Source organism: Lissotriton helveticus, chromosome 12 (assembly GCF_964261635.1).
Source record: "Lissotriton helveticus chromosome 12, aLisHel1.1, whole genome shotgun sequence".
Taxonomy (NCBI): domain Eukaryota; kingdom Metazoa; phylum Chordata; class Amphibia; order Caudata; family Salamandridae; genus Lissotriton; species Lissotriton helveticus.
In genome coordinates this window covers 791,439,638-791,511,726 of record NC_136073.1, presented here as the reverse complement: position 1 = coordinate 791,511,726, position 72,089 = coordinate 791,439,638, and the positions used below count along the sequence as shown (strand labels likewise).

The 72,089-nt window shown below is 43.3% G+C and overlaps 1 protein-coding gene across 1 annotated transcript; it reads right to left on the bottom strand.

Moving 5' to 3' along the window:
* Positions 1-33,831: 33,831 nt before the first annotated feature.
* On the bottom strand, positions 33,832-61,840 carry LOC144798484 (mas-related G-protein coupled receptor member H-like). Its single transcript, XM_078669385.1, has 2 exons — positions 61,772-61,840; positions 33,832-36,527 (listed from the first exon to the last, which is right to left on the bottom strand). Exon 2 carries the CDS (start codon positions 36,491-36,493, stop codon positions 35,507-35,509), a length of 987 nt encoding a protein of 328 aa, XP_078525511.1. The 5' UTR covers positions 36,494-36,527; positions 61,772-61,840; the 3' UTR covers positions 33,832-35,506.
* Positions 61,841-72,089: the final 10,249 nt, after the last annotated feature.

Genomic DNA, 72,089 nt, shown 5'->3' with positions numbered 1-72,089 from the left:
GAAGCATGCCTTTCCGTGGCGGTATTGCCGCCACAGAAAGCCATGCGGGAATTGCTTGTGGGGGCCCATTGCGGTCCCCCAGGGACTCTGGGGTCTGGGGGGTGCACATGGGGTGTACCTATGGTACCCCCTGCAGTTCCATGTACAACATCGCAGGCACCGCGCGGTGCCTGCCATGGTGTGCACGGAAGTGCACAACATGCCTTCCTGGTAATGAGGCGGGCGGTGCTGAGTGCACCGCCCGCCACAATGTTAGGAATGCAGGATGCGCCCGCCACTGTCGTGGGCACATCCTAATGGTACCCACGGGACCCCCGCCCTTATGGCGGGCTGTCCTTTTTTATGACGGGATGGTGGGCGGACAAAGTCCGCCCGCCATCCTAATGTGCCCCATATTTTTTTTTTTTTAAATGGCTAGGCCCTGGGGAATGGAGTCCTTGAGGCTGAAATCGGCCCCCCTCCCTTTACAAATAAATAAATATATGTATAAAATATATATAGAATTATAAAGGCCTAGCCCTGGAGGATGGCGTCCCCGCAGCTCAAATTGGCCTCAGGTGGGGGGCAGCACAGTCGCATTCCAATAAAAAAATAAAAGGCCGGGCCCTGGAAGATGGGGTCATTCTGCCCGAAATCGGCCTAGGATTGTGCCGCGTGTCCCCCCTGCTGTTTTTTTTATTGAAAAAAGGTCAGGCCCCTGGGATGGGGTCTCCAGGGTGCAAAATGGTCCAGGGAAGGGGGGCAACACAGTGCCCATTTCTAAAAAATAATGCAAAAGCCGTCAACTTGTAGGAGGCACTGCCACTTTTCCCCACTCACCTGGAAACGTACCTTCTGGTGTGCTCTGGTTGGGGATAAAGTCCCCTTGGCTGCTGAGGATCCTTAGGCGCCATGTAGAGCTTCTGTTTCCTCCAGTAAGCCCCACATAGTGGGATTGTTAAGAGATGGTCAGAGGCCATTCCCCCTTTCTCCACGCTCATCTCAGCGCACTGCTTATGGGGGGATGACGTCCCCTTGCTTCCTGAAGGCCTCAGGACTAAAGTGTACTTCCCCCAGCAGCAGTGCACTAGAAGCTGCGTTTGCAGAGTGGTAGAGAAAAGGGGCGTGGCCTCTGATGACCTCAGCAATGCAGCTATGTGGGTTTTACTGGAGGTATTAGGAGGGCTAGTTGGCCCCCAAGGACCCTGAAGTGCCAAAGGGACTTAATCCCCCAACTAGTAGTGTGCCGGGAGGAACATTTGCAGAATGGCGGAGAAAGGGAGCATGGCCTCCGTCAACTTCTGAGCAATCCTGCTGTGCTGGACTTACTAGGAGAACAGGAGGGGTAGTTGGTCCCCAAGGACGTCCTATATATAAATATATATATATATATATATATATGCAGGCTCCAATTTCCGAAAATACCCAGCCGGGTTTACAGAAAAAACAGCACTCACACGGGCAGCAGCAGTATTTTCAGCAGATCGGTTTATTCAACAAAGGCAAACAGACGCGTTTCGGGAGTAAAATCCCTTCGTCAGTGACAGGGGGTCTGATGCGGACCCCCAAAAGCAACTTCCCGGACGTTTGCGAGCCGGAAACTTCGGCTCGCACCAGCTCTCCGAGGCGTGCATCGTACTGGCTCTGTCGTAAATCACATCCATTGTACGGCACGGTTTGCTTACGGACGAGACGTACGGAGCGGTTCGGACCCAGAATGACTCGGTTGGTGAATTTCGTGTTGCTCGCATCGTACTTGCATGCTAGTACAGCTGTACGAGTCGGGCGGAAAACACACGTACGGCTTGTACTTTTTCCGGCCGGATCGTCTCGGTGCCCTTCCGAGCGAGAATGGAATCAGCCCCTTAGTAGTATGTTTTCACCATTTTCAAGACACTCTCCTTATCCCTCCCTCATTAAATACCGAAACGTATATTTGGGTGTGCGGAAATGTCCGCCACAAGGCGTTGATCCCGTACAGAAATGACAGGAGAGGAGGAGATGGAGGTCACAGTCGGTAGATTTGTGAATATCATTTTGTAGTAAGTGAGTAGTACTACTGTGGCACTATGTTAATGTGCTTACAAAATTAAGTTGGTAAATAGCCTAGGGGGCCGAAATGTATGCCTACCTCACAGCCCTTGTGTGAAAGACCAATTGGGGAGTCATTAGAAATGCAACCAGGGTTTTGATCTTCCCTTTGCTAGGTGGTTGGGCTTTGCAGATTACATCCTGGTCTTTATATACTAAACATCATGAGGATCGTGGAAGTGCCACACAAACATGAGTCCTCACTACTAACTTTACTTGCCAGGGATTTCGAAGAGCACAAATGTCATGATGTGGACTAGAGGAAAGGGTACAAGGGTGCATGCGCATAAGTCAGATATCTTTATCGGTCAAGCATGTGTAAATGACTACCAATCGCAGGAGTAAAAAATGCATGTCACAATTAACACAGGATTTGGTCAACTTAGTCCATGGTCCTTCCTGCCATAGCTTACTTACCTGAAAACAATTTTTTTTATAGGGGGCGGGGTTGTGGTTAGAATTTGGGAAATTCCACTTTGCAGCAAATCCTAGAATTTCTAGTTGTTTTCAAGCAATTTCATAGGAACAAATTTATGAAGAGACCTTTCATCCTACAGCGAAATCAGGTGCATGAATTCTGCTGCCACGCCATCACCGGCAAAAGTATTTTGATTGTCTGTGTTTTTTCATTTCACAGTCGCTGAGCTCATTTTATAGATATTCCTTTTGAAAGTTTGTACTTGTCGTGTGAAGCACACATTTGCTTCACAGCTTTTTTGAATGCAAGAAACCTAACACTTATCCCACGCAACGTGCTGGGGCGCTTCAGGATTTAAGTGGAAGACAATAGAGAATTGAGGCTATTTGGTGCAACTCAGGTTTCATCCCACACCAGTCCTTTTAATACTCCTGCAAGAACTGCAAATATCTTGTCACACCAGATTTTAATAATTACTAGTGACAATGCATTTACACATCAGGATAAATCTCGATAGGAAATTCATCATTTGATCTTAAGCTACGTCAGCCCTTTCACCCACTGCATAATTTTTTTAATGCCCCCCAGTGCATATCTGAAGTGCTGAACTTCCAGGTTTCCCATGTCAATGCATGACTAGTTTCTCCTGATTTTTTCTTTTAATTTTGGGACATGTAGTCTGTTGTATCCCATCCTAGAATTTACAGAAAAAGAAACTTATGGGTCCAATAGAATGGCAGGCGGTTCACCTCTAATAGTTTTCTTAGCGTGTAAATATGTTGACTACTTTTAACTTTATATTTATTAAATGTGTGATGTTTTTCTGGCCGAAATACCATGAATCAAATATGATGAAGTATACCGGGATGAACTGAATCGAATTGATAATGAAATGCAACTCTGAATAGACACCTCATATTCTACCTGTGTCTTGATTACTATAAAATTGTATTTTAATGAATTTTAATTGTATATCTTTTATGATGCTATTGCAACGAAATAAAGATTATTGAATTGGTTCACCTCTGCCGGGCACGCGGATGCCGCCGCCGGCCCGGCAGGGGCGAACCACCCGCCATCCACACCAGAAAGACTCCCCGCCATATTATGATGGCTGGGGGTCCGTGGCGGACGGAAAAACCGTCTGCCGCTTTTCCGCCGGTCAACTCGTCGACCGGGCAGAAAATACCTTCAATATGGTTGCGGTGTCTGCAAGACACCGCCATCCGTATTAGGATGTAGGCGGAGAGCAGACTTTCCATGGCAGCGTTGCCGCCATGAAAAGGCATGCGGTCTTTGCGGTTGTCGTTGCGGGCACCCAGTGTGTTGGGGGGTGCATATGGGGGGTACCTATGGTACCCGCCTACATTTGCATGCACAAGGTGCTTGTCACCTTGTGCATGCAAATGCACAACGTGCAACATGCATTTCCAGCATTGTGGCGGGCAGTGCTGTGAGCACCGCCTGCCACAATGCTGGGAATGGGGGATGCCACCACCACGGTGGTGGTGGTGGCATCCTAAGTGCAGGTGCGGGACCGCCGCACCCCTAGCAGACGGTCCCGCATTCCGTTACGGTAGTGGGCGGACTTTGTCTGCCCGCCATCGTAATGACCCCCTTAGACTGGTCCTCGGGGACTGGATCATTGCCCCCCCACCCCCCTCCCCCCCCACCGGATTCAGGGCCCTCGATACCCAGATAAAACACTAGATCATGGGCCTCCAAAGGTACCGGGTCACTGGTACCATGGGGGTTGCAGGCCCTCAGTGTTCTGGCGGTACTGTTCCCTTGGTGCCTAATGCGTAGCTGCCACTTGGTCCCCTGGGGTTACTGGGTCATCGGATTACCCCTGGGTACTGGGACTAGAGGTCCTAAGGGGTAATGGATCCTCAGTGTCCCAGGTATACCGGACCCTCAGACCATTGGCTGCTCAGCGCTCACTGCTACAGGTAACTGACCCCTTAGTCCCACCGGTGTACCAAGCCACTGATGCTCCAAGGGAACTCAGTCAATGGACCATCAATGGTTTTGGGTCAGTTGTCCCCCAATGGCACCTGGCCCTGGTGACTGGGGTGTTCGGGCCCCTGGTGCCCCAGGGGTTACCAAAGCTTTAATTCCCTTGGGGCACATAACACAACGTCCTCTGGGTAACGGACCCTTCAGCCCTCTGGAGTACTGAGCCTTCAGTCCCACAATCATACCTGGGCGTAGCAAGTCCTTGGTTTCTAGAGCATACCAAGTCCTTTGTCCCCCAGTTGGTCCAATCTCCGGGTTCCCAGGCTATCCGAGCCTTCAGTGTCCCAGGACAAAAAGTCCCTAGTCACCCAGGGGTATCGAGCCCTCGCTGCCATGGAGGGAAACAACCCTCAACACTCTGGGTGAAATGCCTGTAATTTTGTTTGTGGAAATTACTCGTAGTTTCCAACAAAAACATTACATTCCAAAATGACTCGTTACTACACAAAATTCTGGCTTCAGCATTTTGCAGGTGCGCAGAAAGAATATTGAGTTTTAAATATCGAGTTGCACAAATATTGAGACAGAAATATTGTGATTGAAAAACATCGACAGCAAGAATATTGTAGTCAAGAATATCGACTTAAGGTAAGGAATATCAATTTAAAAAACTATCAAAGTGTTTAATATCGTTTGCAAAAATAAATGCATGTGATGTATTTATTTTGTGTAAGAATAGTTTATATTTTTTAATATATGTGTTACATTTGTAATAGTTATTACTTTTTTAAATTAGAATTGCGTGTTTTTTTGTTCCATAGCATGTTGTGGGTTTATAGGGGAATAGGGTGGGAAGTAATTTAATCATATTAAATTAATGATCATTTGTTATTTATTAATATTTATTTAATTGACATGTTATAGTGTTAAATGTGTAAAGTAATTTATTATTAGTTAATAATTGGTTGTTAATTAATATTGATGAATCATTTGGTAATTAATTATGGCAATTCTGTAATTAATGTTAGGTGTGCATTTTGGTGTTTATAGGTGTAAAGGTTGGGAAGTAATTTTTTATTGATGAATTAATAATTGGTTGTTGATTAATATTAAATATGAATTGGTAATTATTTATAGAAATTGTATAGTTAATGTTAGGTGTGTGTTTGGGCGTTTATAAGGGTAAAGAGTGGCAAGTAATTTGTGTTTAATTAATGAATATACAGTTGTTAATTAATGTTAATTATTTGGTATTTAGTTTGGGTAATTGTTTATTTTTTATGTGTTTTTATTTTTAAAGGAGTAGAGGGTGGGTATTAAATGCATTTTACACCATAAGTAGTTGTTTAATAGTAGCAGTTTTTAATTTTAAAATAAGTGTCAATTGTGTAATGCATTATTTTACAGTTTAATTTAGGTGTGTGTTGTGGGGATTATGGGGTTGAAGTGTGTGTAGTTAATTAATTTTGAATACTTTTATTTTATATTACTAATATTTTTTTAATTGATACTTAATTATGTTATTTATGGAAGTATATAATTAAAATAAAATGTAGAAGTGTTTTATGTGTGTGGTGTTATAGGGTAGGAAATAAAAGAAATACATTTAAGTAATAAATAATGTTTGTGTTTGTAAACATTTTCTAGTTGAAAATCTTATTTTTTGGGAAATATATTTATTATTTTATTTTATATAATAAATGTAGGTTTTTGTCATATGTAAATTTACATTATAATATTTTTTTATATTTGAAATATACCGTTTTTTAAAACATATTTATACATTTATTCATTTATTTATTTTTATAATATTTTTTGATTTTCTAAATATTAATTTCGTTTTTTTATTTTTGAACTGCTTGGAATGTGAATATTAAACGTATCCCTACGCTATCTAACACTTTCCCTGCTGTTGCACTCTCCGGAGTGGGAATAGTAATTTTTACCTCTACGATATCCAACACTTTTCCTAATGTTACACTCTCTGGAATGGGAATAGTAATTTTTACCCCTCCGCTATCCAACACTTTCCCTACTGTTGCACTCACTGGAGTGGGAATAGTAATTTGTTTCATATCTCCCTCTACTGATTCACCACTAATCCTCTTTGGGTTCCAGAATAGCATGTTACTCACCGAAAAAGGGCTTAGATGCCTTGTCAGCGGTAGTAAGCGATATATATATGCAATTGCAATTGCTTGCTTAGCCAACCTCATTTCGAACCCCATGACAGATAAGCCTTTGCAGACGGCTGGATTTTGGGGAAAAAGCCTGGTGATCACGGACACTAATTCCTATTCATTTTTGATTGTCCATGCTATCCTTTACACTACAGCATAGGTCTTCAAACTGTGGGGCGCGCCCCCCTGCGGGGCGCAGCATCCTCTCGTGGCTGGGCGCACTCCACCCTATCACTTCACCTTTCACTGTTGATTCCAGGAGCGCAACGCCTATTAGGCTGAAAGTGTTTCAGCCCCCGCCGTCGTGTGCTGCTACAGCTCCAGCTGCTGTGTGTATGTGTGCATATTTCAGGAGCCCCTTATGGGCTACTCAAGGTGTGGAGACAAGCGCTTCAACGCCTCGGTAGTAAGCACTAAATAAATGCAATTACAACATTACAATACAATTTAAAGAATTCTTAGCTGTCAAAAACGCTGGTGCATCGAGTCTCCAACTGTGGCGGACAAACTAATCTTTACTGCCCTCTTGCAGGAGTTCAAGGGGGCAGAGGTCTGCACCATCAACTCCTGCATGCCACCTGGACAAGGTTGGGGGAACAACTGGAGGCAGCTTGAGAGCCAGCATATTAGTTTCTCAAGAGAGGTCAGCGTTAAATAAAACCACAGAAACTGACCATGCTTATTTTCTAGCTTCAGGAACTACCCAAATGCCTAAAGCAAAGAGGGACACGAGGGACACAGGTGCACAAAGAAGTGGAATTCTGGGAATGTTTGTTTTAACGGAATTCCCACCAACCATCAGGGTCAAAGAGTTTCTGCAAATGCGCAGTATGCCGACACTGAGCAGCATGATGTTCTCATGCAGACCTGGGTTCTCACTCGGAAGTTCACACTGGCATAGAACGACTGCAAAAACATTTGCTGTTTGTGTAAAATGCCTTTATTTCAGAAGCAAGTTGAGTGCACAAACACAACATCCTTCGGTTTAGACGTACATTCTAAACTGACGTAACTACATCCTAACATGGTCAAACTAGCCCATCTCTTCTCCCCTGACACACCACTCACAAGAGGCGTAACTAGAGCCAAATTTCGCGGGGGAGGGATAGAGGCTAATTCTTCCACCAATATGCAGAGTGGGGAGGCAGGGGCTCTTAGAAGGGGTGAAAAACAACAAAGCCTCATTAACAAGGAAATGGTCTTTTAAAGACCTGTGAAGTACTCGGGTGAGGCTGTGTGCGCGCGCCAGGGAAGCTGTCTCAGCCCGTGAACCTGTCTCAGCTTGGGCCGACATACACAACTGGGGTGGGGGTTGAAGCTTTTTGAGCCCAATGGGCGTTGCGCGCCGGCCACTCACGCCCATGAGGTTCTAACATTAACTTAAAAAATGTCTACCATTTAGCCTGCTGTTTATTTCCTTATTCTTGAATTCCTTCCAAATTCCTGTCCAGCTAGCCCACGCTAGGCCCACACTGGGCCAACGCTGCATCCTCTTGCTTTTTGTTAGGGTCTCCCCTTCACTTTTCTGTTTCTAACCTGCTCCCCCCTCACTCAGTCTGGGCTCTCTCTTCCCATTTGCCTCTTGTGACAAAACTTAATATGCCAATAACCCCCCTGCCCAACCAATTTGTAACATAGCTTGACACACTGTGCCAGAGTGGGAGTTTGCCTTGGCTCCTCTGAGGGATTGTGAACATTCGTCTGTGTAGGCAAGAGGGCTTTGCTCTGCTGAGGCACTGTGCATATCTATCTGTGCATGTGTGGGCTTCACACACGAGGGCTCAAAGACACAAACACCTGTGTCTTTGAGCCCTCACATCTCTGTGCTGAAAAGGCCATTCCTTCCCCCTCGCAAAGGAACCTGCCTTTAATGAGAACAACTCCGGACAAGTTTGCTGTTTCTAAAACAAGCATTGTCAAAGCCAATAGGTCTCAGCAATCAGTGGTAATACATTTGTGGATATCAATTAAAAACAGCCCCTAAGCCATACACAAATGCAAATGTGTGCTTGTGTAATGTGAATGATGCTCCTGTAAAGCGCTCCAATACCTTTGGGTAATGTTCACGCTATATAAAACTGCAAAAAATATATAAAAAAATTAGTGAGCACTCCAGTTTCCAGGTACTACTCAAAACTGTAAGTGGAACTCTTTATTTCTTATTATTTCCCCTTACCACCTGTGCTCGGCAGGAGGGAAGGGCCATCAATGATGCAGAGTACCAGCTTCCAGAACTTTTTTGTAAGGTGGTGGTAGTGGGGTGGGGGGGGGAGGGGGCTCGACGTGTAAAAAGGTTTAGATGGGGGGGCTCAGCTGACAAAAGTTGGAAGACCTCTGCTTTACAGACTTGAGGTACCCTCCATGCACCGGCTCATTGTCACCGGCTCATCTCTTCTTGGCAGAACATTATCTGTGGGAGAAGTCAGGAAGATGCCCCAAGGAGGCAAACATTTACTGCTGGATGCTGCGATGTATTGCAGACTGTAAATTATAATCCTGGCAAGGATAAATCCATCATCCCTCCTTTCAAAGCTTGTTATATCCAGTTGTAGCTCAATAATGTCTTTATGCAGCAATGCCATTTGAAGGTTAGGTGTTTAGTACTTTGTGTCACATCAGAGGATGTTACAAAGGCGGGTTGTGCAGAGTAAGAGCAATGTTGAAAACACTCATGCATGGAAAGCTCCTAGAGAGACCTGTGAGAGGGAAAGGCACCTGGGGCTTCCAGAGCTCCTAGAGGAAAATACTGGCTATCTGTTCACGTTTTAAAGATTCTGCAAAGGCCCAAGCATGATTCTTAAGGACTTTATATGAAATCCTCTGTATTGATTCTAACATGGCCTTTCTTTACTTTAATTGCCAACCAGGGGTCATCAGGGGAGCTGTAGAACACGTTTTAAGTGATTTCTTCGTACATTTACTCTAGCAAGTATGTACTGAAAAGAGAAAGCATGCCAGCTTTAGGTGATACTTCTAATTTTTGTACTGGCTGGGACATTAAAATACCACTCATGGTGGCATAAAAACAGCCGGGGGCAACCCAAGTGGTGTTAACTACATAAGGGGTTGCCTGTATCAACAGTGGCGGCTGTCATGTACTGAGAGTGGTGGGGACACCAAAAAAAGAAATAAAATGAAAATACAAGTACATCCCTGCTCGATGCAACGTCCTCCTCCTTCAGTCTTCTCTAAAGGCAGGCACCAACTCGGGACCCACACAGCTCCCCTAACCAATCCTGGTGCTGCTCTCACTAGCATGAGAGCAGCAGCAGGATTGGATGGAGCAGCCTCATTCAGCACTCTGAAGAGCACTGGAGGCCTGTGCTTTCGATAAACCAAGCTGTCTAAGACAGCTAGGCTAGAGAAGTTTAAAATGCACATGTCTGGCTGGCCATCACAAGACGGCTGACCAAAGAGACACGTATTTTAAAGCGCACAGCTCCCTGCTGCCACTTGGCAGCACTGGCCCCTCCCATCACTCAATTCGGGATGGATCAGTTGCTGAAAAATGAAATGGTAATAAATAAACTTTATTGCCATTTTATTTTTCAGCTCTGGCTTGTGGCTTTTCTTCCTGTATCTCCCCTACTCACCTCGGCTTCATACAGTACACAAAAAAGGGGTAACAGGTGGGATAAATTAATCCAGTGGTACTCCTCCTCAAAGATATCATCACTTTTCATTGGGAACATGACTAAATCAAACATAAATTATTTGCCGCATAATTTATTAGACGTGCCAACCAATATATCCTAATGGAAATCCACCCAGTCCAAATACGTCAGATTCTCTGAACAACATAACACATTATCCTGTTAACAGTGACACAAACATTGAATAGCAGGATACTGAAGGAAGCATAAATCCACCATGGTCACATGTTCCTTGTCCTTACTTGACAGTATCATAGAAGGTGTTCATGTAAACATATTTAAGTCCATAATAGACCTGGAGATAGGAATGGAACCTATGGGGTTTGTGTCCCTATTTATGTTACCCTTTCAAAAAAGATTCAGTCTGTCCAAGAAATTAATTATCTTCTTGTACTCCTTCAAAATAAGGGGTCTAGTAGGATGGCGGTTGGAAAATCACACTGACCGACATGGTAGTGGGAAAAGACCGCTCGCTAGGACCGCGGCATAACCGATTATCCAATTAGTATGCTTCGCAGTCGAAGTCCGACCGCAGCGGTACGATCGTGGCCTTTAACATTGCGGTGGTTGCTGCTGCCAGCAGCACCGCCGCGATGTGAAAAGGAGCATGTCATGCATATCACTGCACTGCGTGGCAGACAGGGACATGCCCAGTGCACCCACACACCCCGCTAACACATTGGAGGCCCGCAATGGGCCCCCGTAGACATTCTCCGCATGCCTTTCCATGGCGGTCCCACTGCCCCAGAAAGGCTAGCTACCGTCGGCATCATAATCATGCCGGCGGAGCCTGGTCCTCCACTGGCACCATTGTAGGGGTCCAGTTCCGCCCGCTAGGCAGGCGTGCAGACTGGTACCGGCGGAAAAGTGGAAGGTGGAAAATCTCACTGCTGCGGTCATCGCCACCATGCTAATGGGACCAGCGGTTTTCCGTGTTGCGATAGTGGGCGGCCATCCATCCGCCATCCTAATAGACCCCTAAGAGTCTACGCGTTTCGGCTTTAATAGTATATGGCCTCTTCAGGACAAAAGGTAGACGAAAGAACATGACTCAAAGACCACAAGATTAGAAAAGTGAATCAATAGATGACATAAACATGTATTGAACAAATCTCAGTTGCCTTGCCACACCAGAAAAAAACACATGGCTGAAGCACAATTGCATTGACCAGTAAGCCTTCTGATTAGGATCCTAAAAAACTTCCCATGAATATTTCTTGTAATCGGTAATCATAACCATGTATGGGTTGGACAAACCATTCCACTGCATGGCTTATTGTTTTCCGCTGCGTGCATTCGGCGTGGTGATGGGTACGCGTGAATCTTTGTTGACCCCTTGGACCCCTGTCCGTTGAGTAGGCGTGGGAAAACCAACGTGAAGAAGGTGAAATACTGAACTCATTGCATTTGTAAATGCTTTTTCGGAAATGTAAATATTCATGTTTTTCATTTTTGCCTGTAAGTTCAACTTTTTTACCACCGACCCCCAAAGCTATTATGAGGACAGTCATGTTCTCTGCTGCAACATCACCAAAAGTGGAACTTTTTTGGTGCATTTTAGAAGCTTCTGAGGTTTTTGGAGAAACTGCTACAGTCCTGGGAATTTGTATTTCAACTCAAAACCAAACATTTAGATAATGGCTCAAATGTTCACACATCCTCGTGTGTCTGTTTTCTGTATATATTTCCTGGTTAATACGTTTCGCCATGTTCCTTAACATCAAAACGTTCACTTAGGAAGGAAAGGAAGAACCACATTCAAACATCAGTTCAGTTTGTAATCAAGTTTAAAACCTAGCATCTTTCCGCTATCTGCTGGCATTATTTTGGTACTGCGGATTTGACGAAAGCAATAGCCGAGAGCTTGACAATAATAGCCCGAAAATCCTCCAAAATCTATACCAAGAATTCTCTAAAACAATAGTCTAACAATAGTCTATGAGAAAGCTATTGGCTTTGCAAATATGTTTTAGCTATGTTGTACATCAGTGTGGCTGCTGTTCAACATGGCTAAAAGTCAGTGGTGTTGGGTGGAATGGGGTAGATTGCTGCAGACTGGAGTGCAGTAGATTGGGGTCGACTGGAGTGGGGTAGAGAGTGGTAGATTGTGGTAGACAGTAGCGCAGTAGAGTGGGACAGATTCTAGTGAAGTAGAGTAGGGTAGATTAGAGTTGGGTGGGTTGTGATGAGGAAGATTGGAGTGGAGGAGAGTGGATTTGGAAGAGTGGTGGATTGGAGTAATCCACATTTGTAAAGCGCACAATCACCTGTAAGGGTCTCTAGGCGCTGCGGGCCGTCTGGAAGATTAAGCAAGCTATTGCCCAGAGTCACATGGTGCTGGGCTTATCTGCCGCCGGTGCCGGGGATCAAACCGGGATCCCCAGAAGCTGGAGTCAGTCGCCCTAGCCGCGGCGCCACACCTCTTCCACTAATAGTGAGTGAGGTATATTGGACTGGGGTAGATTGATGTGGAGTGGTGTAGACTGGAGTGGAGTGGAGTAAATTGAAGTGGAGTTGGTTCGATTGGAGCAGACTGGAGTTCAATGGATTGGGGTGGGTTTGAATGAGGTAGATTTGAGTGAAATGTTAGATTGGGGTATAGTGGAGCGCGGGGAATTGGAGTACATTGGATTGAAGTGGCAAGGGGTAGATTGGAGTATAGCCAGGTAGATTAGGGTGAAGCGGGGTGATTGGGATACATTGGAGTGCAGTGGAGTGGGGTAGATTGGGGTTAGAGTGGGGTACAATGGGTGGATTGGAGTGTGGTAGATTGGAATGGAGATGGGTAGATTGGGGTATATTTGAATGTAGAGAAGTGGGGTGGATTGGAATGGGGTTGGGTAGATTGGGGTCGATTTGAGTGGGCTAGATTATAGTGGGTAGATTGGAGTGAGGTGTGGTAGACTGGGTTGGGATGGGTTGGGGTAGACTGGAGTAGATTGTGGTGAGTGGGTAGATTGGAGTGGAGTGGGGTGGGGTAGATTGGGGTGGAGTAGAGTAGGATAGATTGGAGTGGGGTGGAGAGAAGTGGGCTGGGGTAAAGTTTGGTGATGAGGGTATATTTGAAGTGAAGTGGGTTAGATTTGAGGGTATTGGGGTTGATTTAGGTTGATTGGAGTGGTGTAGAGTGAAGCGAGGTAGATTGTAGTGGAGAGGGGTAGATTGGTGAATTAGAGTGGGGTAGAGTGGAGTGGAGTCGGACGGATTGTGGTGGAGTGAAGTGGGGTAAATTGTGGTGGATAGGAGTGGGGTAGATTGTGGTAGATTGGAGTGGGGTAGATTGGAGTGGAGTGGAATATAATGGAGTGGAGATTGGAAAGGAGTGGGGTAAATTGGAGTGGAGTGGGGAAGATTGTGGTAGATTGGAGTGAGGTAGATTGGTGTAGAGTGGAGTGAGGTAGGTTGGAGTGGGGTAGGATGGAGCGGAGTAGATTGAAATGGAGTGCTGTAGAATTGAGCGGAGGGGGTTACATTTGGATAGACTAGAGTGGAATAGTTTGGAGTGGAGTCTGGTAGACTGGGGGAAACTGGAGTTGAGTGTGATAGCCTGCATTGGATTGGGGTACATTGGGTTGGAGTGGGTGGATTGAGATAGATTAGAGTGGGGTTGATTGGGGTAGTTTGAAGTCGAGTGGGGTAGATTGGAGTGGAGTGGATAAGATTGGAATGTGGCCGAATGGTGTAGATTATGGTGAATTGGAGTAGATTGGGATAGATTGGAGCTGTGTGGGGTAGACTGACTGGAATAGAGTAGATAGAGTGGAGTGGGGGAGATTGGAGGGGAGTTGTGGAGTGGGTTAGATTGAGTGGAATGGGGTAGATGGAAGTAGAGTGTGGTAGATTGGGTTACATTGGAGTGGAGTGTGGTAGTTTAGGGTGGAGTTAAGTGGAGTAGATTGGGACGGAGTGGAGTGGGGTAGACTGGAGTGTGGTAGATTGGGGTACACTGGACTGGACTGGAGTGGAGGAGGGTAGATTGGGGAATATAGATTTGGAGTTGGGTAGACTGAGGTAGAGGTGGGGTAGATTGAAGTGGGGTAGAGTGGGGTCGATTGAAGTCGGGTGGATTGTAGATTGGTGTAGCTTGATATAGATTGAGGTGTAGTGTTGTAGATTGGGGAAAGTTGGGTAGAATGGAGAGGATTGGGATAGATTGGATAGGATGGAATAGGGTAGATTGGAGTGGAGTGGGGTAGATTGGGGAAGATTAGAGTGGAGTATGGTAGATTGGAGTGGGGTAGATTGGGGTGGGGTGCGGGGAGGTGGGGTAGATTGGAGTGGGGTGAATTGGGGTGGAGTGCGGTAGATTGGAGTGGAGTGGGGTAGATTGGGGTAGAGTGGAGTGGAGTAGATTTGGTGGATTACAGTGAGGTAGATTGCACTGGAGTGGCATAAATTGGAGTGGAGTGGAGTCGATTGTGGTAGATTAGAGTGGGGTAGATTGTGGTAGATTGGAGTGGTGTAGTTTGAGGTAGAGTGGAGTGGGTTAGATTGAGTGGAGTGGGCTAGATTGAAGTGGAGTGTGGTAGAATGGGGTAGAGTGGAATGGAGTGGGGTACTTTTGGGTGGCGTGAAGTGAAGTAGATTGGAGTGGGGTAGATTGGGGTACACTGGACTGGAGTGAATTGTGGTAGATCAGAATGAAGTAGGGTAGATTGGGGAAGATAGGTTTGGAGTTGGGTAGACTGGGGTAGATTTGAGTGGGGTGGTATAGATTGAAGTGAGGTAGAGTGGGGTCAGTTGAAGTGGGGTAGATTATAGATCGGTATAGACTGATGTAGATTGGGTGCAGTGTTGTAGAATGGGGTAGTGGGGTAGAATGGAGTGGATTGGCTTAGGATGGAATAGGATATATTGGAGTGGAGTGGTGCATATTCAGGTAGATCAGAGTGGAGTGTGGTACATTGGGGTAGATTGGAGCAGTGTAGATTGGGGTGGGGTGGAGTGAGTTGGGGTAGATCGGAGTGGGGTGGTTTGGGTGGAGTGGGATAGATTGGGTGGAGAGGGATAGATTGGGGTAGAGTGGAGGGGAGCAGATTTTGTGGATTACAGTGGAGTAGATTGCAGTGGAGTGGAGAAAATTGGAGTGGAGGGGGTATATTGTGGTAGATTAGAGTGGTGTAGATTGTGGTAGATTGGAGTAGAGTAGTTTGGGGTAGAGTGGAGTGGGTTAGATTAGAGTGTATACATTGGGTGGAGTGGGGTAGATTGGAGTACGGTAGATTGGACTGTGGTAGATTGGAGTGGATTTATGTAGATTAGGGTAGCTGTGAGTGCATTAGATTGGAGAGGAATGGGTAGATTGTAGTGGGGTGGGTTAGATTTGGTTGGAGTGGGGTGGATTGGGGCACATTGAATGGAGTGGGATGGATTGGAGTAGGGTATATTGTGGTGGAGTGGGATAGATCGGGGTAGACTGAAGTGGAGTGAGGTAGATTGGAGTGGAATGGGATAGATTGCAGTAGATTTTATTGAAGTGGAATGGGGTAGATTGGGATGGACTGAAGTGGTGTTGATTGGGGTAGATTGGAGGGGTGGGGTAGATTGGAATGGAGTGGGGTAGACTGGAGTGGGGTATATTGGAGTGGAGTGAAATAGGGTAGACTTGAGTAGAGTGGGGTAGGTTGGATTGGTGTGGAGTAGGTGAGTGGCATGAAGTGGAGGGGTATAGAGACGAGGGGCATAGAGTGAAGGGGCGTAGTGCAGAGTGGTGTGGTATGGCATAGAGTGGCTTGGAATAGAGTGGCATACAATGGAGTGGCATGGGGTGTCAAAGAGTGTCTTAGAGTGGAGGGGCATAGAGTGGTGTGTCATATTATAGAGTGGAGTGGTGTGTTGTGGTGTGGAGTGATGCGGAGAGTCGTCGAGTGGGATGGCATGTTGTAGAGTGGAGTGTCAAAGAAGGAAGTGGTGTAGCATTCAGTGGAGGGAAATAGAGTGAGTAGATTGTTATAAAGTGGAGCGGCGTAGTGTGGAGTATGCATTGTGTGGCAGTGCACTGCCAATAATAAAACAACACCTCTTTTTTTATTGAAGTGACCATTACATATGCACAAATGTACAGTTTTACTGCACACAAACAATAATGTGTGGAAATATCATCCCCCAGTGTGTGTTTTGATCAGATTCAAATATTTGTTTCAACTACACATCAGAATTACAACAAAAATAAACGTAATTTGTACTTTCCTAATTCTGCTATATTCTGAAAAATCAACACAGTTCACTATTGTTGTGTGCTAGAAAACAGCCTTTCGTTTCACAGCAAGATTGTCACATAAATTCCCTCACTTTGTAGTAAGAGAAAGGAAAGTAAACACCAATCTCCCTTGGAAAACAGAGTCTGACATTTGATCTCTGTCTTTGAATACACAGCAAATGTGACAAGGTAAGAGCAAGATTTAAAAGGCTTTTACAGAAAATGAGCACTCAGAAGGATAGTGGAAACAGGCTATGCTCCAGGGAATGGAAGAACTCAAGCTGGACAGCCTAAAACAAATGAAGCCAGCAAATAGCTAGCAAGCAAATGTGAGTTACAAACCACAAAGTAAATGGTCAGCAATTGGTGCAATGCATTTATAGGGAAGCTTTCAAAATGCCCACATGATGTTGTTAGCAAACCAGACATCTGCGCAATCTGGTAGGCTTCAACTTAGAAAATGTAGGGCCGTATCATCAAGAAAGGGCGATCCATTATCGCTGCTTTTATCAGCAGGAAACTGCCGCTAAAGCGGCGATAATGGGCTTGATAGTATGCCCTTGTGAATTCCCATAGAAGCCCAGGTTTGGAGAAGCGTGGCTCAGTGGTTAGAGGCGGCAGACCCGGAAGCTGAGATCGACCGTGGACCAGGGTTCGATTCCCCGCCTCGGCGGGTCTTGGGCTCAAAAATTCCACGGACTCGACAATTCTCGCTCTGGTGCCTACTCAACTCACGGGGTCACACTCTGCGACTCTGGGCAATAGCTTGCTTAATCTCCACTACGGCCCCTCGCGGCGGGATGCCTGGCTTTCACCTTGTGGACACCCTGCCGGGGTTTCTCACAGGGGAATACCAGGACGGGTTCCCTAAGCAAGCGCCGGGACGCTTACGGGCAGCCGTGCGCTTTACAAGTCCAATACATTTACATTTACATTCTGGTGTTAACCTGGGCTTCTATGGGTATTCACAAGGGCATATTATCAAGCCCATTATCGCCCCTTTAGCAGCAGTTTCCTGTCGATAAAAGTGGCGATAATGTATCGCCCTTTCTTGATAATATGGCCCGTAGTGTCTTCGACTGGATGAATATCTGCCGTTTTTACTCCACATTTAGAATTACTTTCAGAAAGAGAATTTCTAGTTATCATTGAATTCAGTGCTCGAATTGGAAAACATTTACTCCGGAAACTCATACATTAGGGGTCAAGCTGTGGTGTATATAAAGGAGGTGTACTCACGAGGAGCAGAGTTTGAAAAGCGGAGCCTGTCAGTCAACGTATGAAATTATATTAAAAAAAACAATCTGCTACAAAGAAATTGCTAACAAGGACATATGTGACAGTAAATCTGTTCTAGATTACTCAATTGATATTAAGGAGGATGTATTTTTAAATGTCTTATGGTTTAAGACACCTGCTGCAGGGATCAATCATTATGTGCCAAGCAATCCTGACGTGATTATATTAGTGTTCACAAAACTCTGGGGGTTAACATAACTCTGGTAAAATTGGTGTTTTGTCCATTCACGATTTTGACTCAAAGTTTTATAGAGGGTTAATGTGCCAGCTACAAAACACACTGTGTAACATGCAAGTGACAGCTTTGTGTTTTGTTTTGATCGGTAAGTGGGGTACTGCTTTTGACACCGAGATCATTTTGTTAATTCCAGTTCATAAGTTGCAAGTCTTCTAATACAGCACATTGTTCAATTTATCAGCATCAGGCATCTGTATGCAAACTGTAAGTCATTGGATTAGAGCCATATTGTTTTTATCTCAATCTGTTGTTATTTTAAGATTGCAAAAAGGGTTCCTTTGAGAAGTAATACAGTTTTATTAGTTTAGGCAACTACAATCACTGTGTTTTATGTCCTGTCATTATGTTTCTCCACATCATTTATACTTAATATATTATGTCGACAAGTATGGATGGTTTCTGATTACTACACTTAATAAGTTATAACCCTCATTGTCTTGTGTAACATGGTTTACACATGTGCATGATTAATTGTGCCTCTCTGTGTGATGTAAAGTGCCCTGACATCTTACACTGCGATGAGTAGTGCTATAAATGCAATATATTAAAAGAAAGTAGGTGCCTTTACAACAATATTTGTGTATTTACTCATACAAAGGATTAAAAAAAATCAGTATGTACAGTTTGAATAAATATTTGTGTTATAACTCATACAAACAGATAAACTGATGTGATTGAATTGCACCATCTGTAGTCACAGAATGTGGATTTTATAACATAGGCCTATGCAAATTAAGCACAAAAAACAGGAGGAGGACTTCTGGTATAATGAAAAAGTCAATTTAATGTGCGTTAACCAGTATGACCTGCCTTAGAGCCTGAGCCTCATAGTCAATGTGAGTTCCAGTAAAGGCCATTACTTTACTGCAGAGCTTTCCAAACTGTGTGTCCCGACACAGTACTGTGTCGCCTGAGAATGGTGGGTGTGTCACGGGCACTTAGCACGTAATTGCTGCTAATTAAGAGAAGCATTCCTGACACTCTTCTCTATGGTCTTTTAAAGACCTGTGAAGTGCCCGGGTGCCGCTGTGTGTGTGCTCGGGAAGCTGGGGTGAGGTGCAGATAAAATCCAGGAAGTTAAGTGCGGGACTTTACCCATTTACGTACAGTATGTAATGTTTGAGGTAGACTTGCTGTGCAGGATCATGTTTTACCACCGGATGAGAAAAAAAATCCTAGTTCCAATGAAAAGGCGTACTTTCGATGGGACACTGACAGCCCTGATGAAACTCAGAGATAAAGATAGATCACAATCACCCCTGTATCCCACCAAATGAAACGCTGCTAATGTGAACAATACAGTAGAGGAAATGTTTTTTTTTGTTATCGTTGCCTGGGCCATCTAGATCATATGTAATTGGCACGATCCATGTCCGTCATTACTTTTTGCTCGTCATCAATACATTCGAGAGACACCATTTCCACTTTCATACTGTCTACAGTAGAAATCGTGATAAAGGTCAAAAGTTGTGGATTGCAATTGCTATTAAAAAATGCCACTGCTGACTCGAGTATATACCCACCTGTATTCGCTCAAAGGTAGAACATTTGTTAATGAAAATTGCCTGTAATGAGACATATGAGATAGAAGAAACACAAAGTAAGCTTTGTACATGCTTGTCAAAACAAAAAGGAAATGCCTTCCTCGTTCCTGTAATAATGATGCTGGTAGTATCATCTCATTAAGGCAAGTGCAGCGATTTTGCCACCCTCAGTGAAGGAGGTGCACTCGGCAGCGGATGGAGGCCCCCACCCACCCCGGGACCCCGAAAAACACTCTTCATTGGAGCGGCCTGTCCTGCCACAGATCGGTGGGTGCGGACATTCTCAACTGGTTCCTTTGTAAAGCGCTCTGACTTCTTTGGGTAATGTTTGCGCTATATAAAATCGCATGAAATAAATAAATTAAAAGGTGACAGAGGGTGACAGACAGAGGGAGGGAGACAGAGGGAGGGAGACAGAGGGAGGGAAACAGAGAGAGAGAGACAGAGGAGGGAGGCAGAGGGCGACAGACAGAGGGTGACAGAGGGAGACAGACAGGGAGGAGGGCGACAGAGGGAGGGTGACAGAGGGATGAGGGCGACAGAGGGAGGAGGGCGACAGAGGGAGGAGGACGACAGAGGGAGGGCGACAGAGGGAGGGCGACAGAGGGAGGGAGACAGTGGGAGGGAGACAGAAGGAGGAAGACAGAGGGAGGGAGACAGGGGGAGGGAGGGAGAGAGAGGGAGACAGAGGGCGACAGACAGAGGGAGACGGACAGAGGGAGACAGATAGAGGGAGGAAGACAGAGGGAAGGAGACAGACAGACAGAGGGAGACAGAGGGAGGAGGGCGACAGAGGGAGGGAGACAGACAGAAGGAGACCATTTGCCCACTTTTATTTCAGAATTTTCTGAGAAACCCCCACCGCCCCCCCCCCGCCGAACCGCCTATAGGTGGTTCGGGCTTGCTTGCACGCTACACTGCCTTACTGTGTCACAAAATGATGCATCTCCAAAAAGTGTGTCACCAACATGAAAAGTTTGGAAAGCTGTGCTTTACTGGAACTCAGTTGTGGGTGCGGGATTATTTTTTGTAATGTCATGAGAAACTGTCAAGAGCATTGTTTTACCACATCACCTTAATTTCTACTACTCTCTCTTGCTCACTCTTTCTCTCTCTCTCTCTCTCGCTCTCTCTCTCTCACTCTCTCTCTTTCTTGCTCTCTATCTCTCTCTTTCTCACTCACTACTCTTGCAGAAGCTAGAATTTAGTTCAGAAATCGTGCTTTATGTGATTTGTTGTTAATCGATTAAGCAGTTTTTGAGAAATTAAGGTTAAAAATATTGATATTTCACACCACGGAGTATCTGCGATTGTGACAGAGTTCTAGATAAGATCTGATTGTCTGCCACCACATCCAGAAATATGTGGCATCAGCCATCTAAGGACTCGGGGACTCAGTTCCTGTCTTTGATAAAAATGCAATAAAAACCATATAGGGTGCACAGTAGAGATACCTTGCCGCCCCTAGGCCTGGTAGGGAGGACGAAAACAGTAATGGTTTTTTTTATCGGCACCATGGATCAGTGGAGAATTTGTGGATCTGCAGCAGCGATAAAAAAAAGTGGTCTGCTGCCAATTATTTAAAAAACCTGCGGGTGAGCGAGGGTCTGGGGGTGCCTTTAAATATTTCTTTTAGGGGAAAAGGTGTGTAGCTCCCTCTCCGAGCCTCTGAAAGGCCCAGGGACCTCATCCTCCGTAGCCGTATGCAATATAAAGTGGAGTAGGGCATGCAGCTCCCCTCTGCAAGCCTCCGAGAGACCCTGTGGACCCCAATCCCTGGGGCATAATGAAATAATAAAAGGCATGGTGCATGTGGCCCCCACCTCACACCCTGAGAGGCCCCAGGGTCCTCATTCCCCAGGGCTGCATCTAAAATAAAGGACCACAGGCATATTAGCAAGAACCTGGTTAAAATTATCGCCGTTTTAGCGGTAGGAAACTGCCTCTAAAAAGGCGATAATGAGCTTGCTAATATGCGTTATAGAATTCCAGTAGAAGCCCAGGTTAGATGTCCTGCACAGCTAAAACAGTGATAATTTTGACGAGGTTCTTGCTAACATTCCCCCACATTCTCCGCGGCCAGCATTTTCCAGCAGTGACCCTGGGAACCCATTCCCTGGGACATGGTGGTTCGCTCCCCAGGAGAGTGCTGGCATGCCCTGCCTATGCTCTCCCGGGCAGGGAGCACAAGATTGCTCTCGCCCGGGTGGGATTAGGAAAAAAGCTGCTATGGCCTGGGCGAGCTTAAAGGAATGGAGCTGGCTCCTACCAGCACCCAGGGTGGTCCTGGTTGAGGAACCCGCTTGGTACGCGGGAGCCTTGGGACTCCCTCTTACCCTGTGACCTACAACGAAGGAAGGCATTGTGGGTACCCTGGGTGGGCACCACTGTTAAAAACCATAATTCCGGCTCCCGCCGACATAATGCCAGCTCAACATTACGCATGAGACAGAGCAGGTAGAAGTATTTTTCAAGCAGTTGCACCTGACTTGAGAGGGACAACAAGTAACATTTTTGGAACTGCAGCTTGGTGAAAACTTTTCAACCAGTTGAATTTGACTCGAGAGGGACATCTAGTAACACCTACTTTGCATATTGGCATTGCAGCTGTGTAAAAGACTTTTCAAGCAGTTGGGAGTGGTATCTATTGGCTCCTAACACTATGGTAGCTTTGAGAAAGGCCAGGAATATATGCTTTGCCAATGCTTGTCTTATTTTACTCCAGCACTCCATCAAAGTTCATTTATTTCTTTGCTCTCTGCCCATTTTTTCCAGTTTCTTACCGAGACGCTGTCTTCATTCTTCTTCCCCACATTGAACGTAATGTTTTTTATTTATATTTTTAAGTCCTAAGTGAAGCAAAGCTGCTTTCGCCCATTTCGAGCTCCGCATGCACTTCTTCTGTTTTACATAATAATTTACCGTTCTTGCCCATCTCCGCGTAAAAATAGTAAGTTAAAAACTCGTCAACTCTGGCACAAGCACACGCATCACCACAAATGCACTAAAAAAATGTGCTCCTTACTGCAAAACCCATTTCAAGGCTGCCAGCCGCGCATGCGCAATTGGCAAAAAACTTTGGGAACACTGATAGCTTGGCAGAGCTGAGATCCAGCGGTTTTGCCAATGCTTGTCAATGTCTGTATGGAAACAGATAATGTGTGTGTGACAAATAGCAGTGCAGCGACAATAACTACAGTCTCCAGACATTTGTAGGCGTCACCAAAGTCCATTATTTTTGTACTATCTTTGGAAAGCGAGTAACGAATTCTTGTGTGGGTGAGTTGACGACGGATGTTTTTTTTCAGAAATCAGATAAAAATGCTCGGGAACGGCCATCACCACCCCCCCCCCCCCCCCGCCCCTTATCTACAAACTGTTTTGTAACGTCTGACCGGAATAGATGTTGTTAGAAATCTCATGACCAATTAGGGACGTTTCTGATTCATTTCTCATGCTCAGGTGCTGATTCCTTGAACAAGCGTCTGAAGAAAAGGTTTTAGATTCCCCTGAGGTCACTGACAGGCTTTCCTTTGATGCACAGGCAGCTCTCACTTAGCCATAATACTGTATAAAGGGCCATATGTATCAAAGCAAAATGGGTTCGCAAACGTTTGCGAACCCATTTTCGCTAAATGGTATGTATGATACATTTTTGGTGCAAAATAAGGAATCGCTAAATTTGCCATTCCTTATTTTGCGATTGCATTTAAGGAATTGCAAATTTTGCGATTCCTTAAATGCAATGTATCAATGGAAAAAAAACATCAAACTGCCATTAAGGAATCGCAAATTACCACCAACTTCTAGTTGGTGGTAAGTTGCGAATTCTTTTCAAAAATAGTTTTTTTAAACATCAAAAGGTGCCATGTGACGCTCATACATGCCCTTAGGGCATGTATGTGCGCCATATGCGCACACATGTCATTTTCAGGGGTGCAGCAGGGTGTTCTTGAGACACCCCTGCACCCTTGAAAATATTCACAATTTGCGATTAGCAAATTGCTAATCGCAAATTTCCCCTTCATTCCTGTGGGCCTCCTGGCCCATAGAAATGAATGGGAAATTTGCGATTAGCAATTTGCTAATCGCAAATTTAGGAATGTTAAGGAATCGCTAAAAAGAAGCGATTTCCTACATACATACCATTTTGCGATTTCTAAATAGCGATTCCTTAAAAATCGCTATTTAGGAATCGCAAAACGGAATGTTGATACATATGGCCCAAAGTGCTTTAAATGGCATGTGAAAATTGGAGCAAGTGGGCTTGTTTCCAAGTTCTTCATATTTTAAAGTAAATATTCGATCTTAATCCACAGTGGGTTTCAAAAATAAAAATAAAAATCTCCTTAAAAATCCCAATCCATCGTCGCCATATTTATGTTGTAATGAACGCAACATAAGTCTTCAAGTAAATTAAAAGGAGTTTAATTGTAAAATTAGATTAAAGAGTAATAACCCACAAGAAGGAAAGATCCAGATGCAATGCTGTTGTGTCCGGTGTTCAAGGCATAATAACTCGACAGCAACGCATCGGGAATGGAACATAGAACATGGAATACAGCCTGCAATTAAAGATATACAGATACAACAGGGCTCTAAAAGGGGCGTGGCCAAAGGAACGTAAACAGATGTTCCTCAGCAGAGGCGTGGCCTAGGTAATGGAGGGTGGGCAAAAACATGTGGGCAACAATCTGTGCTTGACTCACAGCATGCCAGCCGATCCGTACTTGGGTGCCCTCACCTGTGTCTTCTGTTAGTGCATTCCAAATCATCACAAAGCAAAGAGTACATACACTTAAACCAAGTCAGATCTATTGGCTTTACAAGTGCTTGTTCACAGGAATCTTTACTACAAGTTAGGTCAATTTACTTTGCGGTCTTCCTTTACGCAGTAATCAATTACAATTATTCCCTCACATCCCTCTGATCAGTAAGTATCACATTATATCTCCTTTCTCTCTATTGCTATCTTCTAGTGTCCAAAAGAACCATAAATCCACTTGGCACATTTGCGACTATTGCTCTGCGCGCTCTGCATAGAGGCCAAGTATTGGATGAGCATGCAGACAGTCCTTAACGATACAATTAACAACCCAACAAGTGTACATCTCCGCATCTCCTATGTTTCCTATGGGAAGATCCTCACACATATAAATTTACTACTTAGTGCCCAATTACAACGAGACTCAAAAAGCCTCCGACCTCTGGTCGGAGGCTTATTGAGCCTCATCGCGGTTACAGTTTTGACCACCTCAATATGATACAGTCGGTCGTAAGTGAATCTGGCCTGTCATTCCGGCTGGATACCGACGGGCTCATGGACCCCTTCGGCCAGTCGGAGACTGCCACTTAATCCCTATGGATGGCGTTTCTGCTGTAGGGTTTATGATGTCAGTTTCTGACAGGCTTTCCATGCCGGCCTTTACGACATGGAAAGCCTGTCAGAAAGTGACTTTAGGGGCGCCTAGCAGGACCCTTACTTCAGTGCGGCCTCCGGTTTGGCGCCACAAACTCCCCTTTCTCTATGGGAGCTTGTGCTGCGACTGGTTTACAGATGCAAAACAAGCTCCCTTGGGAAATGGGAGTTTGTGACCGCACCATGGGCCTTATTTATGAAGGCCTTGCGCCGCCGGTGCGTCACTTTTAAAATGGGAAAAAGTGACGCACCGGCGGCGCAAGGCCTTCATAAATAAGGCCCCATGTGCGGTTGCATTGTAATTAGGTATGCGGAATCGCCAAACAATGGTGAGGCGGTTTCCGTACTGATACAGTGACGGGCGGACGCAAGGCCTCCCGACATAGGAATAAGGCCCTTAGTAGTAAATGTGGGAGCGACCAGAGGAAGTGGCTGGAAAAAGTGGCATACTTACAGCTACATGGAAGGGGTTTAGGGCATAGTAAGGAGGGGGATAGGAAGGGTTGGGGGGTCTTCCAAATTTAAAGTAAATGAAAGAGTAAAAAAGTTTATTTTAACTCAAACAAAATTACAAGAAACATCTTATGTAAAATATTCATGTTAATTGACAGTAGATATTTATTTTTAAATGTAGAACAAAATAAAAACATTCTGCAACACTATTAACTTCATTTTTTTAAATTAAATCTTATTAAATTAGATTAAAAAAAAATTCTGGAGTTTCGATTAAAAAAATTTAATTTCCATATAAAGTAAAAAATGTTTTTTTGCATTAATGAATATTTTATAATTAAGGTATTTAATTACATTTGCATTAAAAATGAATGTCACATTAATTTTTAAATTGAAACAAGTTATTAAATATGTCATAATTAAATAATAAATAGATACTATTTTTTGATTTGTTACTTTAAATTATATTTATTTATGTTTTTCACTATAAAAAATATAATGTGACATTATTTTCTATTAGGTTTTATTTGTAGTCCCTACCTTCACTGTTTTCTATTGGACAATGTTGCAGTATCATTGGTGGCGATGTGTTGTGCTACTCTTGCTAGTGATGTTTTTTGAACAGTAGCACCTCACACTTGTAAAGTTGGTTCCCCACTCTTTTTTCGAAGGGGAGAGGGTAGGCATGTACATTTGCACTTTTCAGTAACTTTACACTCAGATTTTCTGAATACCCAAACATACTATAGTTACTCAATAGTCTATGAATACATTAACTATGTAATTTACCTTTGTGAATAGCCCCTCATGAGTGGAGGAACAATGCATTAAGATGTTGAGATTTTATGGTTTTTCTATTATATGAACCAATTAAAGTTTATTCTGATGTGATCTGAGTCGAGGAACAAAATACTACTACCCTGCACTTTAAAAGGATATTGCAAACAAATTACTAAGGAACTTTATTGGTTATAGAACTGCACTCTGATTTGCAGAATCTTTATAATATGCTATTGGGATAATGCATCTCATAACATGTCTGTTTTACACCTTATAACAACTGAAAAAATGGACTTGTATAAAATATTAAAAATAACAATGACATAGCAAACATTAAACATTTTACACCGCCACACTTATATTGTCAAGCATTATGGGTCATAGAGCATAGCCCAAATCATAGTCCCTCAACATTCACACAAAGACATCATACCTTCTAAATTCAAGAGCATTTACTGGAGTTGTAGGTTTGTGGGAAATATTTTGAGAGTTATTAAATGGAAGCCAAATGTAAGTTCCCTCCATATTAATCAAAATGTAATGAATTTAGGAATATTTTTGACTAAAACATTAACCTTATTTTGTGTTTCGCATTACATTTCATGAAATCCTAAGAAACATTTTCTAGAACACATTCAAATTATCATTATTTTCACTTTTTCCTCTTGAACCACAGTGTCAGTTTAATACAGTGCATCAATACATAACCAGGAAGGCAATATAGATCTCCTGCAAAAATCGTAAGGTGGAAAGGAAGGGGCTGCGGACTCTTATTGCTATGAGTTCAGAACGGAGAGTTTAAATAGTATATTTACTTGTCAGGGATCCGTGTAGGGTAACATGAGAGAAGGGTAGCCCACATTGCTGGGGAGAGGAGGGCAGGATCACCAGGGTGTAATAACATGACACCCGAGTTGAATTGGGGAGGGAGAAGTGGAGGGTGTGGTGGAGGTCCACTTTTCAGGGGGGGGGGCACAGTATAAAAAGGAGAAAAATGAAGCCGGTTACTTTTCAAGTTTATGTTGTTTATTTGTATCTATGCCTAAGGGACTCTATGCAGATGGGGGGTGGGTCCAGTCTTTTGACTATGTTTTTTTGCATATGGCCAATATGGTAGCATTAAAAGTTGTTTCATTTAATGTTAATGGGCTGAATAATCAGAGAAAAATGCGTGCCAGTGAAATGTGGTTAAAAACTGAACATCCTGGGGTGATTCTTTTGCAAGAAACCCACATTTCGGTTACAAAACTCCCCGAATTTTCTATGTTTAAATCTTGGGCAGCCTATAGGGGATTTTCGTCGTCCACAGCCTCTCATAGAGGGACTGCCATATTTTTAAACAAAAGTTTACAAGCAAATTATTTTAATTCTGGTAAAGATCAACAGGGGAGGTGGTGTTGGGTTACATGTTCCTTTAGATCAAGATTCAGCCCTTTGACATTTGTGAGTTTTTATGCACCTTCGGAGGATAATTCTAAAGCACATGAGGAGCTATGTCAATCGCTGACTCAGGTCCCTGGAGATATAATCATGGGGGGGAGACTTCAATATTTTGATGAACCCCCACTTAGATTCCACTGTACATGGGAAAAGACAGATAAAACGTAAGTCTTGCAAAATTACGGAACAATGTTAAATCTGTGTGATTCCTGGCGAGCAGCGTTTGCTTCGGATAGTAAATTCACGTGTGGGCCAGGCCGGTTTTGTTCCTCATCTCGTATTGATTTTTGGGGGATTTCGCAGTGTTTAAACTTTGTGCAGCAAAAAAAGTTTTACCACGGTTTTTCAGATCATGCAATGCTGGCACTGGAAATCAACTTGGGGGCTGGTATGAGACATCCGAAGCGGTGGATCTTAAATAAACAATATTTTAATGATGCGGATTGGGTGAAGGTTTTGGGCTCGGAGATGCAAGAATTCTTAATTTAGAATGCTGAGTCCACCGCATCCAATGTAGTCTGGGACTCACTCAATGCTTTTGTTCGGGGGTTAATAATCGGAAAAGATGCAGCAATTTCAAAGAAAGCTAGGTTTGATAAAGCAGAATTGGAAGATAAGATCCAAGTATTCCATGAGGCATTTCTACATAGCCCCTCTGCTCCCATTAAAACCCAGCTTGAACAGGCCAAGCGTGAGCTATGCTCTGTGTATTACACCCAGAGTGAAACTATTTGCCAACAGTTTCGTCAGAAAACATATGAGGAAAGCAATTTTACGGGCAGACTCCTGGCGTGGCAGGCCAGAGAGCAGGCGGCAGCGAATCAAATTAAGTCACTAAACGGCTGTGTGTACAGAGGACCCAGTGTCAATTGGGGCCATAATGTTTAATCATTATGCGGCTATTTATGGTAAGATTCAGATGGTGGATGACCATTTACTAGAAAAATTTCTCCATGTGAATCAGCCACCAATACTTTCGGAAATTGAGAAATTATCCATGGTTAATCCCTTTTTCTTGAAAGAGCTGGAGGAAGTAGTGAAGAGCCTACCTAATGGGAAGGCTTGCGGCCCAGATGGGCTTCCATCCGAATTTTATAAGGTCTTTTTTGACTCATTTTCAGAACTTTTTCTTCATTTGATTAATTCCTTGTTGGAAGGAGGGGTAGTTCCTGAATCCTTTAGACAGGGGAACATAGTGAGCTTTGTGAAGAAGGGCAAGAATGGGAGGGACCCTAACTCCTATCGCCCAATTACGTTACTTAATTCTGATTATAAAATGTTCACCAAACTTTTGTCACTTAGGGTTAATAAATATGCAGCGAATTTGATCCATTTAGATCAAAACAGATTTATCGCTGGCAGAAAATTAGCTACTAACACCCACTTTTTGTCAAAGGCCTTGGAATATTTAGATATACAGAAGATACCTGCCTCAGTTTTACTTTTGGATGCCGAGAAGGCTTTTGACCTTGTGGTCTGGGAGACACTGTTTACGATCTTTCAGTCTTTCGGTATTGCGTTGCAGATTATATCTTTGATTTGTAATTTGTACGTGAATGCCGTAGCCAATATAGTTATCAATTCGGTCGTGGCAGGGTCGTTCAAAATTAAACGAAGCACAAGGCAAGGGTGCCCTTTATCGCCAGTTCTGTTTGCCTTCTTCATCGAGCCCTTGGCAATAGCCATTCGGAACTGCGTTGATATCTGCCCTCCAATTCCATCAATGCCAAAATTAAAATTGTATGCAGATGACATCATGCTCATAATTAAACCAACAATTGAGGTACAAGCCAAAGTCTTCCAGTTGTTTGAAGACTTTGAAGCATTAGGTGGCTATTGTATAAATAAAGGGAAGACCGAAGTGTTACAGTGTAGGAGGGTAGCTTTAGATCTGCTCCCTGACATTCATAATTCTGTAAATATTAACCCAAAGAGATATATATATATTTTTTTCTGAGTCTGCCAACGATTTATATCAACTGAATTTTGCCCCTCTTATTAGGAAAGTTCAGGACTTGTTCTCTCGCTGGAGCATGCTCCCTCTGTCTATTTTGGGACGAGTCGCTTTAATTAAAATGTCTGTCCTTCCGTTATTTAATTTTTTGTTTTCTTCAATGCCATGCACCTTCTCAGGTTCCTTTTTCTCTCAGGTAGAGTCCATGTTTACAGCTTTCCTCTGGGCAAAGAAAACTCCTCGAATAGCACTCAGCACTTTATATCAGGATTTGGATCAGGGAGGGTTAGCCCTTCCAAACCTTAGGAATTACTATGATGTGTATTTTGCACAATATCTGTCCAGATTTAAACTGCAACCACACTTTTATTGTAATAACTTTATGAATTTAATGTGTAAAGACAGACAAATTCACTCCCCCTGTTGATGTTTAGATCCCTTAAATTGGTACGTTATAAGTGCCTTCACTGGTTTTTTAAAAAACGACAGGCTTTTTAAAAAAAGTATTCTATTCCTGCAATTAATTCAGCTACTTTGTTAGAAGAAATCCTGCTCTTGGCAGGGGTCAGACAGCCTTCTTATCTGGCATCAAAATGGATAGCAGCTGGGTATACTAAAGTTTCGGATTTTGTGAGAAATGGAATCTGGGTGACAGTAGCTGAAATGACACAATTGATTTCAAATGACTTTATTTTAAATTCATATAGTATTTTAAATAAATATTTTGCAGAAATAGATGCTTCCTCTCTAATGGAACAGAACCAGTTGGTTGATGAACTATTAGTTAGAGCATCAGATAATAAACCAGGCACTTGGAAGAAATACCTAGCTACTATAAAGGGTGTGGATCTTAAGTTAAAAGCTATTAAAAATAGGCGGAACATGAGAATTGTCACCCCATATCTGGTCGACCGTCAATAGACTTAATTTTAGCTCATTGAGAGGGGCAAATTGGCGAACAATGCTGTTTTTTAGCAAATGGTTATTGTATGGAACTCCTCACTCTCTTTCGAAAATGTATGCCAACCAGTCCCCCCAATGTTTCGATGTATAAATCATCCATCCGCAAATTGGTTGCATTTTATGTTGAGCTGTCCAAAAGTCAAAAAGTATTGGGTAGATCTATTTGGCTATTTGGAGCAGGAATGTAACATCCAATTGGAAGTAAATGATACATTAATTTTATTTGGTTTTGATCCCGACCTCTCTTTTACAGATTCAATTATAAAATTTTTGTATATAGCAATGGCCGTAGCAAGGTCGCTGCTAGTGCAAAAATGGCGCACTGATTTGATACCCTCGGCTCTGGAGTGGGGTCATAAGATGAAATTAGTTAAGAAAAGTGAATGTATTTTTGCCCTACAGATGGAAAGTACTAAGAAATGTAATAAAATATGGGGTACTTATTTTGACTAAAAAAAGCGGGAATACTGGGTTTTTTGCTGTTTTTGTGGGTTGGGTTGCGGTGCTGGATTTTATCAACCTTTTGATTGTGTAAATGTTCGTATTTTCCTTGCTGCGTGTATTATTAATGTAATAGGAATTTGTGTAAACTGCCCTAGAGGAGAATTATTGTTTTTTATGGTGAAATGATGCAATATTTATATGTTTATGTTTTAAGTTTCCGGCTTCAATAAAAAATAAAAAAAAATAAAAACATAACCAGGAATGGTACTAAGTAACATCAGTTTTAAAAAACATTTTGATTAGAATTTGCATGCAAACCTCATGCTGGCTTACGGGGAAAGTCCAAATTTGATCAGTGGTTCTATGAGAGTCTTTGGGTTGATACAATTAGTTTACAGCCAGAAAAGAAATTATTTAGTTGGCCTCATCTAGATATTCCTACTTATATTTGTCACTGATGCAATTCCATCTCCCTGCTTTCCATTGAGAGTCATTGGTGGGGGGTCATTTAGGGTTTAGATGCTGGTGATAATCAGTGTAAATCTGCCGTTTTCAAACTCTCAAACTTTACTAACCTCCTCTTTCAGAAATTCCAAATGAAGTTCAGCAAAAGCGGTGGAAATTTACCACCAACCTAGCAGATAGCACACTTTGAGAGGGCCTGGGCCATCTGAGACATTTAAAAGACCTGCCACTAAACAGCAATATGATCTCCTTAGAATTACTCCAATGCCTACCCTCGCTTCAAATATATATATTCGTAACCCTCTTACCTCCTCCAGTCCCATATTTCCACTGGAATTCACCCATAAGAGATCTCTCTTATGTTGTGGAGGCTCAGCACAAAAGCAACTAACTTTCTCTAGTGCTCAGACTGAGCAAGGGAAGTGGTCGGAAGAATGACTGGACTTTGGGAAATATGAGGACCGTACACAGTACAGCTGATTGCTGCAACATTTACTCATTTCAACCTTCAAACTCTGTGAGGGGTATCCATGGGTATGTCATTCTCTAACCTTGGTAGAGTGTGGTTTGCTTCCTAAAAAGGAACACCTGGCAAAATTCGTGAAGCTCAGCATTAATCTATCAGATTCTCTCAGGTTTGAGTTATTTACAATACTAGCTTTTAAAATGTATGTTATCTGTGCTTTTAAGATTTGGAACAGCTGTAAAATTTTAGAGAGGAGTTGCTGGAGATAGTTTAAACAATTCCTGTATTGATCAGACTAAGATTTCTGAAGATGAATCAATCTTTAAAGAAAATATATTTAATAAAATAGTACTGTATGTATTATCTCTGAAATATTCCATTCCTCGATGTAGGACAAAATATCTTCTAGGTGGGGCAGGGTTTGCACAAATAATAACATTTTAAGTGCACAATAATTCAGTTTGGCCTACATTGGTCTCTTTTACACCCAGTCACTCATAAACTCTCATCACTGGATAATGCTGACCAATATGAACATTTGGAACAAATGGAAAGCATCTCTTCTCCGTAGAACTTTACAGTGCATTGTCACCTGATAAGTCATGCCGCTTGATTGTGGTAGTAGTGTCTTATGCTTTGGGACCTTTTTTGTTATATAGTGTTAAATCCTTTATGGACTGTAAGCAAACCTTTATAGTGACTGAATAGAACAGGCTCCAGTCCCTTCAGTTCCGACATTGGCCTCTTCACCCAAATAGTAAGTTAAAGCCAGTAGACAACTCACTGCGTTTGAAAAAATGTTGACCCACTTTGAATCCTAACAAGGTTAAGTTTCTTCACAGTGGATATAATTAAATAAATTAGAAATACTAATAACAATCAGATGTACAATAGTGGAAAAGCTGGCACACTATGACTAAAATCCTTAGATGTCTACACAGGAGGGAACCTGAATATAGAGCTAGGATAAGGTGGTAACTCAGACCACGTAGTCCACGCTGGTCATATCAAAATATTTCAGATAAAAGTTGGCATCATAAATATTGATGCAGGAACAATGTTACATATTTGGTGGGAGAGTGTGTGAAAATTCTGATATCTTGAAAAGAAGCGCTGAGTCATATATACACAACATGATGGAGGTTCCGATTGTGGGAAGTCCACATTATACCATCTGCACATGGGCACTGTGAACACTTTGCCAGGTGGTCAGATTAGCAACATTTTGATCCTCCGTATGATGGATGCGGCAAAACAAATTATAGCACTATTCTTGAAAATGGCCCACTTTTCCCATGTGAATTTACAGATACCAGACAAATGGTGAACAATGTCTCTAGAAAGGCTTACCCATGACATTTATAGCAAAACACCGTAACCTTTGAGAATATGGGCAGCCACTGATTCATTATTTCAACTCTTCGGTGAAGGAGTAGCCAACGTATTTGAGAGATTTGGGCCTGTTTGAGGCTGTGGTAGGATAATCAAGGTTTGATCTTAAGTATATAATGTGGATGGAGGTGACCCCAAGAAATTTACCAGTGCGTGTTCATTGGTTTCAGGAAGGTATAGTTGATTCTCAGGGCCCAACCTCTTAGAGAACATGTACATTGCAAGTTTTTTAAATTGTTGTGAATAACAAACCATGACGAGATTTGCCGGTGGCAGCCTAAGAACTCTTATATTGTTTGAAAATGATTATGAGCAATTAAAGAGATAATTTAATTGCTTATTTTGGCATTGCTGTAAGTGCAGCACTTTTCCATGATAATAATAAACATTATGCAACAAAAACCTTAAAAAACATTTTAGAACACATTTTCTTCATTTTAACTTTATTAATATCATTTTATTATTGAGCATCAATACATAGCCAACAATGTCCCCATCTAACATCGGTTTTAAGACACATTTCAATTAGAATATTCATGTGGGTGGGTTTGCTGACTTATGATGAAAGTTAGAATTTGATCAGTGATTACATGATGGTTATTATGTTGATAATAATCATCTACAGCCAGAACATATCTCATTTAGTTGTCCTCCCTGTGGTTTGTAGAACCCAATTTATATAACCTATTCATATTTGTGATCCATGCAATTCCTTCTCCAAGCAAACTGGTGAGACTGGGTATGGAGTTTTGAAGGGTTTTGTAGATCAGATAATCACCATAAAATCAGTGGTTCACAAAGACAACCAAATCTGCTGTCTATGAATCTCTAAATGAGGTGACGCAACTACTGTGAAAATGCTCCACCAACTTGCACTATATAGGAAATAAGCTCCTCGGACCAACTCCCATTCCTATCACAGGGACACCTATCTACATTCAAGATCCTCTTACATCGTCCAGTTGACCGATTTGACAGAAATGTACCCACAACTGATCTTCTCTCTTTTTCTTGTCAAAGCACAACAAGTCAGCAGCAGCCTGTCTCTAATGAGCAAAATCAACAAGCGGGGTGTTTCAGACGATTGAATTTTATTAAATTACAGGGCCTTAGTGAATAAAGCTGATTACACGTTCACTGGCTTTATGCCTCTTGCAATCCTTGTGTTTATTATCCATTTGGAGGTAGGTTTCTAACCCTGGAAGACTGTAGGTGTCTGACTAAGAATGAACCGCCTCCAAAATTCAAGGACCTCAGCATTAATTAGGCCAGATCTTGATAACCAATCCATTTCAAAATATGCTCATTAGCAATATCAACATTTGTAAAAGGTTGGGTGTCTGTTAACAACACATTGCACTATTGATCAAAATAAGATATTTGAAATGTGGATCACATTTTAAAGAAAATATGTTTGAAAAAGAATAATTAATGTATCCTTACTGACAAATACAATACTGCCATCTAAGGAAAAAAAATGTTAACATTTGAAATATAATAACCATGATAGAACGAAGGCCGGTTGAGTAGGTTTACTAATCCACAAAATAGATGCAGGCACGGCCGTACCTCCCTTCAGCGACCAAGAACCTTCATTCTACGATAGCTCAAGAGAGCTATATGCATTCCAATACAAGGGACATACAACAGTTCTAGCAAGGACAGAAGACACACCACAACAAATACTTTTCTCACCTAAACGTTATAGAGCATGGGGCTGAAGTGCTTAGGCATTAGCAGTGCCGTCTTAACACATGGGAAAGCTGGACAGTTGCCCCGGGGCCCTACGAGCATAGGAGCCCCATGCAGACCAGAATTTAACAAACAATTTCTCTGAAACATTTTTATTCCTGTGAGTGGTTGTGTAGGCAGGGCCCATTTCACTGCTTTGCCTGGGTGCCTATAATTCTGTTAAGAAGGCCCTAGGCATGAGAGCACACTTTTGATAAATAATGACATATGGTGAAATCCATAGGTGCACAGTTTTTTGCTTTGCCTTAAATTGATCCCTTTTAGCTGCAGTTACCTGTAGGCACTTGTCATTAGTTGATTCTGGCTGATATAACCTAGTGAACAAAACATAGAGAATGAGTCAGCCAGGAATATACAGCTGGTGCAGAATGGATGTAATGGTCCCTTGGATTTATCATTTGTTCATATTTCAGGTGGTGCCTTAAACAGAAGAACTCATTCTGAGACTCTGCAACTGGAAAGAGCCACTTTCTTCATCCTCTGAAGAAGCTGGGTCTTCCCGGAATGCTCTATGAAGAGCACCCCTAAAAGCACTCTTGCATCCATGATGCCGAAGGTTGCCCACAAGGAAGTATATAATGGGATTGATGCAACTGTTAATGCAAAAGCACTGAATGCAAATAACAATTAGTGATTGTTCCATGGGAACAATATTGATAGCTTCAAGGAACATCATCAGTGAGAATGGTGCCGAGAGGATAAGAAATGCCAGGACTGTGGCGAAGATGAGAATGTAGGGTCTCGGTGTGTGACGTCTCTGGGACCTCTTCCAGATTGTGATGATCAGGATCACATTGGACAGCAGCATTAGGGGTAGAAAGACCCAAAAATATATAAAAGACTGAAATAGGTTGATTTCTTTACATATCCCATGTTGAACACAAACCAAAATATCTATTCCAACCATTAAGCAAGAGAAGATCCATAGAATGATGCATACAATGCTAGTGTGGTGGTCTGAACGGTGACATCGGTACCATATGGGGTAAAGGACCGACAGAGATCTCTCAACGCTGATAGCAGTAAGGAAACACTGGCTGTTCTGATAACCAAACAAAGACAGTACAACCAGAATGTCATAGGAAAGAACTTCGTCGATCAGTCCATGCAGATCCATCAGCACAAGTTGACATACAATGCAAAGAATGAGAAGAAACATGAAATCAGAGATTGCCAGATTCATGATGTACGTAGTGAAGGCGTTCCTCGTCATCCTAAAGCACAAGAACCAGATGATGATCCCATTCCAAATCAGACCGAAGAAAGAAATAACCAATGGGATGGAAAGTGCGGCAAGAGTAGTTGAATCTAAATGACTGCTGTCTAGTTCGCTGATATTAAAATTATTGAAATAATCGTAATCCTCCATCTCTGCAGGAATCCGGGTGGCAGTAAAATTATCCTCCATTTTGGGCCTCTGGGATCTACAGCTGTTTTCTGACCTGTAAATACAGTTTCAGAAAAAGTCAGAGATGACCAAACGCACCACATATCCATCTGTATAAGTTATATTAAGAATTATTGACCAAAGACTCCATAAAATTAGTACAACAAACTAGACAAGCGGAATTCATCAATAGATACAACAGTAGTCAATATACAATTTATACAATTTATAATTCGACAGGGCCATCTGTCTATAAAGATTTCCTTACAGAACCTGCTTTCACACAACATTCAAGTTATAATAATAAAGAGAACATTCGGTCAAGAGAATATGTTAAAATATTCAAATATGGAACATAAAGACATCTGCAGGATTCCAAGATCACATCTCTTGAATACCTAATCTAGGAACTAATGTCTATCAAATAAACTGTAAGAGCAGAAACACATCTATTGTTAAAATTTCTAAAGACAATCTTTTTAGAATGGGTTTCAGAGCTTAAGTTCACAATTGTCCTTGGTCTGGGTTGTTTAAATGCATAAGCCTGAACCATGGCAGTCAATTGGACCGCTAGGGTACATTTTGGGACTTTTCCCTGAAACAAATTGAAGGTTACCAGCTGGTTTAGTCTGACAATCTAAGTCCATATAAGATGGGTAGACAACCATATCATTATAAGCCTTTACTAAAGCTTTGTTAGACATGCCATTGAACTGTGTGCTAAAGCGACCCAATTCACACACAAAACCTTTGGATTTGTTGTGTTATTTACCAAAAACATTTTTGAACAGAACACGTGGCAGAAGGATAGTGACTCTTAAACTTACAGCCTACAAGCCACTGTACCAGCTCAGTTTTATGCTAAATTAATTTTTTTCAAATTTTCTGTCCAGATCATGCCGTCAACATTTTTTAACCTGGTTTCAATTCAAAGCATCGGGAATCAAACTGTTCTTCACAATCCATCCATGTAAGGGGCGCAACTGTAATGCCCATCATTTATGGCTTCTCCTATAGGCACATGCAGGTGTACCACCAGGATCAGCTGCTTTAGAGAGGTTCATAGACTCGATCCTTTTACGTACTCCTTTTACAGTTGAGGACTCTAGGATATCCACATCAACACTATACAATATATATATATATATATATATATATATATATATATATATATATATATATATATATATATATATATATATATATATATATATATTATTATTTTTTTTTTTTTAGACCATTTAGTGAACAGTCACTACGAAAAGAAAAGAAAGAAAAAACCTACTGTCTCAGGCTTCTTTCCTTGTATGAAGTGCAAGGCCTCAACTCTCAAAAGGTCAAGGAATACCCAATTCCAGGCAATAAAAAGAAGGGCAGAATAGCTAAACTGGTAAACTGTAACTCCGACTATACGGTCTATTGTCTGATATGTCCCTGTGGGAAGAAATACATAGGGAGTACTGTAAAACAAACCAAACTCAGGGTCCTTGAACATATGAGGGCAATCACCTCAAAGGATCCGAGCTACCCAGTAGCTCGTCATTTTGAGCAGACACACAACAGCAACAGTAATCTTTTGACTTATTTCATTTTGGACCAACTAGTCAGGACAGAAAGAGGGGGAAACTGGGTGAAAAAACTAAGAACCTTAGAATCAAGATTTATCATCCAGTTACAGACCAAGACCCCGGGAGGGATGAATAATGAGGAAGAGATGTGGACCCACATCTAAACAATCCCTTCCAGTCTCTAACTCTGTCTTCTTGTGAACATGGAAAAATAGACATGTATACTGTTTTCCTCTAGTCAGACATGTCTGTTCCGCTACCCTGTATACCTATTTTTAAAAAAAATAATTTGTTTTGCTCATGGCGAATCACACTGACAATTCTAAATAATGGTGTCTGAATGCATCAATGTATAACACTATGCCCATTCAGGGCCTGATTGTACTTGATTTCAATAATTATGATTTGTCATTTAATGTGCCATGAAACTGTGAACCTCTCGTGATGTTCACTGAGAAATCATAAGTGTACACCACGATTCTAAGACACAACTAACATAGGCGCCACGGAATTCAAATAAGCAGCATAGGATGCTGTCAGCTGGTAAAAAACATAATTTCAGATGTGATTGTGTTGTGATTTACACTGAACTAACATTCTGATACATATGAGAGCTCCCAATGCATTGCATTTGATGATTTGTCATTAGTATATTAGATGTTACAAGATGGCCGCCGTGGAAGTAATGAATTAATTATAATGATGTGCCTTCTTTTATGTTGATTTTCATTTTTGTTTGAAACACGTGACATATGGTAACCACGGTTTCATTTAAGTAATGGTGGAAACAAACGTCAGTTTACACTGACGAAGGCGGCAACGCCGAAACGCGTTTGTAAACTGAGTTTGCGGGGGTTCTGTGAATAAACTATCTGGTGAACCTACGCCATACTGGGTTTGAGAGCTCTCATTTTTGAATCCTGAGGATTGGGGGTTTCTTTGCGTTGCTGAAATATATATATATATATATATATATATATATATATATATATATATATATATATATATATATATATATTCACTGAAAAAACCATAGGTTATACACCATATATAGTTAGGAATTAGCATTTAAAAAACCTTATTTTACTCACACAAAACCATTGAAATTCCATATATAGTTAGTTGCACTAACTATATATCACGCACCCGCAATCCACTGCTGATCATGTCACATATTACATCATTCATGACATGGTCAGTGACATCACTGATGACATCTGATGACATCTCAAATGACATCACTGATGAGATCACTGATGACATCTCATTTGACATCAATGACCACATCACTGATGATATCATTCATGTGACAATACAATGCATCTCCTCACGTTTTAATATAACCTCTGTTTCACCCAGTGTTAAATACAGAGTATAATTTTTGAAACCATTGACACACCAATACTAGTTACTACATACGTACTCACTGATTCCTACGTCTACACACACATTCACTCATTCACCCATACAATCATTCATACATACAATCACTCATCTTTACAACACTATCATATGCACTCATACACCTATACAGACACTTACACTCTGCCACTCATCCATGGAGTTACTCACACACCTAGTCAGTCCTGTAAAGAATCAATCACACTTCCATTTTCTTGTCTATACAGTTAAACATAGAGCACCTTACATTTTCAAACATATACTAACACATACTTACTTTCTTATACAATCATTGATACAAGTACACATTGATCTGCACAGAGTCACACACCTCCCAGCCAGCCACACACACACTCAGTCTCCTATACAAATACTTGGACAATCAATCAATAACCCATATAGTTAATCATATAGCTACTGATCAACACATGCAGCAGTTTACAGAACAACAGACATAATGATGCACAAATTAAGACAGTTTAGTCACTAACCCATGCACTCAGTGAGACACATTTAATCACTCACTCATACATTCAGTCATGCACCTACTAAATCCTTCGTCCAGACACTTATACATCTACTCATTCTTCAATATGTAAAACATATTTAAACTTTACAGAAACACACAGTCACTGGATGATGTCATCAGTGATCTCATCAGTGATGTCATTTGAGATGTCATCAGTGATGTCATCAGTGATGTCACTGACCATGTCATGAATGATGTAATATGTGACATGATCAGTAGTGGATTGCGGGTGCGCGATATATAGTTAGTGCAACTAACTATATATGGAATTTCAATGGTTTTGTGTGAGTAAAATAAGGTTTTTTAAATGCTAATTCCTAACTATATATGGTGTATAACCTATGGTTTTTTCAGTGAATTTTCAAGATTTTGTAAATGCTAATTCCTAACTATATATGGTCTATAACCTATGGTTTTTTCAGTGAATTTCAATGGTTTTTTAATAGCAAATATCATAAGCTGTCGAATGTCAAGTACGTGGTAAGTAAAAACATTTTCGTGTTTATGCACACTGATCTGCTTTGAATGCTGCCCCCCACCCCTCATTTCTATTAGGAGTACTCTCTCTTTGCAGATAGTGAAGGGTAGTTAACGCAGCCCTTTGCCCCCTTTGTAATCCGTCGTGCCTGCTTCTCTCTCCATTTGATTGATTGTTCTCTTTGGTTCATTCTCTATTTACAAACAAGCACAGAGTCGCAATACTCTGTTTAGTCTTTGCAGATAGCGAAAAATCGTGTAAAAAAACTAAAGGAATCGAGCAAAATCAGTAGGCCACTAATGGGATCTCTTTTTGACCTCGCTAAAATAGAAACATTAGGAACAACCTGTTGAAAATAGCAATGCGTATGTACATAAGCGGCGTTCATTTGTGTTCACAGTACCCCTTGTTGATTGTTTCAATCGAGCATTGAATTGTTCGAAGTTAATTCTCTTAAGGATCTTCTCTACCTGCAAACGAGGAAGAATAGGAATATTCTCTCTCCCTTTGCAGATAGTGAAGGGTAGGTAACGCAAGCCTTTAACACGTCGTACCTATTTCATTCCTCATTGATTGATTGATTGTCCGAACATTGACTGTTTGGGAATTAGTTCTTTTTGGAGGTATTCCCTGTTTGCAAATAAACGTAGGAAAATCTTTGCAAGTAGTTAAAGGGTACGTAATGCGGACCTTTCTCCCCCGTTGTAATCTGTCATGCCTATCTACTCCCCACTGATTGATGCACCTTTTTCACCCGGACCATTTACTAGAAATACGTCATCTGGCCCGACCAGAGAGCACCCCTAGTGAAAAGGACATATGCAATAATAACGAAGTGATCACTGTATCCTGTTAACAGAAACTTTACCATGAAACAACCTGGAAAGAAAAAAATAGGAAAACGAAAATCAGTAGGCCACTGATGAACATGAACTTTTATTAAACAACGAACAAAGAAACGATAACATAACGTAATGATAAAACCTATTAATGTCCTAGAAACAAGAAAACGTTAAAATATGCCAGTGGTGAGAGACCAGAAAAACAGTAAGAGAAACCAAATCACCCCTCGCTGTCCCACCGCCTGCCACGCCAAAAAAATCGATAGACTAGGGAAAATGCAAGTCAGTAGAACATCCGCCCCCACTCTGGAAACTTCCAAGGTGGGGCAGGGTTCCGGCTACGCCCAGCCGGGAGCAGCCCATATAAGGCAGGTCCTGCTGCCACGCCTCGGCCAGGAGATCCTAACGTAGGGTGTAGCCGGAGGAGAGGCCGAGGCCAGCGGGACCCGGCCAGGGGATTGCCTTTACAACGCTGAACAGTTGCAGGGGGGGGGAATGTCTCCTCGACCCTCCCCTCTCTCTCCCAGTCCGGCCGCGGTGGCCCTTGAGAGTTGCAGGTAGTCCCGCCACATGCTCTTCCGGTCCGGCCACCAACGGTCGGGGGGCCGAGGCCGACGGGATCCGGCTGCAGCCGATAAACCAAGAAACCCGTTCATGGGGCCAGAGCCAGGGGCGTCCGGCCGACATCCACCGGAAGCCCGGCCCGAAGACGGACGGGACACTTCTTTCTTTTATAATGGCTGCGACAACACTGGGGGGGGATGTCTTGCACATGCCTCCGACCCCCCCCCCCCCCCCCTCGTCCTCATCGCCTGGTCCGGCCATAACAAATCTCAAGCGAGACGCCGTGGGGTGCACTCGGAGGGAGAGACGGTGCGAACAGGCCTCTCCCGCCTCCCCAGGTGGAGGCTTCCCAGCTGCACCCTCAGCGCTCCAGGCGCCCGGAAAAGGGTTCTTCCACTGTGGCCATGCTGCAACGTCTCGCCCGGCAGGGTGGAGCCCGTCCGCTCATGTGACCCCGCGATCGCCAGTAGCTGCCGAACTCTCAAAATGGCGGTCGACCTGGCAAGAGCGGGCCCAGCATAAAGAAATGGCCCGGTCACTGGTTGACTCCACCACCGTAGTCCTCCACGACCTTGAAGATTCTAGAGGAGCTGCGGGAGTCTCCGACCCCCGATGGGGAATGACTGCCATGATCGCCCGTGGAGTGACGAAACTGTATCCGCGGGACGTCGGCGCTCCCATGCTGGCGCCAGCCTCACTTTGAATTACTAGAATCCTGCAGACCTCACTTCCGGTGAAAGCACAGTGTGACCCGGTAGGAAAAATTATTGCACCCCCTCCCCTTTTTGACTGATAGTTCAAACCACCGATCCTTTCCTTTGCCCTTTTAACGGAACTTTGGACTGCCTCCCCCTCTTTTACATTTTCTAGAGAAAACAAAACATTAACCACTACATTAGCATAGCAGTTGACACCAGAACTGTTTTCAAATTGAAAACCAACAACATCTTCAACAGAATCCTTTTTGTTTCTGCTGTGACCCTGCTACAGCACAGGCATTGTCCCCAGCAGTAATTCTGCAATGCCGGTAAGAATAGCTGTGGTGCCTACTGGACTCACTCACCCCCGCGGCGCCCCACGCCGTTTTTTGCTGGGCGGCAACTTACTAGACATCACTTTCGTGCCATCTAGATTTCAGGGCGTTCTGCTGCCTTGGAACTATTCGCACAACAGACCGCTACTGACAAGAATATTTCATTATTGGTGCTGTCAATTTCAATAAATCTATTGGATAATTCAAAAGAAATTGCCACGGTCTCTTCGTTGTTTAAATGTTTTTACTGTTTTTGTTTTCTTGTATATATTTATATGTTATTAAAGTTTTATATTCCTACTACTTTGTTGGAGTGCTATATATTTTTAATGTGACACATAATTGTAAAAACTTTGATGTACAAAGAGTCATTCCTGGAATCTTCCGCTTCAGGCTCGGTCCCCTCCCCAATCACAATACAGGATGGTTTTCAGATAGTAGGAACACGTGTGGTGTGACGGATCTCATCGGGTGTGGGCCTTGATCTACTATAACTCCTTTGAAGAGGGGTGATTCTTTACAGCTGGGGCCATAAACTACATCTGCAGGGCTAGCTGATAGCCTGGACAATCGGACACAGAGAAAGAGGAGTGTCAGAGGGTGCGGTAGTGAATAGGGCGAAAGGGAGGTGTCGGGCGGGCACAGAGTGTGATTCTCAGGGAAGAGCAGCGCAGATGGGGGGAGGTTTATTGCCCATGCATAAGACAGAGAGCGGTGGTGACCAGTGCCTAGGGAAGATGCTTGCGTGGGTGAGGAGCCATGCTACGAATCGACAGCGTGCAGAGAGTGGGTCTGGTCAAGACATCTAAAATGGCTGCCGTGCACGACAAAAGTGTGGCATTTCAAAAAAGGCAAGATGGCGCAGACAATGTTTTTCAACACTTCCTCATTTCCTTCGAATCGAACGTTAACAGACGTTGGGGCATATTACCAAAGTTAAGCGATATTTATCGCTAACGATGCTTACCAACCAATTTTTTACCACTAAGCATCGTCAGAAATTATCGAAGATAAACCTTGCTATTATCAAGGTTTATCGCAAATGCGATAATAAACGGCCGCAATGCATGAATATCGCTAAAAACTCAGCGATATTCATGCATTACCGAGCTAATGCTCTTAGCCATGTTATCCACCTCCCATTGGATAACATGGCTAAGAACTGCTCAGGGCAGGTGTTACTTTTTGGAGATATTCGCGCTTAGCGCGAATATCTCCAAAAGTTGGTAATAGGAGATAGATATCTTGCATGTTGTAATGCAAGTTATTGTGGTATATGGAACTCATACCATAATCTCTCAGGAAAGCAGAAACTGATCCTTTTGGGACCGCCTAAAAAGGCCTAGGGGGTGAGGAGTACTCTACTTTGCCCCCTTTTCACGTTCCGAACTATTTTATTTTACTCTCTTCTGTAATTACACAAAATAGCAGCGATAAGATGCATCGGAGACACACAGTGAGAGAAAGGAGGCCGGAGATGAAGAAGAGATGTCAAATACACATTGGAGATAATATAGTGGCAGAAGAGAAGTAAATATGAGTAAACTTACCATGTAACATAAAAATGTTGCACTCTATACTATAAGTCTCATTTTATACTACAATCACTTCGCTACAACCTCATAAATTAAAAATAAAAATGAATAATGTCTCAAACAATTTTTGATTTCTAAATATAAATTTATTCTTCAGAATTTTCTAAATTTGAAAGAACTAGTAACATGTCCTCATCAGCAATGTCCTCATTAAAAGTCTCCAATGATGATTCTTGTAACTCTATGGTCTCCAAACACTCGATAAATTCGCCATCAAGAGATTGATCAAAAAAATCATTCAAGTCATCTCCTCCTTGTGACAATATTTCATTATTGGTGCTGTCAATTTCAATCAATGTAGTGGAATCATTCAAGTCATCTCCTCGTGACAATATTTCATTATTGGTGCTCTCAATTTCAATCAATGTAGTGTAATCATTCAATTCATCTCCTCCTTGTGACAATATTTCATTATTGGTGCTGTCCATTTCAATCAATCTAATGGAATCATACAAGTCATCTCCTCCTTGTGACAATATTTCATTATTGGTGCTCTCAATTTCAATCAATGTAGTGGAATCATTCAAGTCATCTCCTTGTGACAATATTTCATTCTTGGTGCTGTCCATTTCAATCAATCTAATGGAATCATACATGTCATGTCCTCCTTGTGACAATATTTCATTATTGGTGCTCTCAATTTCAATCAATGTAGTGGACAATTCAAAAGAAATTGCCACGGTCTCTTCATTGTGAGCCATTTTATTTTGAAATTGCTTGCTGTAAATTGCAGAAAAAAATAATCACTTTCATTTATCGTTTTTAGTAATACATAATATAAAACTAACTTTATCAAGTATTTAGTATAACAGAAGGACTGCAAATAAATAACAGAAAACATTTTTCAAATTATCTTCAAGTGTACAACATAGTTCCCCTTACAAATTAACAACTCACCTTTTTAAAAGTAGCAGAAGTGTTAGTACTGTGTAAATCAAACACCAGAAATTCACCACCAAACATTCCTCACAAATGTACCTCAGACAGTAGTATCACAAAATGGCTGTGGTTTCCTCTCATTTGACATATATACATAACCAATTAACTTTCATCACACACAAATACAAAACCAAAGTAACATTTTAATTGGTTCTAAATTTCAACACTTTCAAATGTGTTTTCCCCATGCAATTTTCCATAGGACATTTACATACGTCTACAGCCTGAATGGCTGAACGGAATTACACCAAACTTGACAAAATGGTACATCAAACCTAAGAGGTCAGGAAGGATCTACTATGCCCCCTTATGGTCATTTCCCCCTTCGCTTTGGCCTCCTCTTGTCTCTCAATCCTACCGAGAGACAAGATGGCGGCCGCTACGGACTGTTTGGAATGTTGACAGACGCCGGAGAACCAATCAGCTTCGCAAAGCTCCGTAACGCGAAAAGTACGCGAAGCGGAGCGCTGTTACAGATATATATCTTTTTTTGAACGTTAATTTCTCAAAATCCACTGGAGCACATATATTGAGACCTAGCAAAGGCACATCGGGCTACCAGTCCCTAATATTTTGCCAAGTTTCGTGCAAATCCATTCAGCCGTTCGATTATTATTATTTTGGTTTTTTTTTTGCCCCGCGGAGCCCTTTTAAAACCTCCACATCAAACGTAGGGGGTCAGCGAGGATCTACTATTCCCCCTTATGGTCATTTGCCCCTTCGCTTTGGCCTCCTCTTGTCTCTCGATCCTACCGAGAGACAAGATGGCGGCCGCTACGGACTGTTTGGAATGTTGACAGACGCCGGAGAACCAATCAGCTTCGCTTCACAAAGCTCCGTTGCGCGAAAAGTACGCGTCCTGGAGCGCTGCCCGGTCCGCTGTTACAGATATATATCTTTTTTTAAACGTTAATTTCTCAAAATCCACTGTAGCACATATATTGAGACCTAAAAAAGGCACATCGGGCTACCAGTCCCTACAATTTTGCCAAGTTTCGTGCAAATCCATTCACCCGTTCGGGCTAAAAGTGAGGCCAACCGCCCTATGGAAAACTCAATGTTAAAAACACGTTTTGGGACCCCCCTTTTTTCTCAGCCCCCCCCTTGACGAACCCCCCCCCAAATTTTCGAGGGCTGCTCAGAAACAAAATGTTCCATTTTCCTGAAAATTTCAGCCAATTCCGTCCACAAACGCCAAAGTTATTAGACATAGAATTTTCAAAAAACCCATAGAGAAAAAATCCTAACTATATATACCTACTGGCGACCGCCAGTAGGTAATATATATATATATATATATATATATATATATATATATATATATATATATATATATATATATATATATATATATATATATATATTTTTTTTTTTTTTTTTTAAGTCCTTATATGTTTGATCAGTATGCCAATGGAGAATAAAAGAGATTACTGACCATTTTCTTTCACTTTCCTTGCGAAACGAGGCCCACTCTCTCCCAGTGGGAGGCGATGTTACCATCACGGGTTCTTTTCGTTGCATGGTCAGTGTTCTCTTATCTCCCTTATCACCAGCTCCTACTTAGATTCTCTAACACTATACACTTACACTAAAACTATACAATATTGAATGCCCATGAGGGTTTTAAAGTCCCATCAACACATAAAAAGCATTTGAAACCTCCAATATTCAGGAATATTGCCTTCCAAACAACAGTAGTGTTTACATACCCATATTTACTTCAGAACTGCCTCAATCGGGTTTAGCACCCATTTCCAACTTTTCAGGTCGGAACCTATCTGTTTATCTTTAATCTGAGAAATATACCTCAGTTATATCTTCATAAATGACCCTACATTAGCCTCATTTTGTTTATTCATATTAACCCAGAGGTTTAGTTTCATTATTTTTAATTCTATGTCTTCTTTATCAGATCAAGGGTTACACCTTTTCCCATACACACATCCCAAGATTAACTGTATTAAATAATTAATAAAATAAATCTGAAAACATTATGCAATACATATAAATTGTTCAAAATTGAGCAGTGAATTTACCACAAGTACTAAATGCATCACACTGTTCAATTTCATTAGCTCCAGGCTCATCCAAACTAAACCCGCCGGAGCTGTGTAGTAGAGAGCATTTGTACCATTGTCTACAAAATAGACTCTGCATTCCTGACGCCATAACTATTTTTCTTCTGGATTAAAAATGTATTCTTGCAATTAGGTGAGTGAGTAAGGGATTAAGAGAGTGAGTAAGCTAGTGAGTGAATGTGAGATAATTTCACAACAGGTTGCAAGGTATTACATCTACACGTACCTTCAAAATATGTAGTATTTGATATTCTTTGGTACGACAATATTCCTAACTGAACACTGTGGGAGGACAAGACATAGGCAGAAATGTTTTCAATGGTCAAGAAAGATTTAAGGATGAAGGACATTTACCCTGTATAGTTTTTTACTTTATACAAATATTTTTCTCAGTGACATTAATTGTCCACCTTTCAATTGCATCATTGGTTTTTCAGTTCTATAAAAATCTCCACATCTCTCTAACTACTTTACCAATAAAACGAGCAAACTAAGAAATCTGCGTTTGCTGAACATTGTATATGATGATCTTAGTATTTTGAAGAAATAGTGAAAGTTGTACATATTCCCGACCATGCCCCGTATGCATATACAAATGCCCTATAGCAGTCGCGTCTAAATAGTTTTTTAGGGCTTCCTAAACGGAGGCCAGCCATTGGAGGAGAGGGGCATCACTCCGTTCAAGCCCCGTCTTTTTGGAATTCGGGGGGGGGGTGTTTTTAACTTTCTTTCTCTTTTCTTTCTCTCCTCTTCCCATTGGCTGGAATTTTACCTTCCAGCCAATGGGAAGAGGAGAGAACGAAAACCACGCCCCCGAATCCCAAAATGACGATGCTTTCTCCGAGGCATTTCTGCTTAGCCTCGGAGAAAGATGGTAGTGTCATGGCGTTGTCTGGCCGCGCAACAGACAGAGACTCCCCCCCCTGAGCAGGTAAGTTTTTTAGCGTCTGTTCCCTCGTGCTTTCTGCCCCCCCCTCGTTGTGCGTCTCTTCCCTCGTGCTTTCCGCCCCCCCTTGTTGTGCGTTTGTTCCCGCGTTCTTTCTGCCCCCCCTCGTTGTGCATGTGTTCCCTCGTGCTTTCCGCCCCCCTCGTTGTGCGTCTGTTCCGTTGTGCTTTCCGCCCCCTCGTTGTGTGTCTGTTCCCTCGTGCCGCCCCCTCGTTGTGCTTGCTTTCCAACCCCAGACTGCTGCTGAAGGCCGAGGTGCGTCTGGAAGCGGCGTGGAGGAAAATCGAGAGGCCTGCGGACAGAGCACTACCGGCGGAGGGTGAAAGCTGCTGAGGCGAGGTAAGCACAGACCGCTTTCCCCCTGGAGGCCTCGTGGTGACAGGGACCGCCGGTGAGCCTGGGTGGCTGGCTGGGAACGCCAAGACGGGCTGGCTGCCAGCGCTGCCTGCTGCACTTCGAGGCTGCAGGCCCTGCCCTTTCGCTTTGCTGGCTGCGCAGGTGGCTTGAGGATCGGGCCTCCATGGCTGTAGGGGTAGGCCCGATGTCCCCGGGGGCTCTAGAAGCTTGGAGACAACGCGTGCACCAGTAGGGGAGAAGTCCCCCTCCAATATTGGACCTGTGCAGGCTGGCGCAGCCTCCTCCCCTTTCAGGGACTCAGCAACTGCTGTTGGCATACTGTGCCAGAGCACAAACATTGAGCTGCGGGGGTCGCACACTGCACCGACACCTTGCCCTAGCTGCAAAGCAACTGCTGAGAGCACAGTGGGGTCCAGTTGGGGCAGGAGGGAACTGTGATTGCTTTCCTGCCCCCCCTTGTTGTACCTGCTTTCCTGCCCCCCCTCGTTGTGCTTGCTTTCCTGCCCCCCTCGTTGTGCTTGCTTTCCTGCCCCCCTTCGTTGTGCTTGCTTTCCTGCCCCCCCCTCGTTGTGCTTGCTTTCCTGCCCCCCCTAGTTGTGTTTACTTTCCTGCACCCCCTCGTTGTGCTGGTTCTCCTGCCCCCTCGTTGTGCTTGCTCTCCTGCCCCCTCGTTGGTTGTGCTTGCTCTCCTGCCCCCTCGTTGGTTGTGCTTGCTCGCCTGCCCCCTCGTTGGTTGTGCTTGCTCCCCTGCCCTCTAGTTGGTTGTGCTTGCTCCCTTGCCCCCTTGTTGGTTGTGCTTGCTCCCCTGCCCCCTTGTTGGTTGTGCTTGCTCCCCTGTCTCCTTGTTGGTTGTGCTTGCTCTCCTGCCCCTCCCCCCTCGTTGGTTTTGCTTGCTCTCCTGCCCCTGTCCCCTCGTTGGTTGTGCTTGCTCTCCTGCCCCTGCCACCTCATTGGTTGTGCTTGCTCCCCTGCCCCCTTGTTGGTTGTGCTTGCTCTCCTGCCCCAGCCCCCTCGTTGGTTGTGCTTGCTCTCCTGCCCCTGCCCCCTCGTTGGTTGTGCTTGCTCTCCTGCCCCTGCCCCCTCGTTAGTTGTGCTTGCTCTCCTGCCCCGCCCCCTCATTGGTTGTGCTTGCTCTCCTGCCCCCGCCCCCTTGTTGGTTGTGCTTGCTCTCCTGCCCCTCGTTGGTTGTGCTTGCTCTCCTGCCCCCTCGTTTGTTGTGATTGCTTTCCTGCCCTGCTATTGGCATTGTAAATGACAATGCCATTTATTTATATTTTAAAAACAAAAACATAAATAAAAATAATGTCATGAGCAATGCCAATAGCTCTAACTTTAAGAATGCCGAGACCATTGCATTGTAAATGCTTGTTCTCTTCCTTGTGCAGGAAACGGATCCCTCTTACATGAGGAGGGAAGATCACAGGAACATTAATCTATGCAGAAGGGGAATGATAATTCACAAGTTATATCAGTCTCTGAAATTGATTGTTGTCAAATGTCAAATGTCAAATTCTCTTGTATAGCGCACTTATCACCAAAGAGGTCTCAAGGCGCTCTGCAGAAAAAAGGCAATAACCTACCAGAGTGAGGTACATACGGTAGCCTTTATTTAGGAAAAAGCCACGCTTTCAATCCTCTCCTAAATTCTAGATGATTGGATAAGGACAGGAGATGGATAGGTAGCTTATTCCATAGCCGTGGAGCCACGTATGAAAAGGACCTGCAACCATACCTTGACGTCCGTGCTCTGGGCTGGGACAGCAAGAACTTAGAGCTAGAGCGGAGAGCTCTAGCCGGGGTATGCCAGGCCAATTTTTCTTTTAGATAGGAAGGACCAACACCATGAAGAAGTTTATGGGTTAAGCTCAGGATTTTGAATTGACATCTTTGGCGCACAGGAAGCCAGTGCAATTTCCTAAGATTTGGTTTAGAAGCAGACCTTGGAGGCATACCCAACACTAGTCTTGCCGCCGCGTTCTGAATAGTTTGTAATTTTGTCAGCAGATTCTCGTTAATGGAAGCAAACATGGCATTTCCATAATCAAGCATGCTGACAATCAGACCCTGAACCAGCGGCATTCTAGCTTCAGTTGGGAGCCATTTAAAGATGTTATGCAGTTGTCGCAGGATCCCAAAACAAGTCCCAGCGACCTGGTGTACATGGGCCTTCATAGAGAGATCCCCGTCAAGCGTAATCCCCAGGTCTCTTACAGTTTTTTTAGGCTGGGGGCAAGGCCCTAGATCCCGAGGCCACCAGTCTTGGGACCAGAAGGTCCTAGCCTTGCCAAAAAGTAAGATTTCGGTCTTGCTGCAGTTAAGTTGGAGCATGTTATCACTCATCCAGCTTTGAATGTGAGTCATACATTGTTTAAAGCTGGAGCAAGTATCCTGGAGATTAGATTTACAGGTAATAAGTACCTGTGAATCATCTGCATAAGACACAGTGGAGAAGCCGTAAGATTTTATAATATGGGCCAAAGCCGGAGATAAAGATTAAACAACAGGGGACTGAGGATGGATCCCTGCGGGACCCCTATGGAAAGAGGAATAGTGGCAGATGCGTGCGAGTTCATCCTGATGTAAGCACTACGATGAATGAATGAATGAAGTGGGATTTACACATGCGCAACTTAGCCCCATGGGCGTCAAGGCGCCTAACATTAATCTAGCTGAGTCGAAGGATGTAAGGAGCTTACTGATATGCATTAACAAAGAACCAAGTTTTCAGAGCCTTCCTAAAAAGATCCAATGAGGGTTGTGACTTAATCTCAAAGGGAAGTGAGTTCCATACTTGGGGTGCCAAGATGGAAAAGGCCTTGCTCCCCCATCTAACCCTCATGGAACGAGGAACTTCCAGATGATTAAGCTCCGAGGAGCGTAGGCACCTACTCGGAACATATCGAGTAAGCCGAGATCCCAGAGCATCAGCATGACCGGGTAAGAGCACGATATGTAAGGCACAGAAGTTTAAAGGATACTCTCGAGATGATAGGGAGCCAATGAAGACTCTTCCTTGCCATGGTCACAGACGACATCCAGGGCAAGGCCAGAACAAATTGTGCCGCCGCATTCTGTACAACCTGTAAGCGCTGTAGGAGGCCCTTGTTGGCTCCGGCATACAGAGAGTTACAGTAGTCAAGCCTTGAGCCAACTAGGGCAACCACAACCTGCTTGCGTGCCTGTAAGGGGAGATAGTGAAGGATCCTCTTCAGAGTCCTAATAACACCCCAACAGGTGGCCACAGTTTTGTTAACCTGGGCCTCCATGGAAAGCCGGGTATCAAAAATGACCCCAAGGTTCCTCGCCGATTGAGTGGGAATAGGGCAGTTGCCTAAAGATGGAGGCCACCAGGCACCAGACCATATGTCCTGGTCTTTACCAAAGACCAGGACCTCTGTTTTGTCACCGTTCAACTTTAGAGAGTTGAAAATCATCCACTCTGCAACAAGTTGCATACAGGACCTAAAGTTAGAAGCGGTGACAGTCACAGAGTGGGTCAGGGAGACCATGATCTGCGTGTCATCAGCGTACGATACTACCTCCATCCCCTGAGATCTTACAAGTCTAGCAAGGGGGGGCCACGTAGATATTAAACAGGGTCGGACTCAGTGCCGACCCCTGTGGCACCCCCCATTGCAAGAACTTGGCAGGGGAAAGGAGGTCACCCAGCATCACACGCTGCTCTCTTTGTTGTAAGAAAGAGCTCAGGATACTGAGGGCAGGTCCTGTTACTCCTGCCTCCCTTAACCTGGATGTTAATGTAATGGGAGACAGGGTATCGAAAGCTGCTGTTAGATCTAACAGTACTAGCACGGTGGTATGGCCCAAGTCTACTTTCCTACGTATGTTGTCCGTAACCATAGTCAAGGCAGACTCCGTGCTATGCAGCTTTCTAAAACCATGCTGAGACCCATCCAAGAATCCCGAGCCATCCAGAAAGCGAGAGAGATGTCGATTTAGGTGGGCTTCTAGCATCTTAGCAGGGGCCGGCAGGAGAGATATGGGTCTAAAATTCTGTAGCATTCCTGGGTCCAGAGTAGGCTTCTTAAGCAAGGGTTTTACTATGGCTTTCTTCCAGGCTGCAGGGAAAATACCATGTTCCATCGCATTATTCATGATTTTCAACATGGGAGGAAGAATAGTATCCCTGCAAGCCTTAAGCACTTTCAGAGGGACCGGATCTAAGGGAGAGGCAGATTCAATTCCATCCAGCAGGCAGTTCAGTCCTTCCAGAGAAAGCGCCGGAAAGTGATTAAGTACCTGGGGAGGGTTATCTACCCCAGCTTCAAGATGTCTAACTCGAGCGGAGTCCTCTTCACTCAGGAAACTCCTCTGAGTTTGCAGTGCCAAATAGATATCGTCTATTTTTTTTAAAAAGAAGTCCGAGATGTTATTGCAGAGCTCCTGTGAGACTACCACGGGGTCAGGGGCCTGAAGAGAGCAGAGAGAGCTCACGATCTTAAAGAGCTCTTTGGAAGAAGTAGGAGAACGAATTAGGTTGGTGGAATAGTCCTGTTTCTCCTTTATGACTCTGCTTTTATACTCTCGTATCAGGCGCCTGTATACTTCCCGATCAGTTGGGTCCCAGGATTTACGCCAACATCTTTCCTTCCTTCTACATTTCTGTCTAAGGAGCCTCAGAGTTTCCGTAAACCAGGGGGCTGTGGGTTTTTGTCGCGCAACATATTTAAGTGAGGCAGGGGCTAGCTCATCCGCAGCTGTGGAGAGAGAGTCAGACAGTTCTTGTGCTGCATCATCTACTTTCAACTGAGATGTCCTATTTACAGTCGGAACAAAAGGTACAAGTCCCTCGTTCGTAATATTTCTAAAATTTCTTTTAAGGCATTTCTTAGTGATAACCAGGTTACCTTCCATATTGGGCATATTTAGATATAGTGGTACTGCCAGATGATCAGACCATACTATCGGCACAGGAATGCCGACCGTTAGCCTGGGGTCATTAGAGAACACACCATCAAGGGTGTGACCCGCCTTATGCGTCGGGAAAGACACCCTTTGGACCAGCTCACCTGCGTCCAGGGCATTAACCAAAGAGCATGTCTCCAAGGATGACCGATCGTCTAAATGGAAGTTCATATCACCAAGGACTGTAAAGGAAGATCTCCCAAGGTATGGTTCCATAATTCTGAATAGTTCAGGGCAGAAATTAGCCCTGGGTCCAGGTGGTCTATACACCAAGATTCCGGTAAAAGAGATCGAAGAGGCACATGTAATGCAAAAGTATAAAGCCTCAAAGGGATCCGAGGGAACTGACAGAGGTTTAATAGTACAGGAGAGGGTGGTTTTATAAAGGACTGCTAATCCCCCCCCCCTGCGTCGCACTCTATCTAACCTATGAAGAGTATATCCTCCGGTATGGCCAGAAGAAGATCATGACCTGAAGACTCAGAAGCCCAAGTCTCGGTCACGAAGACCCAGTCCGGTTGCCTGTCACTAACAAAATCATGGAACTCTATATTGTGTTTGATGAGAGATCGTGCGTTAATCAGAAAGCCCTGCCTAAGTTGAGAGGGTCTCCCTCCATCATGGGAACGAAGAGAAGAATTCGTAGCCGCCCTTAAAGTAGTATTAAAACAGGATTTACATAAGGAACATACCCAGGCCTGGCGCAAGATCTCAGGGCGCAGCCGATGATGGCAGGGAAGCACGGAGGGTCTGTAGAGCAGTAGATCACGCAGCAGATTTTCCCGAGGTAACAATACCGGGCCGACAGGAGTCCCAGGGTCCAGCCCGTCCTGCAGCACGTCCTCAGCGCGGACGGGCGCAGACGGGCTGAACTCTGGCGTAACTCCGGCGTCAGTCCGGCGTCCCCGCAGCGCGTAACCGCTGCGCGTCAACATGACTCTCCTTTTATGCCCGCCTAGCGTCCTTGTGACGACTAGAGCGAGTGGGCTGCAAGAATGCGCCGGAAAGCGGCACCGCCTACCCCCAAGATGGCGCAGCTGCAGGAAGAGACGCCGGGAAGCGGACCCGCCCAACAGCGGTGTAACTCACCAAGTTATCGTGCAGGTAAGGGCCAAGCAGTATTTTAAAATCAGGGGAAAATAACAGAGTACAAAATTAAATATGCAAAACAGGCTAGAGTTAAAATATATCAGCAGCTCAGCACCAGCGCTACAATAGCGTGCGCACGCGAGTAATGACAGACCCTGAGATAGTCTGCGAACCAAGCCAAGGCATTACCTCTGACACCAACCTCCCACAAACGATGTTTCAAAATGTTGTGGGAGATGGTGTCAAAGGCAGCGGAGAGGTCTAATAAAACCAGAATGGCTGATTCGCTCCTATCCAAGGAGAGTCGGATGTTGTCCACTACTTCTATTATTGCGGTTTCCGTACCATGAGCGGCACGGAATCCTGACTGTGACGGGTCAAGAAGAGCATGGGTTTCGACATAAGAGGACACACGTTTGTTTACCAAATATTCGACAACTTTACCAAAAAAAGGTAATAACGAGATTGGTCTGTAGTTGGAAAAAACAGAGGGGTCACTCTTTGGCTTTTTAAGGATTGGTCTGACTTGCGCCACCTTCCAACTACTAGGGAAGAAAGCGCTCTCAAAGGAGGCATTAAAAATGCTGGTCAGATCGTCAGCCAGCAAAGGGAATAATTCACTGCACTTACGGGGAAGCAAAGGATCATTTGGAGATCCTGATTTGATTTTTTTAAGTGCAGATAACACTTCTGCAGGATTGGTGGACTCCAATTGTATCATGGAAGGAAAATCCATATTGTCATGGGTGAGCTCAGGATTAAAAATGACTTCCTCATTTGCAGCCAAGCTTTGTGGGGCAGAAGGAAATGAGGAGTATATTGACTGGATCTTACTATGAAAATAGGAAGACAATGAGCTCACCCATTCTGGCGAAGGGTCAAATTTAGATTGCTCAACCTGCGGGGTTGTGAACTCCCTAACAATATTATACAATTCTTTACTGGATTGAGATGCCTTATGTATTCTTTGCGTGATGTAGAGAGATTTTGCTACCTTTATATGTTTCATATATCCAGAGTGAATTAGTTTATACTTCAAGCGGTCTTGGGATGTTCTAGACTTCCGCCACAGCCTCTCCGCCAATCTACAGTCAGTTTTCTCACGTCTCAAAGCCTCAGTAAACCAGGAAGAAGCCATTCTTTTCAAATTTACCTTCCTTTCCGGGATAATATCGTCAAGCGTGTTTCTGATGGATGACTCTAATTGCGTGACCATTGTTCCAACATCGTCAAGATTGTTATTCAGAGGCTTAAAATGTGTCTTAAACGCCTCCGGAGTCAATTTATGCCACGGTCGAATGAGCATAGATTCTTTACGGTCTGGAATCTGTGGCCTGGAAAGAATGGGAAGGGTGAAATTTATTAGGAAATGATCCGTCCAGATCATCTGTAAAGGGGGGTCACAATGTAAGTCAGTCATATTGGTAAATACTAAGTCCAATAAATGACCGGCACGATGAGTAGATCCATGAACCCGCTGAGTTAATCCCAGGGTTTCTAATGTTGAAATTAGGTGGCAAGAATCCCCATTATGTGGAAGCTCTGCATGGTGATTAAAATCGCCTAGTAAAATGAAATTATCTGTGGCCAGCACGTGGGATGCTAAGATGTCCAGCAGATTATTAGCAAATTCAGACTTGCCTCCCAGGGGTCTGTATACCAAGGCTGCTCTACCTAACCCCGTCATATTGTATTTTATGTTAATTATTAGTATTTCCAGCGAATCGCTGGAGAGCGAGTCGAGGCATGTGATCTCTACTGGGGCCTTTGCAGCTACTGCGAGGCCTCCCCCTCGTTTACCCACTCTATCAAGCCTGATCAAATGAAATTCACTGGGAAAGGCTGTGGCAATATCAGGAGAAGCCTGGTTATGGAGCCACGTTTCAGTAAAGAAACAAATGTCTGGCTTATGATTGTCCAATAGGCACCAGAGTTCTAAGGCGTGTTTAGGGATAGATCTTGTATTAAGATAAAGAGCAGTAAGTAAATTAGAGTCCGTTTTCACACTGCTCTTGCCTGAATCCTGTATACTCTTGTCCTTAATTCCCTCCAAATCCTTATGCAACGGGGCGGACACAATCGGTGCAGCCAAGTCGTATCTAAGAAGGGAATCAACGGCACAAGCTACCTGAGGATCTAATGAATTCTTGTGATTTAATGAAAGCAGTTCTTGGCGGTTGTAGCAAATCATGGTGATATACACGACCCCTCAAGTGCCACACAGATAAAAATCGGCCAAGAATTTGGGCGTCGGGCGACGTCCTGGCGCGGACGGGCGCAGACGGGCTTGCCTTTGGCGCGCCGCTGCGCGCGTCCGCGCTGTGAGGTGGTTTAAATAGGGAAGGGGCGGGCAGCTCTGATGACGCTGCTAGTGCCCCAGGTGCTTCCTGTCCCTCCGCTCAATCGGCACAAACCGCGGCAGAACGGGGACCAGCACCAGGAGGTCAACAGGTGAGAGTTAAGTGATCGAATCACCACAGTGACTTAAAAACACAGAAATGCACAGATTAATAACGCGGTAGTAGTCACCGCAGACAATGTAAAAAATGCGCGTTTAAACAGCTATTGGCCTTGCAGTTGTTTTCAGCCCCGATCCCTCGGTTCACCCGCTAGTACAACACACAGCAAAATTGCCAGTTTCGCTGCGCGCGTCCGCGCTGTGAGGTGGTTTAAATAGGGAAGGGGCGGGCAGCTCTGATGACGCTGCTAGTGCGCCAGGTGCTTCCTGTCCCTCAGCTCAATCGGCACAAGCCGTGGCGGAACGGGGACAAGCACCAAGAGGTCAACAGGTGAGAGTTCAGTGATCGAATCACCACAGTGACTTAAAAACACAGAAATGCACAGATTAATAATGCGGTAGTAGTCACCGCAGACAATGTAAAAAATGCGCGTTTAAACAGCTATTGGCCTTGCAGTTGTTTTCAGCCCCGATCCCTCGGTTCACCCGCTAGTACAACACACAGCAAAATTGCCAGTTTCGCTGCACGCGTCCGCGCTGTGAGGTGGTTTAAATAGGGAAGGGGCGGTCAGCTCTGATGACGCTGCTAGTGCGCCAGGTGCTTCCTGTCCCTCCGCTCAATCGGCACAAGCCGTGGCAGAACGGGGACCAGCACCAGGAGGTCAACAGGTGAGAGTTAAGTGATCGAATCACCACAGTGACTTAAAAACACAGAAGTGCACAGATTAATAACGCGGTAGTAGTCACCGCAGACAATGTAAAAAATGCGCATTTAAACAGCTATTGGCCTTGCAGTTGTTTTCAGCCCCGATCCCTCGGTTCACCCGCTAGTACAACACACAGCAAAATTGCCAGTTTCGCTGCTGTTAAACCTCTTTATGAGTGTTATTCATGATGAAATCCTAATTTAGCAGGGTCAAAATATAGGTGAAGCCAATATGATTTTAAGCTTTTCACTAAACGGAGGTGAGAAATGCCCCTCCTTTTGAGTCACTTGTGCACACAAATACTGAATATTAGGTGTTTAGGTACACATGTATTGCCAGTGATTAATTTGTGTTAGTGGTTGTAATCAGTTTACCTGCAGTGATTTCATTTTTTTCAAACAACTTTATTTTAAGTTTTGAAGAATTAAAGACACACAAATTGGAATTTAATTGTACACTGCATGTCCAAATTCAATAGTGGGTATTGTAAGGGTATAGTGTTTTTCAGCCACGGCCCGTGGAGGGAGTTGCGGTGGGGCATAAAGGCGGGCGGGGGAGGGGCAGGGTGGGGGATGCTAAAAACCGGTATATAGAGGATTGGAGGTAAGTAAACAATTTAATAAATAAAACGAATTTTGTAGCGCGCCCGGCATCGCAAAATTATCCATATTCCGGTTTTTATCATCCTCCACCCTGCCCCTCCCCCACCCCGCCTTTCTGCCCCACCACAACTCCCTCCACGGGCCGCGGCTGGTGTTTTTTACAACTAGACAGCTTGGCCCACGTACAACTGATCGTCGCCATCCAGAACAACACCCCTCCCCTTCGATCCCGCCTAAAGCCAGAGGTCTTCTATCTGTGTGGCACGACCCCCAAGGGGTCCGTGGAGTCATTTGAAGGGGGTGCACATTCCTCAGCCTCACCTTTACCTGTAATCAAAAACATGAAAAAGACAACCATCCCGGACGGTTAATTCTGACAGTTAAAATGCTTCAGCTGGAATGTCATTCAGGAAGTCTCCTGTGCTGGGAACCGGAAGGGGCAGACAGCTGTGTGCTGCTTGCCTGACCGATATGCAAATGTGCACAAAGGGTTAATTTGCAAATGTATTTACATAGTGCTTACTGTCCCTGAGGAGGAATTGAAGGGACAGTTATATAAAAAATTGTATTATGTACTGGGTATTTACTAAAATCTATATTTTGGAATCACCATTTTATTGTAAAACGTTTTGCTCATTTTGTAGCAGTCCGTCTTTTACTATGTGCAATGCAAGTATAAAATAATGACTATATATTCACAGTGCTTTCTGTCACAGGCTTTGACCTCGTAGCACCAAAAATACACAAGTCACTATTCTCCACTGCACCAACCAAGATTTAAATCTGTGGCTCTCTGCTTACACACAGAACTTTGCACTGCATTAACTAATAGAGGTTTCATAATGTACCATAGTGCATTTTTCACTGCGTAACAACTTTTTAAAATATATTTATTTTTCATTGAAACTGCCCTTCATTTTAGATGTAGCTACCTGACGGTGAAAGAAATTAAAAAAATCTGAATATTTTGTTTTTTGCTATAACTTTGACCCCATTCCCATGTTAATACTCTCAAAGCCCTCCAGCCCCCCCAAACTTGACTGAAGTCAACAACAGCAGCAAACACATATAACCAGAAGTCCGTTTTTGCTAAAATGGAAGCATCTGTTTTCATAATGTTAAAAATAAAACCATTTTAGAAAAACAGTATGAAAGAAGATTAAGGAACAACTCACTCCCCTGAAATTAAAGAAAGTATCCTACTTGGACCGTAGGGTGCATCCTTAATGATTGTACAAGGTATGTTTTAATTATGATTATTGATGTTCAGCAACCTCCAGTTTCAGGCAACTGTAAAAGCCAAGCTGCCTGCATCCCATGAAATATGGCATGGTTCTCCTCAGATGCTGTGCACTTAAGTTGCAACTCATGCATAACAATTGCATAATTCCAGGGCCCCTGGGTATAATGGCTGTAATAGCCATTATACCCATGGCCCTGGAATTATGCGATTGTGCTGCCATGGTGAGTTTAACATAAGTATAGATTTGCCACATTTGCAACATAATACATCATCTTCCACATAATCTGCTGATTTTTATGAACAATTTTTTTTATTACTCAAACGGTTCAAAAGTTTCTAAAAAGCAGCGACATGTGTTGCTGTGCAGTAGAAGGCCCTTTGCAAAGCTAGACTGGTCACCTATTTGTTGCTTATTGCTATATTTGTTTGTTAAACTGGAACTCATGAGATGCAACTCCAGATTGACCATTTCTCTGGAGAAAAACAAACACACCCATCACATTAGTTGAGAATGGTGCTATCATCCAAATAAGTTTTGTCAAATTATGTTTTGTTTGTGAAAAATAAAGTACCATTGTGAATGTTTGAACTGAGTGGTAAGCCTTTGGCACCGATCCACAATCACCCACAAACCTTTGGTTTGCTAAACACTGTTTAATAATATTTCCTTACCGTAAAAACGATTTGCCGTAAGAATTTGGGGCAATTATGGTTGTTGATGTTTGTCAATGATGAGGAGTACCGGGTTCTAGAAACTTTTGTCAGGGGGGTCTTGACATCAAAATGTTTGAAGACCTCTGCCCCTAAGCACAAAACAGGAAACTCCCTGCATACTGACATGTTAACCTAATATCCGATTATCCTGGATGTGACTGGCTCCCCGCCGCCAAAGAAGGCACCATTCACACCCTTGAAGGTCATCGAGTCTTTAACGTTATCATAGGCAACTCTAGGGAATGTTGTCGTTTCGTCACATAAGTAGTGAAAAGGTGCAAGATAGTGTCAAACTGCGCAACTCTATCATAGACATTGCTATAAGTGTTTCCATCGCATAAATCAACCACAACTTCCCCTACCACATATTAAGTGAAGGTACCTGCAGCTGTTTCCCCAACTGGCCCCTTACAAGCATTGAATACAAAAGCAATGAATATAGACAAAATCGTTTCTATATAGTAAGTGACATGCCCAGCCGGGCAGAGGTCTTGTATTTACTTATCAAACAATGATAAACAGAATTCATATACAATATACAAGGCGGGGCACAAGCCTGTACCTAGCTTAGAGTTAGAGGGAAAACATACAAAAGGGCTTATAGGCAAAAGTTGAGCATTCTGTTAACCTGGTCAGTTGCACAGTTATGGAACAGAACAATACTGGCACCTATACACATTTAGAGGAAAAATTAATTATTAATTTTTCCTCTAAATGTGTATAGGTGTGCCTAACAGTGCCCCCTCCCTGATGTTTAAGTGTTTGATAAGCTGGGTACAATGCTTGTAAGGGACCACTGTTGCCTTAATAAGATTGACTCCCAAGGTCCCTTGCTGACTTCTTTGGGTTCCCTTGTTGTCCTTAATTAATCCCCAACTGGGTCACGCCTCAACTCATTTTTAGGAAACAGGAGTTATTTGTCATCATCAAACTTTGATTAGAGAGTAGTTTGATCAAAGCGAGAGGGCAGGAAAATTACGAATGTTGAGACTGAGACATTGAGAGTAAGGGACAGAGAGCCATAGACACACAGAAAGAGCGAGAGACAACAAACATGAAGAGGAAGTAAATTCCTAGGAGTGGAACATTAACTTGGTGATAGTAAGAGATAATGGGGTGGAGAAGAGAGAGTGTAAGAGTCTTCGATTCAGGATGAGCGCAAGAGAGGTGGGATTTCAGAATCACAATGAAACTTAGGGAGATAATAACAAATTACGAAGATTTACTTACTTTTTATTGTAGAATCATTATCTTGTTGAGAGTAGAAGCATATATTGTAATGTAACCCAGAGAAGATCTGGTCAAGTACTGTGAGCACTAACCCAGAGAGGAGGAGATGTGATTTTATCAGTAGTTTGGAAGGATGCCCACCCAGCGATAGCAGCGTAACAGCTTCTATCAGCTGCTGAACACTACTTCCTGTCTTTCGCACGTTATACATCAGGCAGTGCTTAATTTGTAAAAACAATTAGTGCCAGGGGCCTCGTCAGGAGGCCATTGCAGCTTGCACCATCCATTGCCTCTGCCAGTGCTGCCAATTACAATACCAACTCAACTACAATCAATCACACTCTAACAAGTGTGACAATTCGGACTGTTCCAGGCCCCCAAAGATATAGGAATGGCTTGGGTGGCAGTTATTAGTCATTGTTAATGTGTATTAAATTTATAAACAATTGTTGTTGTGCTCATCCTTAGTTAGGCAGACTATGATAAGAGCCGGTGCTGACATTTAAGTGCCGGTACCGAGCACCGGAAACCACCAGCTCAAATTAAGCACTGAAATCTGGACTCCTACTCATAGTGTATATTCTCCCTGTCCTGGGTGATAACGTTTACAGCGAATGCACTACAACGCATTCCATTACATTGCAATTCGTAGGGGGGCAGAAGTTGTTGGATTTACAATCCAACACCTTCCCTGCTGTTGCACAAACTGGAGTAGGAATTGTAAATTATATGATTTCTAAGTCCAGTGCGCCCCCTACAGTAAGTTGTTGTAACGACTTGCGATGTAATGGTTTGCGTTGTAACCGTGTTGTAATGAAAAGCGTTGTAATGCATTCGGTATAAAGAGACCTATTCCTCTGTCCCGCTAGAGACTCTCTGACACTAGATGCCTGTCCAATTACTCTTTCTAAAGAGTGTGGTGTATCATGACAATTGAGATCCAATTCTCAAATAAATACATAATGATTTCGCATCAGTGAAGTTCTAAAAAATTCAGAAATTTGCAAATGTTTTCAGAAGTACACCGGGAAATTGGAATTAGATGCAGTTTTCAAGCTGTACTTATGGATATTTTTGTGGGGATTTCTATTTCCTACCATATGGCGGTATTTTTGCATGCCTGTTACATGTAACATCCCTGTGTGCAGCTGTAGCTGTACAACAGATGTCATTAACTTTGTGCTATAGCACATTCATTCTTGTTATTAAAAAAAAATGGAGAATATGATGCATGTACAGAAATGCCTTGCTATATTTCTCCACCAATTTTCCGGTTGCTCTATTGCTCCTTAAAAGTGGTTTACCCCTGCCCATTACTGGACTCATTTTCCAATTGAGTCCAATATCCATAAAGTATGTCCACTATGAATACATGTAACAGCTTTCTCCCAATCTAAGTAATGTTCCGCGACTCTGATAGTAGATTCTCTCACATGAAAAACCATGTATGGTTTCAAATCCACTATGTGTGAATTGCTGGAGTAGTTTTACACTAGTAATGAAGAATAATTGCACATTTAATTTAGGCATATATTATCAAACAGCATGGCAAAAACCTTTACATACTCAGATTAAGACTAGAAAATTCTGGCATTTATTAACACTGCTGTTTTTCCAAAGAAACCCATTAATCTCCAGTGTGCACACCACCCAATAGTAATGTGTCTTCACAAATATTTCATATTGGTAACTAAAAAATCTCCTCCTAGTGTATTTAGAAGTTCAAGTTAGAACATGAGATTGTAAACAGCAAATTTTTACAAAACCGCATGATGCTTATTTATCGCCCTCCGGGGAATCATAAGAACTGGTTTTCTACATTTTCGACTTAGTGGTTATGAAGGCTGCGAATTTTACTATTGTGGGGGACCTCAACTTTCATCTAGAGGACCCCCTGGATACGGGGAGCTCAACTCTGTTGACTGATCTTGAACCTCTCAATCTGCTGCTACATAATCAGGGTCCTACTCACCAGGCGGGTCAATTTGGCATGGGACTGTGGTGTGCCTGCACATCCCTTGGGATGGTCTGATCACTATGCCATCTTATTTAAATTAGTCACCCCAGGGGATATCAGGTCGACCTGCAGTGATGACCTAGGTAGTAGGCGGCCCTGGAAAAACGTAGACTTAGACTCCCTTAATAATCTGCTAAGGGTAAATCCCCTGGATACTAACTTACCCATTTGCTCCTTAAACATTGCGGTATCCGACTGGCTAGCCAAGTTTATTGACATATGCCTGCCTCTGGCATTAAAACGCAGTTCTACTCACCATCCTCCTGTCCCATGGTTTAATAATGAGTTAAAGGACATGAAATCAAAATGTAAACACTTAGAAAGAAGATGGCGAAAGATTTACTCTCTGAATGGCAAGTCGGACTATAAGGCCTCTTTAAACAAATATCATCTGGCATGTAAGGCGGTGAAAATATCTTTTGTGTCGAATGCCATCTCCACCTTAGTGAACCGTCCAAGGGCCTTATTTTCCATGGTCATGAAGCTGGCAGGATCTAACACGACTCCGCTGCCTCCAGCCTTAGATGATACCCAATGCAATGATATTGCAAATTATTTTACCACTAAGGTTGAAACAATATACCGCTCATTAACCTTTTGGATGCTCAGGACAAGGCCAGCTCGTCATGCAGTACACTGGAGCTGTGCTTATGACGAGCTGACCTTGTCATGAACAATGGGTTTTGAAGATGCTCAGCGCCCAGCGGGAATTGCCTTAGCAGCCAAGGTGTTAAAGACCTCTAATTCTGTGAAAATAGTGAGTTCCCTGACCAAGATGGCAAGCAGGAGTCATTATTCCTCAGCAGCTAAGATCTCTACATGGTTGCCTTTCAACGACAAATCTTTCTTGGACTGTTTAGCCAGGGTAAAATCTGGCTCTCCTTCAGATCCTCTCCCCGCAAACATCTTGCAACAGCTTTCTCGAGAAGCTCATGGTATTCTCAAAGCACTTTTAAATGCTTCTTTACGAGAATCATGCATTCCCCTTGAATGGAAATGTGCTATGGGGGTTCCTATGTTGAAAAAATCGGGAGTGGATCCTACGGTTATGTCAAACTTCCGCCCTATCTCACTGCTGCCGGTCCTTTCCAAGATTTTGGAAAAGCATGTTAACGGTCAACTTTCAGCCTATGTGGAACGCTCAGGCTTCTTGCACCCGTCCCAATCGGGGTTCAGAACTCATTTTTTGACCGAAACCACTTTGCTGGGGGTTACGGAGAAGTTGCGCTCCTGCTTAGACAGAGGGGAGACAACGGCGCTCATTTTACTTGATCTGAGCGCCGCATTTGACACGGTGTCACATTCAATCCTTTTAAAGTCTCTCCAGTCAGCAGGAGTTGTAGGGCCTGCGTTAGCTTGGCTGTCCTCCTTTCTTAGCGACCGTACATTCCAGGTTTTCTCTTCTAAATCCTCGTCTACTATCAGGTCATTGGCGTACAGAGTTCCCCAGGGGTCCACTCTGAGCCCTGTGCTATTTAACATCTATGTGAGACACCTGGCATCAATTGTAGAGGATGCGGGTTTATCCCTCTTTTCGTACGCCAATGACACGCAAATCATCTTCTCCTTGTCCTCTACTAAGGTAGGGTCTCCTTCTCCCCTTCAAGTCGGTCTACGGCGGGTGTCGGAGTGGATGAGTGCTAATTTGTTGAAATTAAATGGAGAGAAACCCGAGGTGGTTATTCTAGGTAAACATAAGCACCTCTGGGGGCCCCAACATTGGCCATTGGAAATGGGCTCTCTCCCTCAACCGGTTACCCAAGTTCGTAACCTGGGGTTTATCCTTGATAATACCCTCTCAATGCGGCAACAGGTGGTTAGCGTCGCCTCCACATGCTTTACTATTCTAAGATGGTTGCGGAAGATTATCTGGATGCTCCCTGACTCCACAAAAAGAACTGTGGTCCAGGCGCTGGTCACCTCGCGTCTGGACTACGGGAACGTTCTGTACCTTGGGGGAAATCAGGAGGTGCTGAAGAAATTCAAGGTAGTCCAGAATTCCACAGCCCGTCTTGTATGTCAGATCCCAAGGAGATTATCCATCTCTCCTGTTTTGCGAGATTTCCACTGGCTCTGCATTGAGAACCGTATTAAATTTAAGACCCTGTGTCTTATTTTTCATATCAACCAAGGGTCTGCCCCTCTTAATCTTAAGGAGATTGTCCATCCCTATGTCCCTTCTCGGCCCCTACGTTCAGCCACATCAAGGCAACTTGGTAACACCTAGCTGCAGACTATCTAGAATGGGTGGCCCTTTGCATTCCTCGGCCCTAGATTATGGAATTCTCTTCCCCGGTCTATGAAGCAGGAACCGTGTTATCTTAGGTTCCGGCGAGATCTTAAGACCTGGCTCTTTTCTCAGTGATGAATTATCTGGTTATTCAGTTGCATTAGTCTAACTACCTGCGCCGGGAAACCCTGTCCAGGGTAGCTGTGCGCAGTATAAATTTAATTAATAATAATAATGAGTTTTTCAGATGAAAGTCTCCAGTCCTGAAGAGCAAGACCATTGGTGATTTGAAATATTCTGGCTCAGAAATGTTGAAGGAAGTTCATAAAAAGAGAAGAGAGACATGTTTAAACCCTTGAGAGTACCGTGTCTTATGAGGTGGTGCAGGAAGTGTTGTCTGAGCTAAGGATGGGAATCAGTTCAGTAGTAAGCGTAAAAGAGAATGAGTAGAGTACAGAGCGTGTTGAGAATTAGGCATTGGGATGTATAAGAGCAGACCATGCTACCTGAGAAGGGAGGAGTATATTTTAAATTTTTGGGTTTTTCAGTTTTTGATAATTTGGTAAGTCACCTACATGGGATTCATTCATGTAAGAAGATCATGTTAGTTGGCACTCTTCTGACCATGGTGGCAGTGTTCAGCAATCATATTACTTCTGAATGAATGGAAAGAAAGCATAGAATCCATAAGTTATGGAAGCCCAACATAATGATGGGCTTATCCCATTGGCAATATTTGACACATAATGAAGATGATGAGAAAAAACGACCCGATGCAAGATGTTAGTGATGAAGGCGTTCCAAGAGATCCGAAACCTCAAGAACCAGATGACCATTCCATTCCCAACCAGAACACAGATAGAAATAGTCTTGTGGTTGGAAGGTTCAGCAGTATCTCCAGCAATAGTACTCCTAGTGACTGTTGTCTCTGTCTGTGATATCGAAGTCATTATAATCATCGTGAGCCTCCATCTATTTAGGATGAGGGGGACAGTGGATGATCCTCCACGCTTGGACTTGAGGGCCTACTGCTGATTTCTCTGACCTGTAAGGACATTAGATAATACCATAAATGAACAAATACAGCATTATTCCTATGTATGGTACACTCTATAGTGCACTAGATGCACTCTTCTTAGCGTTGCCTTGAAAGTGAGGAAATAGCACTTCTGAAGCAAGAAGGTTATTGTTTCTGGACCGAGAATGTGTTTGTTCTATTGGGCGAATGAATGAATTAAGTAATGAGTTGATGAAAGAGTGAATGAGTGAGTGAGTGTTATGCCTGTGCGAGAATTACATCTTGTTGCTGGTGCGGATACAATTTACTATTTACATATACATGTTATTTTTATTGAAAAATATTTGCAGAATTTTTCGGGATGTATTAGGAGTCTGCAAAGATATTTTTTCACCTATTTCTATCTCTTCGTGATCTTTGCCTATAATTGAAGTAAGTTAACAAATCCTAATCTTCATCTGATAAAATTGTTTGGTGATCTAAACTCTTTAGAGGCTGTAATAAAGCCCTGTGTGTGCCCTTCAGTGCTTACAGTGAATAAACATATCCCACCAAAGAGACATGTCCAAGCTGTATCAATCCAAATATAATCTAAAATTCCCACAAAGGATGTGAATCTGTTGGGGTGGAGCAATCATTTGTCAAAATTTGTAAATTCTTACTGGACATGACAATTTACAAGCCATCTCCATATCTGAAATTGAATGGTATCCTCCATTAGGGATCAATATTGATAAATGTGCGAGAGAATTCACTCCGATGAATGTTATTCTAGTCAAGCCTAATTTAGTAGGCATCAAAACAATGCGTATGCTTTCTGTTTAATATCATTACTACTGTTGTACCTCCTCGGCCCAGTCCATATGTCATGAGGTGTGCTAACACTCTGGAGGGAGGCACAGCGCTGCCTACTTTAAAAGAAATGTAAAGTCCTCCTACTCCGTGAGTGTTTATAAAGGATAACCTCTAGTCAGAAGCCTCCTGAGTCAACTAACAAATCAGCCCAGTAGTGTGCGATCAAAGCTGGGCATGAGGAAGTAGATTTAGAGAGATGGGATTACTGTTAGCAATTCAGGTATCTTCTCTTCATCACTTCCTCATCCCAGTCCATACTCCATACAGATATACTAAAGCAGGGAGGGTGAGACTAGATCGACCACCAAGGTAGGCAACCAGAGCCGCAAAGGAACGCACAAAGGAGGAATGACCAAACTCAGGAGCTAACAAAGCCCCAAGGACCAGTTACAAAAGCATGCACGCGAGCACTAGAAGCTCAACAGGCAATGGGCTCAACCTGTGCGCCCAGAAAAACAGAGGTCCAGGATGATCAAACGGCCACATAAGTGACCCACAAAAGGAAACAAGAGAGACAAGGAAAACAAACGTAGCAGGACTAACCTACAGCCAGCGGAGAAAGAGCCAAAAGGGACCAAAAGACACCCGCATGAAGACCCACCAGCAGAGCAAATACTCTGAAGTTCAAGCAAGAACTGGAGCCCATGGAAAATAACTTCACACATCTCACCATCAAATACGGACGCTGAAATGTAAAGTCAAAAGTAAATGTCCAGATCCAAGACTGGAGGCTGAGACCCCCCCCCCCCCCCCCAAAACAAAGCCAGCCTTAAAACCTCTTGAATTCTGAGGTGGAAGGCCACAAATAGGCTCTATGCCTCACTGAAAATAGGACACAGGAGCACTTTGTTTGTGGTTCCTCGTCCACACTTTTCTATTGTGGAAGCTAAATAAAATAGTTACAGGCAGCTTTATACATAAGGGAACTGATGGCCTGGAAAAACCAAATGTCCGAATTGCAGAAGTTGAACACAATCTTTTATTCCCCCAAACACAAAAGGTGTCACAAGAATAGAGAGTTTCTTGGCAGCTATGGACTAATACATCACTAGGCCATGCTACAGACAGTTGAAGTTACACAATTATTAGATACAGAGCCAATCAGAAGAAGCTAATATTGGTGCTACCTGCATGTTACAAGGTGGTGGTGTTCACATCCTTCCCACGTGTCCAGATTGGGACAGTAGGGTTTTCCCCCAAGCTTAAGCAATGCGGAAACCAATCAGAGGTAGATGCTTGGTCCCATCCATATATGGCATGCTAACAGTGCCTAAAGGTCTGGTTTCTGGGTAATATGCAATTGCCAGTCATGAGTGATGTCCTTGAGCAAGCCTTGCTTTAGAAGCTGTTTACTTACAGCTGAGTACATTAGTTCACAACAGTTCAAAATATAAACTGTGTACGTTCTACAGATCTTGTCATCATTGAATATCACAGAACTCATCAAGACAAAATGGACTCCATACATGACAGAAAAACATGATTCTTTTTTTGATTGTTTTTTAATATGTTTATTCAGATTTTTCCAACACTTAACACCCCGCCCCCACCCCCCAGAGACAGACAGGTGTACCATTGACATCATGATTCTTGACACTTCTTTTCTTAATGGAGGTGCCCCCATGCCCCTGCTTCTTTTATATTTATGGCGGTACCCCCTCATGCCACAAACCCATGTTATTTTACCACCAGCATCTGCTGTACTGTTTTTTTACGCGTTGTTGTGAATGTTGTCAGCAGGAAGGATGTGGCACGAAGACCTCATACCATAGACAAGCCACAAGTCCAGCTGGGATCATACTGGGAAACCCATGCAAAGCCATCAACACAGGCAGAAAAGAAGGTGACATTCACCTATTTTCCAGTGATGTTGACTCTAAAACCTCAGAGATCACAAGTCCCGCCTAGCTCCAAGCCAAGAAGGGAACACACTCAATAGATGGTATCAATCATGCCTGCCAGACCAATATTCTCCTGACTGTTGATGTGTGTGCACTTGAACCCTCCCCCTTCCACTGCAGGTGTTGTCACCTTAATGGATTCCAGAACTGTTCCTGGGAGCTATTGTTTGAAATATGCATAGTTGACTCAAGACTATGTTGAGATGTTTTAATCAAGGAGATGCTGAACCTAACTGTCTATGCTTAAGACAGCTCTGTTCTTACCAAGATCTCACACTGGCGACCATCAGAATTCTCATCCGCATCTCAACACCGCAAGTGACTAGGTTATCGTTTCTTCAGATATGTGTGGAGATCATTCAACAAAGTCTTCTGCACCTCAACAACTTGTGTGAGCATCAATGCATTGGTACAACCAATGACCTGTGCGTGTCGCAAGAAGGTCCCGTCTCTTTTTGCTTAAATCCCCCGATCAGCGTCACTATCAACCACTTGGATGGTGGTTGTTTCAAACCGTTTCAACAGGCAACTTTCATTCCAATTTGCACCAATGCCTGACCTCTGACACTTTCCTCAGACAGACATCAAAACCAAGTGCCTGCCACCCCTGGTTAAGCCCCTTATTCATCCTGGATGGATTTTAGAACATTTATGGAGCTATTGTTTTAGATATGGGCAGTTAAAAGTAGACTGTGACTGAAGTGTTTTAGTAAAGGTGTTCTGTTTCAAGGAATGGGCAAAGTGGGCAGTTGCCCAGGGTCCCCACTTTCCAAGGGGTTCCTGGGGAAGTAAACATTATCTCTCTATCTAACTTACCCCTGCCTCTGTCTACATCTGAACCTCTCATCTTCTGCCTGCCTACCTCTATCTCTGTCTCTCTTTGCCTATTGTCATTTTAAGGATTTTTGCGGTCCTATGCAAGGCATTTTGCAAGAGCTACTGGATGAAACCCATTTCCGAAAATGTGTTTAGCATCCTGCAGCCTACTAAAAGTACAGAAGTTGGGAGTAAAATTCTAATTTTTTATGAACAGTGGGCTTTAAAATATGTCTTGCCCGGGTCCCTAAAATCCTTAAGACGCCACTGGTGTACCTGTCTAGCTTTGAGATTGTTCGTACTATAATTTCACACTGAAGGGCTCTGTTTTGAAATGGAGCTTTTAATTTTATCGCTGCATGTGTACTTATGCTTATGCTATAAAGCGAATATTTCCAAAATAAATTATTGCATAGGAGTGATGAATTGTGTGTGTCTATTTAGAGCACTAATACCCATCAAGCATCCAAGAGTGAGTGTGATCCTATCAGTTAAATAAAATTGGAAATATACAAGTTGCAGCTTTTTTTTCTTCACAAAACACAAAATAAATATGGATGAAAGCAGATAAATACGTATGCATAGATACAGATGGGGATGGTTAAATAATAAACATCCTAAAACCAGTAGCCCCAATAGTGATGTAAGAATTGGTGAAGGAAGTGATGAGAAGGCAGTGTAAGGGAAATTCCTCTGAAGCTGTTCAGTGGGAGATGTGAGTAACTCCACTTCCATTCATGGGCATTGGTGCACACCACCTACAAAACAGATGGCTAGTTCCTCAAATATGACTTTTATTGCACAAACAACACAAGAAAAACTGATTAAAAAAATTCCTCTCTCAAGTTTGCGCTGCCAGCCAGGCAATTCTACTCATTACCCTCCCTTGCAAATAACCCTGATCTCCCTTAAACTTCACTTATAGCGCTGAACACCAAACACGATTTGTTGGGGCTATTACAGGATCTGCCTGGTAAGTAAGAGAGTGCTTAGTGCATATACAGTAGACAAAATTATGTGTCCATATTAACAGTGCGGGGGTTCTAAAGGGTGGGTGGGGCTACGTCAGCCGTTGGTCACGCGCAGCACTGGGGAGGAAGTGCTCGCGACGGCCAATGGCCGACGGCAGCACGTAACGGGTTAAAATAGACAGATTGTATTTGAGGTACAGAAACACCACAACACTAAAATCCATTATTATAACACAACACAATACAATAACTACTACACAATAATACACAACCACAAGACAATTATATACCAATAAGACAAAAACAAACAACTAACACACCAACAAAATGGAACTAAACATTAACATAATGAAAACACAAAAACACAACTCAACAACAACGCACAAATATGATGCAGCATACCAACATATCACACTAACACAAGAACATAACACAGCAACACCACAACACAAAACAACACTCACACCAATTCGGTCATTTTATGTTTTTTTTGTTGTGTTTTTGTTTTCT

What these genes read in the sequence shown, in the direction of transcription:
- LOC144798484 (XM_078669385.1), bottom strand. Translation starts at nt 36,493, where the DNA reads ATGGAGGATAATTTTACTGCCACCCGGATTCCTGCAGAGATGGAGGAT.